A 68,711-nucleotide genomic window follows, 5' to 3' on the forward strand; every position below is an offset into this window, starting at 1 on the left:
AACATGATTCATCGGGTCAAACTGTGCCTGGACCATGGCAGTCATTATTTCCTGTAGAGATGGGAGGAACCATGTAAGTAGGTTTTTGTCTTTCATTTACTTTTATAATATCGCCTTACAGTTCATGTGTTCTTCACTTGCTTTGGGTTCAGTTTACCTTCAGCCACCCCATATTTGAAGATATACATATTTAGAATGAGTAAACTAATTACACATAATTACTTTATATGGAAAATTATTGTAATTTAGATTTTTCTTGTCTTAAAAACATGTGCAAATATGAATTTTTTTAAAAAGTTCTATTATTTCAGCATAATAGTACTGAATGACTTCTTTCTTTTTCTATTTAGCCTCTGGAACCATCAAGATATTACTTCAGAGGATGAATGAGTATGATATGTATGAATGTAAATGAAGTGTAGTCTTGTACAGCCTCAGGTCGTCTGTTCCTGAGATGAGATGTGTGGTAAATTGAAACTTAACCTTTCTTAACAAAGAGCATCGTATCCACAATCTAGTATTCAAATCCATATAAAAACTGCCTTGAACATTAGACTCGACTTTGAAATCAGCTGATTTGCAATGAGTTAACCAGTAGACCAGCCTGGTGGGCTACTGAATTAATGATTGCATGTAAACAAACTTACCACCACCTGCTATAGAGTCACTTGCCATTTTGAAGTTTCAGAGCCAAAAATACACTAAAAGTCTCCTTATTTTAAAAAAGTTGTGAATTTTTTCAACCGCTATTAATGATAAAAGTCTATTAAATATTACTTCTTTTTTAACACAGTTACCAATCATGATTATTAGCTGGCATTCATTGGTGCTAAAAACAATGGTGCACAGTACTTTTGCCAATGATGGAAACAAATTTTGATGATCTGCAACACCATTTAATTGTTCCCTAAAAATTAGTTGTAGTGAATTATATTCTTTCTTATTATCCTAACATTTAATTTTGTTCCACCACTTATATCCAACAAATAAAATATATATTTTTTAATTTAAAATGCAGGGTCATAATGATTTTTAATCAAGTATTGTACAAAAGACAGTAATAGTTAAACACTACTGCATTTATTATTATATTACACAAGTTTAACATTATTTTTTTATGGTACAGATGATAATGTTCTTCAAAAGAAGAACTTATTGAAAAGCATATTAACATATATATGTTTATATAATATAATAAAATATTATTTCAATGTGTAATATTGTTAAATGTTGAATAAGCAGCAAGGTAAAAGGTTTAGACATTTGAAATTTAAATTCTGATATGAGAGAAAAACTAAAGGCAGTTGGAATAACAGATGAAGTAACAGGATTTTCAGATATACTTAGTAAATTTTTAATAAAACAAAGAATTAGGAAGTAATTTAGTATAATGCTATAATGAATGGATTTGATATATAAATCATCTAACCAGATAAAGGTTACTTTTTGTTAGATACATTAATACTCAGCTCATTAATATCTTGAGCAGAAATGGATTAACATTAATACATAAAAACCATATGCTTTATTGGACTTAAACATATATGTAATAAAAAGAACAAAAATAAAACAGATAAATAAAAATGTTACCTGTACATTTCTAGTAGATAGCATTGATAAATATTTATTATTGAATAAATACATTGATGAATATGTCATAAAATAGCTTCTAAATCATCATCTCTTTGTCAATATGCTTCACAAAAGATTATATAAGCTATACAATAAAAACTGCATACTACAGTTTATTATGATGATGTACAATTTGAGCTCTCACAGTATAATAGTTAAAAATTGTAACAACCAAAAAAAAACTTGAAATTATGATGAAAAGAATATTCTGAAAATGTGATTCACACACCACTGTCAGCAAGAAGAATTTTAACATTTTGTAAACTTAATAATATAGAAAAAAAACCTCAAATTGCATTGACAGAATAGTATATACATGAACTACATAACAGTAATTAAAATATGATTTATAAACCTAAAAACCCACAATAAATACCTCAGTATTTAATCTATTAAATAAAGGCACCTAGCTAAATTCAATATTTTAGTACATCATTCCAGCCAATCAGGAGTGTTATCTGACATGAAGCAACGCGGTATAACACTCTCATTTGACAATTTTTTACTTTTTCAAAATGCTCATTTTGTCCTTGCAGCTGCTTCCATATGTGATTATGTAAAGTTTATCTTTGTTGCTTTTATATAAAAACATTAAAATAATATAAAGTATTATTTTAACTACACTGATTAGATGATTGTTTACTATCCAACTGAAAGAAAAACCTTAAAATGGTATACGAAGTTGGGGATCCACATCTTCGCTTTAACATTCACCAAAAACTTCCTATATAAGAAAAAAATTTCCCATCTCCAGTAAGAAGTGTTATGGTGTATGGTGGAAGTGTTTATGGTATTCATGTAAGTCTTTACATGAATACCATAAATATCTGTACAGAATCCCTGGTTCTTCTATCCTACTGACCTTCTATTACTAGAAATTCCTGTTTTTCTACCCAACATCAGACTACCATTCAACAGCAAAATGCACATCATGCACCTGTGTTATATTCATTACATGATACATTTGGAAAACATGTCAATTGTGTGAGGACAAAAAAATAAGAAGACACTACTAATTGCAAAGGGTGTCCAGAGAAACTGCCACATTGTATTACAACATGACTTCCTGGATACCACAGTTAACTCAAACTCAAAATTAGAATTGTATTATTGTTCTGTTCCACGTCAAGCCGTCCGGTGCTGCGATCTAGTGGATCAAGGTGTTGGTGCATAGAGGGTCAGAATCAACAAGTAGCAGGATTCGTAACGTCAGATCAAGCAATATTTATAATTTTATTTATAAGCAGTGTCAAATACCATTACTTAATCTTTCATAGGAACTGTGAATGTTAATCTTTATCGAACAGTGTATATTCAGGAGTACGAGGGGCATTAGTATAAAATGTGTAAAATTCAATACGTTTTGAATAACTTGTAACATTCAGGACACACATAAGATTATAACAATAGTTGTTATATGCAAATTACCAAACTGTGAATCTTCAACAATATTAAGTTATAATAGGTCAGTCTTCAACAATAATAATTTTTTGTGAACTTTAATGTGTTAGAATTATACTGGGTTACATACGCGCATTCACAGTTGCAAGCAAAGTCAGTATCAGCAGATGACATCATATCGAGTACACATTAGAAAAACAACCTTATTAACAACTTCTGATCATCAAAAACTATTTTATAATAATTTAGTAATTATCAATTTATTTAATATTATCTCTATCGATACCGCAGTTTAAGTCAAAATGGAATTTAAAGATTTAATTGAGAAATGAGGTATGAAAAACTACATAGCAAAATTAAAATTATTCATTAATAATTTTAATTCGATTATGATCTGTTCACTATAAAATTCAATAAACTATTAGAATACGAAAAAACATTTTTTGAAGTTCAATCTGAAATAGAATTGCATAAAGATGCAACAGATAAAGATTTAGAGGATAGGGACATATATGATAATATTTTTGATAAACTTAAATTAAAACATAAGAAACCAGAAAATCTTTTCAAAATTTCAAACGCAATTGAGTCAAACAAATAATTGACAAACCCAATCAAATTACATTAAAACCCATTCAAATTGAGCCCTTTCACAGTGACGTGAGAGCATGACATAAACATTTTGATCTTTTTAATAGTTTAGTCCATAACCGCAAAGAATTTTCCCATGTTGAAACATTTTATTACCTTACAAATTTCTTAAGAGGTAATGCTTTGATGTAATAAAATATTTATCAGTAACATCTGAAAATTATGAAACTGCCATAAACTTACTAAAAGCTCGTTATGACAACAAACTACTAATTGCAGCTAAACATGCTATGGAAATTATTAATCTAAAACCATTAAAAAAGGAAATTTTAATACCTTAAGAGACTGGGTAAAAACATTTGAAAATTAATTTCCAAGGTTAGAACAACTCATTTCTTTCTTAGAATGTAAGCATAAACTACTTGAATCCACAGACACGATTCAATGTAATGAAAAGCCACAGCTGCCTAATGTACGTTTTAGCAGCAAAAAATATGATTATTCAAAACCTAGTTCTAGTAAAAATGTATTTTATGTAAATAATTCTGTGTACATTATGTAAAACTAGCAACCATCCATTGTATCGATGTAATAAATCTTTAAGTTATATTGTTGATGAAAGGAAAAATTTTGTATTTCAGAAAAAAATTATGTCTTAATTGTTTAAGTAAACAGCATATTGTAAAAAGTGTCAAAGCAATCGTAAATGTAAAAAATCTCACAGAAGCATCATACACTAATTCATTTAGATAAAACGCTGGCAAGAGCCAGCAATTAAATCTTCTAAGTCGAATCAAGCTCCTTCGGTAATAGTTCATATTGTACTTTAAAATCAGAACCTAAAGTTAATATTAAAGATAAAAAAGGTAATTTCATCCAAGCCAGGGTCTTACTTGATTCTGCTTCGATGATTTCATTTTGTACTGAAAGGTTTGCTGCTAAACTCGGGCTTCAAACCACGCCTCTTTTTATGCTGATCACAGATATTAGTAATGTTGTCACTAAATCTAAGCTAAGTGTTGATTTAAATATTAATTCTAGATATGAAGATTTTAATTTGAAATGTCATATACTGCCATCTGTTACAGCTCTGTTAACTAATGATTTTGTAAACGTAAATGATTGGGAAATTCCTTCTCAACTTTTTCTTGCCGATCCTCATTTTAATATTCCTGGGCAAATCGACATTCTTCTAGGCACTCAATATTATCTTTCATTGCTTAAGCCTGTTCAATTAACTTACAATTTTAATCATACCATACTTCAAGAAACTGTTCTTGGTTTCATAGTCTCTGGTCAAATCCCTACTAAATCTAGTAAACGGAAAATTAATTCAGATTCAATATCACTTTTTGTTAGCAATGAACAGCTTTCCTCTGAATTAGTCATTTTGGAGATCTGAAGAGATCGAAAATCGTTTACCGACCAAGGAGGAATCTTTCTGCGAAAAACATTTCATTGAAAATACCTTTCGTGATGACAAAGGCAGATTTGTTGTATCTCTTCCTTGTAAGGGAAACTGCGCTTTAGGAGATTCTTATAAAAATGAAGCATTGTTTCAATTTGTTACATCATAGAATTCAGAAAAACGCTAAACTTAAGGAAGACTATTTCCATTTCATGAAAGAATATCAAGAATTAGATCGCGTGCAACCTGTAGATTCACCTCAGTGTAAGGCCCCATCTGAAACCTTTTATTTGCCCCACCACGCAGTATTTCATGAATCTTTCACCACTACCAAAAAAAGAGTAGTATTTGACGGTAGTGCAAAAACATCAAAAGGCCGATCACTCAATTCAATTCTTGCTGCAGGTCCAGTAGTACAAGAAGATTTGTTTTAGAACTCACAGCTACGTGCTGTCAGGCAATATTCCAGATGTATTGACAAATTCGCATGAATCCTTGAGATTTTCAGTTGCAAAGAATCCTCTGGTACGATAATAATACATCAGTCATTCCATATAACTTACAAACAGTTACTTATGGTTTAGCCAAGTTTTCTAGCCACAAGATGTTTGATTGAAATTTCCAATTAAAATGAAGCCTCTTTTCCTCAAACTTGCCAAGTAATTAAGCAAAATTTTTATGTCGATGATCTGCTCATTGATTGTGACAACATCGATCAGTTGAAACAATTATACAATGATGTTTCATTATTGCTTAACAAATACAGACTTTCACTACATAAATGCCATTCCAACATTCCAAATATGTGTGACAATTCTGATTCTTTCATCAAATTAGACAAAGATGAAAACATCAAGACACTTGGATTATCTTGGGATCCTCAAGGTGATGATTTCATTTATCAATTCAAACCAAAAGATAATAATACTTCTTACATTAAACGTTCTGTTTTATCAATTATGTCTTTGTTGCTCAATCCTTTGGGTCTACTTGCTCCTACAATCGTTCCATTTCAAGTGTTCATCCAAGAGTTATAGTTCGCTAACCTTCAATGGGATGAAGTTCTTCCCACTACGCTAGCTGAAAAATGGAATTCTCTGTATTCTCAGCTCAAATCGTCAAGTAATTTTAAGATTCCTAGGTTAGTCAAAATCAGCAGTTTCATTAAAAGTTATCAATTGCATGAATTTTGTGATGCAAGTAGCAGCGCATATGGTGCTTGTCTTTTCATCAGATCTGTTGATAGTAATGAACACGTTGAAATCCACTTGCTGTGTTCAAAATCTAGAGTTGTTCCGGTCAAGCAAATCTCTATTCCAAGGCTTGAGCTGAATGCTGCTCTTCTGTTATCTCGTTTATTCAATAACGTTAAGTGTATTTTAGGTATAAGGTTTCATTCAATCCACTTTTGGTTGGATTCTCAAGTGGTACTTTACTGGTTGTCATCGCTTCCTAATCGATGGAAGGTATTTGTCGCAAATAGAATTTGCAAAATTCAAGAGCTAACTAAGGAATGCTTATGGAAGCACGTTCCTTCAAGGGATAACCCTGCAGACATCCTGTCACATGGTTGCATGCCGGATCCATTAACCTCGTCACAACTCTGATGGAATGGTCTGTCTTTTCTGAAGGAAGAGAACGCCTGGCCATCCAATTCGCCTATCATTTCTATGATTCCGCCAGATTCGCTCAAGGAAGAGAAGAAGTCTAGCAAAACTAATGTGTTTTCAGCTGCTCTTCAAACTACAGAACTTTCAGAAACATTTTCTTCGTTGACATGAACATTAACATATTTTCACATTGTCGTCACTTCATTTATAATTTAAAAAATAAAAATAATCATATATTGTCAGATCTTTCTTCGGAAGAAATCAATTCCACGTTACCAATACCTATCCGTCATGGTAGGTCACATATGTCTGATCCTACTTCACTTACTCCTGGACATTTTTTAATTTTCACTCCTTTAACTTCCTTACCTGACCCTGATTTCTCAGGCATTAACATAATTATTTTATGTAATACGTTTTGTTTGTATATTAAGTTCATTTCATGTAATGCATCACAAAATTATAATTAAGGTAATTATAATTGGTGGGCATTGTGTTCCGTTCCACATTGAGCTGTCCGGTGCTGCGATCTAGTGGATGCTAGCGCTAACCGGAAAGTGAAGCTCATATTAGTATTCTACGTAAGAAACCTGCACAGTACAGTCGTGTTTTCATTTCAGTCCCAAGGGGACTCATAGTTTCTTGATAATGTTCAAGTTCAATCATCTTAAGGTTAATGTAACTTAGTTATAATGTAGTTAGTTTTTTTTTATCTTTTTTTATAAAATAAAAATGTTGAATGTTACTTATTGTAACTGTTATTAATTATTCATTAATATACTCCATTTTTTATGTTTTATTTTTGGTTTAATCAGTTTACACCTCAGTTTAGACCAGATCAACAGGCATCATTTATTTTATAAGTTTCAAAAATATGTTGTTTTAAAATGTATTTATTTTTTATTTACCTTGTTTATGTTTTTTTTTTAAATAGGGAAAAAATTACCAAATGAAGTGATCACATTATGTGTGTAATGTATAAGCTTGTATATATATATATATATATATATATATATATATATATATATACATAATATTTAGAGTAATAGATTTAGAAAATGATAACATAAAAAACTGCTACCTAAATTACAATAACACAGTTTATCTGTGAAAAAAGGGTAGTTCAACATAATGGTGATGCATTAAATAATGTGTCTTCATAAGAACAGATGGCACATCAATGAGTCATATGAGTTTTTATGGACATAAAGCAGCTCAGGCTTAGCGAATACACGTATTTTCCTGCACTTTGCTGGTTAAGTAGTGAAATAAAAACAAAACTGACAGCTGATTTGTGCAGAAGACTATTTTGTTCTGTTTTATTTGTATGCCCTTAGTTCACTGATTTAAGATGATGGATGTAAATATAATAATCTCTTGATTATATGAGTTAATAATGGAAATTATATCTATGAATAATCAGTGGCATGAATAAAATTAAACATGCAGAAGATGTGTAAATAATTTTATTCTCACTTAGCATTTATTAGTAAATTCAGATAAAAAAAAAACAAATTGGAATTAAACAATTGATTTCAAATAAAATGGAAACAACTCATTAATGTTAATGAATTCTTTTAAAGAGACTTTTGAAAATTCTACATTTATACTATGCTGGACTGCATTGAAAGAAGCATTTCAACCTTCTTGCTGTTAAATCCTTAAGTCAAATCTTGAACCACAATTTACTTCTTTTATGATAGATTAAATATAAATGAAATAATAGCCAAAAATTAAACTCATTTAAAATAATTGGCAATTGTCTTTGTTTTATTTATTTCAACTACAGGCTAACTGCCCAATTACAGTTATTTATGAAAGATTTATTTTGTAGCACATGAAAAACACTAAGCCTCTCAGGGATTCAAACCGGGAACCTTCTGGAATATTATTTTTATATGACTAAAATGATGCAATCATGAAACAATGTTATATAAACCTTCTTCCTGATCTCCAAGTAGTCTAGAAAAGATTTCACGTTATTCTGTATGAGATACTGGATTGACATTTTGCCAAATCACAATCGCTTCAATTTTTGGTATACTTGTTACTTTGTTAAAAATTTATTTTCCTTTCAGCAAATTAAAATCAGAATCACCTACTCATCATTATTTTTTACATTAATGTTCATTTTTCTAAAAACTACATTTGCAATCCCCATAAAATTAGATGTGATATGTAAGATAAGATATCTTTAATAAAACATGATAAAATATACATAATACTAAAACATTCATGTCTACTTATTAAAAGATAAGAGAGAGAGAAACAATTATTTGATGCAATCTATTTCACTGTCTTAAAGAATATAATAATCATCCTTTGTTGTTAAGTAAAAAAAAAAACTGATGTGATAATAATTCAGTGGAACCTCAATAGGTAAACAGAACAGTCTTGAGAACAAAGTATCAATAAGTTTAAAAATTAATTTTGCTTATTTACCGATCCCATAATTCCATTTGACTACAGTAGTTTATAAATGAAAAACATTTTAACTGTTTAATAATACTTTTATTTTTTTAATTACATATTTCTTATATTACATCTCTAAAAATTGTTTCACTATATCTGTTTATAACACTTTTTTAGAATTGTATACTTAAAGATACATTACATTTTTGTAGTTGGATAATATCAGTGCAATATTTGAAATATATTAAAACCCTGTTTATCCAGATCCGGACAATTTTAAATACAAAATACTTTTTATACAACTTCAGAAACTACTTTTTTATGACAAATCTTTTTTTTAAGTTTAAATTGTTACAATATTATAAAATACACACAGTATAATGAATTTTTCAATTGGGAAATTTAGAATTTTTTATAATTACCACTACTATTGAAGACTACAGATTACAGACACGTCAGCTAAATGAATAAGTTTATAAACCAGTACAACCTGATGTATCCACAATAGCATACTTATCTCATCTACCCCTTATTTAGAGAAATGAGAGTGACATAGTGACTGAATTATATACCAATTTACTCTTTTGCAGGCTTATTTTCTTCAACACTGACCTTGCAGTAGGTAACTTTTGAATTTATTAAAAGTGATATCAAGAAGTTTCTGTATTATACAGTTTACACTTATGACACACTCATACAATATTTCATATTATTTTTATAATGATGGGTATATTTTTTATATGTGTTACACACTTGAAGCATATATATCATTTACTTTTAGTTAACTTCATGATTATTATACGCATTATGAAATGCTACATAGTCATCTCTAAATTTTTCTTTTTTTAGAAAATACAACCTTAGCCAATCTACACTAATAACATTAGCAAATAGTAATTACTTTCCCTTTTTATCAGTAATAAAAAAATATAACACTAATAAAATATACAATTTTTATTTCAGAAACAAGATAACTGAAAAGGTATTATACATTTAATAAAATAAGTGATTAAGCGAATAAGTACAATGCAAAAAAAATTCTGAGTAATGGCACTTAATAAAAGAGATGGCCATGAATCAATGTACATTAAAATTAATTTATTGATCTAATCTGTTAGCGCAGAGAACCTATTACTTTTACTAGTACTGACTTCACCATCTACATCTTCATCAATGTCATCATCATCATCATCATCATCATCATCAATACTATTACCATCGTCTTCAGCATTCTTATCATTCTTATCATTCTTATCTTCATCACTAACACCATTTTTATCACCAGATGGTCCTGAAGTACCTTTCGCTTCATCTTCTGATGTCTCAAAATGCTCCTCAACATAATTTCCACCGCATTCAATATTATGCAACCGTGCTTGAATCCACCGAACCATCGGCACATCTTTATGGTCTGCCCAGTATTCTACAAACAAATATTACAAAAATAAAAAGAATGCATTAAACTCTTTAACTGAATTTTATTTATTAAAAATTACTTAAATAATCTATTAAAAAAAAAAGAATAAATCACTCAATCTATAAAAAAATTCTAAAAAAGAAATAAATTCATTCTACTAGGTTAACCACAAACATATAAAACTATATTTAGAAAAATTAAGAATATTTTATAAAGGATGAAATATTTAAAAAAAAAAATTCATATGAAACAGACTGACTTCAGCTCAGACAGTTCACAAGATGACTCCAAATGGATACCGTAATGTATAATAGGATGCTTTCTTTTTGCCATGTAATTCTGGTAGATGGTTCATACCATGCAAATGAATAATTGAATCTTACTTTACAGATCTTTTTCCTCTGCTATGAATAATAACTCATAAATCTATTATCAACAAGCATAGAATGATTTTCCTCTTTGTGCTATGAAACACAGATCTTCCTCTTTTTTCTTATATAAGTTATATCAAAATTTACAAGATCTTTAAGAATACTAGTTCTAAATTTAAATAATTCTAGTTTATTTTTCTTTTATGTATTTTTTTTTTATTTACTTCCACTGATGCAACAGAAATCACAAGTCTAAATGTGATAAATAACTTTAAAAAATTCTGAAATTACTACAAATGCGTATTAATTATTTTCATCAAAAAATATATATATATTCATACTTAACTATTGTGCTTTTAATACATAACTGTTGTGCTTTTAAAATAATAAAAGAAGCAGCAGTTTGGTATATGCGAACACCCTTCCACTGCTGAAAAAAAATACGTGTATTTTATATTGACCTAATCAAGATACTTTTTAAATTAGAAAAATTCTTCAGTGAATCACTGATTTTACAACTTTGTTACTTTTTATAAAAATTAATTATCATCTACTTACTGCTTTATTTATTTATTTTTACTCTGTTAACAAATTTTGCAGAGATCTCTGTTTGGTCAGAACATATTAAAATTATATATATATTATCTCACACAGTTTTAAATGGTAATTGTAATAAGGAAATTTTTTATGCTGGCAGTACTCATGTGACTATATACCAGTATCAGAGATGCTTCAAAAAGATTGGTACCAAAGTTATTTCTTTCATATTGTGAAGACTGCAGTGAAAAATTCAACTTAACAGTATACAAATACCAAATCTTGTATTTTGTTTAAAAAATTTGCTATCACGGACACTGACATTAATGCTGCTTAACATGCATATGGAAAATTGGCAAGAATAAAAGTAATGGTTTACAATTGATGAGTTTTAGTGATGGTTATGATACTGTTTAAATTTGTTCATAGTGAGCACCAACTTATCTATTTTGATAAATGAAAAAAGTATCGAGCATGTTGAAAATGTTATTTGAAGAAACAGAAGAAAAAGTGAAAAAGCATCAATGTTTGGGGTATCAATCTGTTACCACAGTATTTTCCGTAATAATCTAAATATGCATCAAATTTTTCAAAACATTTTTTGCAGATTACAATGTAACTCGCAAGTCAATAGCAGGAGACCTCATCACTGTGGCTAATCTAAATCTTAAGAGGTGATGAGACATGTTGTTTTTTTTGTACAATCCACAAACAAAATGCCAGTTGTCAGAGTGGAAATCAATATTATTTCTACGACCAAAGAAATTTTGTTCAGGAGCAAAGGAAAAGTTATGCCACAAGCATTTTTTTTATTTACTAATTACTGTTTACTATGAATTCATTTCTGATGGGTAGATGGTGATCAAGGGATGTACATCAATAATATCGTTCATTGTTTGCAAGCTGCCGTAAGAAGGAAGTGTTCTGAAAAATGGGAAATAAAGAAAAGGATTTTTTTGCATGCTAATGTGCCGGCATGTAGATTCACGATTGCGAAAGTATACCTGGCACAACACAATGTAACAACTCTAGATCATCTACCATACTCTCCTGACTCAGCATCAGCTGATTTTTAATTGTTTCCTCATTTCAAAAATACAGGAAAAAATATGCAAGAGCACCAATGATGTAATGGCTGAGTACAAAGCAGTTGAGAGCAATATCTCAAAATGGGTTTCAGGAATGTTTCCAACTTTATAGACATTGGCAAGTGTGTAGTTTCAGAAGGAAACTATTTTAAAGAAAATAAACTCAAAAATCTTTTCATATAAGCAATTTTTGAAAAACCTAATTCTGGGAACTTTTTGAACCTACTTTTTTGTATGTGAGTAAAAATATATTCCATGAAGTATGGATCTCTGAGAAAGTGTTAACTAAAAAGAAAAAAAAAATTATAATATTAAGCAGCAATTAATGATAATTAATTTTTATAAATAATCATATTCTGCTGTTAGTTGAGATTCAATTTGCGAAATTAATTATAAACACTGATGTTGCTTGTTGGGAATCTAAGGTTTCTTGTTATCAGCTTAGTTAAATCCACAATTAATTTGTAGGATCTTTAGATTCTTTATAAATATATCTAATGATTGATTATATGAATAACTGATGTTACTTATTCAACTTGCAGAGACTCAATCAGATTTTCTACATTTATTAGAATGCTATAATTTTAGTCAAATTTTATCTTGAAGATTGTTACTTGTTTTTGCAACTGTATTAAAAATCGTTTTTTCTGAATTATTTTTTCCACCATTTTTTTTACATTGAATTCTTTGGAAAAAAATGCATTGTGAGTGTGAGTTTTCTTGGTTAAGTTTATTGTTTTACAGGATTCAGAAAAACATTTTTACTGTTTAAATTTATTATTGCACAAGATGTTAGACTGACAATATGGTAATTCTCGTACTTGTCTTTCTTTGGTATGGTATCAATTCCACTTTCTTTTTTAATATCTCTGAGTACTCCAGTCTCATAAAGTCTCCATGCCAACCAATGTAGTTCACTCAGTCATGCTTCTCCTAAATAAGATTTAATAATTATAATGGTAAAATATTATTATTATATTATTCTTTGTGAATCTTCAAGATTTCTATTATTGAAACCTCATTTGATAATTTCTTCTCCTCCCTGAAAGTACCTTTATTTATTCCTGTCACCAATTAGCTCTTTCTTGTCTCTAAAATTGGTTTTCTGCTAAAAAATGGTATTACTTCAGAGTATGTTTCAACTATTTTCTTAAATATGTATTTCTGCGTTTGTAATTCCTATTTTACAAAATTTATATGTGGATTATAAATAAAACTTTTCCATATAGTAAAAAAATGTAATTAAGTCAAAAAAGTTTTAAAATTATTTTACAAAACTTACTTTTCTGCTTTGAATAACCAGGAGGCCTAAGACATAATGTGATTTTTCCATCAACTATCATACGAAGCAGACTATTAGCTGCTCGATATGAATCTAACCATCCAGTACGAGCTGTTTTAAATCCTCGTTTCACTGCCCAGCCTAAAAACAATGTATTGGTAAATAGTAATATATAGAATCATTATTTAAAGATTTATTTATAAACAAATATCTTTTTATTTACAAATCTATCTAATAAGTAAAGTTTACAAATGGATATGCAAATTTAAATGAATACGTGGATGTATCTAGATTTTTGTAAAAACAACTCAATACATTAATAACTGAAAAAAAAAAATTATATCATCCAAGAACCTTAAATTGCTTGATCCTTACATCATCCCTGAATAACCAGAGCAAAATAGTCAATTCTATCTAACTACAATTTGTTTAAGACAATTAATCAATATTTAATTCAAGGCAATTAAATCATATTTAAAATACATCATTACACAAATTTAATGAAGTAATTAAACATTTAATGAGTAACAAATTAATTCATAAATAATTTTAAACAAATTTTATAAATGACCATTTATTATGATGGATGATAACAATGAACTGTTAAATTAAAAAAAACTATCTTATCAATCTTAAAGTACATGGTTCATTCGTTAAAAAAAGTTGCTGTTACAGAATGAACTGAAATTATAAAAAATATTATATTCCATAATTCTATTTTACAGCATGTAACATTCAGATAAGACCAAGATAAACTTAAAGTAAATAAAAATGTTATCTGCAACTTTAATAAAACTAACTATTCATTTTGACTTTGATTACTTAAGTTAAATATCATGGCTAAACAATTATTGAAAAATTGAGGTAAGTTTTAAGCTATTCTTGAAAATGATAGCAGTGCTTAAGAACAAGTTATTCATGAAAATTTACTAAGAAATGAGTAATTAAGAAGTTCTCAATTGCTTTCTTCAGTGCTGAATCCAGATGATATTAAGCTCTACAAGGAGACAACTTCATTCGCTCACCATTGTATTGGTAGATCAATGACCATAATTCCTCTCTAGTCGCAAAGAACAAGGAAAATCCACATAACCTAGACTGCTTACATATTAATAATACTATCAATGATAAACACAACCAAGGAGCATGAATATAATCAAACAGATGAAAAAGATTGTTAAACATTTAAGACTGATATTATATTTTTATGTTAATTAATGATTTATTAATATTTTTTAATACAAGTACATTTAGATGTGTTTTTTATGCTGATTGAAAATGTCTTTAGTGTTGCTTCCAATATGGTAGAAATTACAGTTTTAATTGTTATTTAAAATTTTTTTTCAATATATCAAAAGTAAACCAGTTATTAGAATATTTCTTTTTAAAATCCTCACTTAATAAGCAAGCAAGACCTAAAAACAAAAGGGCCACAAACTGCAAGAAGTTAGTCTGCTTCAAAAAAAAATTGTTCAATGCTTGTTTGTTGATGTGGTATTTGTTCCATCTTATACATCAGACTGTACTGTTCATCAAGCTGTAGTAGTGCCATTATAAAGTTCATGGAGATTTTATACTAACACTCTGGATCTAAGAAAAATAGGACCAATTCTCTCACAAGATGTGGATCACCAAACCCTGACTTTCATAGAATGAAGACATGTGGACTTAACTGAATTGAAAACATGGTTCATAAGTAAAATAAACTTTATTTAAAATAATTATATAATTTTACAATGAAATGTAAACTACTGTAATTCAGATTCTTTATGAAAAAAGATTTTAAAAAATGATCATAAAAACCAAAACTTTTGTTATATATAAATACTGTAATATACTAGTTTCTCTTCGAATTAATAGTGACTGAAAATAACTTAACAAAAGTAAAAAGAATTTGTGCATTATGCAGTTATTAAAATTTATTACGTAATGTAATTGTTATCATTATTTAAATACAAGGTTAAACACAATTCAAGTTATCAGATTAGATTATCTAAAAAAATCTTTTTATGAATTTTATTGTGTAATACTATGTAGTCTTTTATTGTTATCTTTTATTATGTAATATTCCCAAATATTAATTTCATTTACTTTTTTCCCAACACCTGTCACTGTAGGACCACATAGAATAGTTAACTTCTGGCTAGTTTCTTAGCACTCCAATACTCCTTCATACTTTCACTGTGCCACTCCCTTGTCCATTTTATTTAGCTGGATAACTTCACCCATGTACCTAAAGTTGCTCATCTTCTTAATTCTTCCCCGATCTGTCTGCAACAATTTTGGTGCTTTCTCAATATTTGTCATACACTATATTTGTTCTATGGAAATTTGTAAGCCTGCATTTTTGGCCATTCTGTGTAGAACATTTATTTGTTGTTCTGCTGTTGATGATACAGATCATCTGCAAAGACCAGACAATCAATCTTCAGAATCTTCCTCACATATCCCAATTTGACTTGCTTCAGGTCTTTATCTTGGCAACCATTCTCTTATAACCTTTTCCAAGACTACACTAAAGAGAAGAGGAAACAGTCTGCCCCACTGCCTGATACTGTCTTGATTCCAAAAGGATGAGATATTTCCCCTTTAAATTTAATCTTGGACTTTGTCTGTGAGAATCTGCTTGATGAGGTTTACTGGTACTGGGTCTCTCCCAAATTCTTTAAAAACATTAAACAATGTTTTCCGGTCAACTGAATCATAAGCCTTTTTAAAATTTACACAGGTGATTACTATTATCTTATTCACAAAGTTGTATTTTATGATGACTGTTTTCAGAGATCTTCCTTTAATTGTTGATCTTCATTTTGTCCCCTTTTTTGTAAAGTGGATGATGAGATTTTTCTCCACTCCTACGTGAGGTATTCGTTTTCCCAAATTTCTGTAAGCACTCTATGCAGGAAGCAGATTTTATTCACAATGACATATTTTCACATTTCTGCTATGATGAAGTCTTTACTGCACATTTTGTTATTTTTGGGGTTTACACTGTTTTTAATTTCTTCCAGAATTGGTGGTACTGACTTGGAACTGTTGTTCTGGTTCTACTTCCAGGAATCTTTTCTCTGGTTCTTCACAACTGTGTAGTTTCCCAAAATACTCCACCAGGATTTTACAGTTCTTGTCATTATTTGCCATCTCTCCATTCTTCCTTTTAAAACAGAGACTTGGAGGGGGATGTATTTGGTTAAATTCTGCTTAAAGATGCTATTGTTGTTTTTACTGTCACTTGTTTGGAAGACTTGGTTAATTTGGTCAAAGATCCTTTTTCATAGTTTTCCCTCACATTTGTTTTTAGGATTTTTGCTGTTTGTTTCCTTTGTAGTCTAAATTCAGCAAGGTTTTCCTAGCATACCAGTTTTATTAGCATACTAATTTTTCCTGTATCTCAGTTGGTTTTCTAATGCATCATTACACTCCTGATTCCACCATCTGTGCCTCCTTTTCCTTTGTTGTGTATACTATCTCTTGTGCAATCTCTACTACATCTTTTATCATGTCCTGCCAATTTTGGAGGCTGAGGTTTCCCTTATTTTCTAGCAATTTTTGGGTATAAATTTTATATTGGCTTTGGCCTTCTTATTCTGAGGGATCAATTTCACTTTGATTGTGGTAAAGTAATATTTTAGCGACATTAAGATTCTTCTTCACTTGAATATTTATGATTTCCAAGTGTTCCTTTTGGAAATGGCCACACGATCAATTTAAAATTCATCAATTTCGTCATGTGGGGTCCCTCCATGTTTTCATCTTCTGGAGTTCCTTTTAAAGTGTGTCATCATAATTTTTAGGTTTTCTAATTTACACAGAGATTAATCTTATATATCTACAATTTAATTGTTCTTCTATGTGCAAGAACAAAAATGGTTTAACAACATTAATAAAACACTTTAAAAGGAACCCCTGAAGTCCCCATGCGAGAGAATTGGTCAATTTCAAACTGATCGTGTGGCCATTTCCAAAAGGAACATTCAAAAAATCATAAATATTAAAATGAAGAAGAGATTTAATGTCAACTCAGATACCCACTTCTCTTTCATCTATTTGTACTTTCCTACTTGTGTGTTGAAATCGCCTAAAAGGATCTTAACGTTATTTTGGGGATTCTATCCATTTCTGCCTCAAGTCTCAGAAGTCCTCAACTTTCTGTGGATTTCTCCTGTAGTCTCGTTAATGGGGGCATGTGCAATTATTATTGTGTACATTTTGTTGGTGCATTTTAGAGTTAAAAGGGAAAGTCTTTCGGATAGTGGTTTAAAGTCTGTGATCGAGTTGATTATACTTTTATTTACAAGAAAGGTGTTTATTTACACCCAAATGAGGTGTGTCAGGTTTACCTTTGTAAATTCTAAAATTCTCAGATTCAAAGTGGTTGTTGTCTAGATACCTAGTTTCTTGTATGGCAGCAATCAGTACCTGTGGCCACTACGTAAACTAGATTTTTAAGTTTACCATTCTTGAGCAGAGTTGATGTTTATCGTTGCTAGAAAACATTAACATTTAGGGCAAAGTTTAAGTGCAGAGATTCCAGAAGGCTCCAATTCCTTCATGCATGGGTGATTGGGGCTCTCCAGAACCTTGCCCCATACTGCTCTTTTCAGCAATAGTGGCTTTCCAAAATTTCTGGTTACCACTAGAGTAGTTATCCTTTCAGGTTTTTTTCTGACATCGTGCTTAATTATTGAAAGTTTAGTTTTGGGGATCCAAATTATCAGATCTGTAAACTGAAGTTGTTAGCCTCAGAAGAGAATGTTGTAACCACTCCTAACATGGGAGTACAGATGCTGTTGGATCACTGCCACTAACATGGAGAGCAGATGTGTCCTTGCCATTTTAGGTCTGCCCTGAGAATTTTATTTCCTTGATAACCGCCATATCTGGGGAGCGTTCCCCTATCAGCCACCTGATGAGGCACCTGAAATGGGAATAGCAATACCCATGCGGTTTTCTTCTCCTTTATTTATAAATTTTAATACACTCAGTGTCTTTAATCTCATTCATTATCTTTACTGAGTTAACCCCCTGAGTTGGGGTAGGTGTAGCAAAGAGAGGGTGGGTTCCACCCCTTTGAAAATAATTTTAAAAAGGTTCCCGCTTGAGAATAGTGTACATGCCTGCAAACAAAAATATGATAGGACTAATAGCTGTTGAATAATAAAATGTGGTAACCTTTCAAATAATCACTCAGTATTCATTTTTATATATTAAAGTAATACAATTAATTTTGTCTCCTTTTTTTTACAAATTGCATTATTTTCTGTTCATTTCTTAAAATTATCATCTTTTTTAATAATATCTCTTATTTCTACTGAAAAGAGTTTAGTTTTTTATTTCTTTTATTATTTCCAAAATGTGAGAGCAGTTTGGAAAGTAATCTCCATTTGACTATAAATAATAAAACCCTAAATAGATAAAAATATATTATTTAAAATTTAAAACTACATCTTCTAATTATTTTTCAACACATTTGCCATTTAAATTCAAGCATTTGTCATAACGTTTCACAAATTTACAAATACCTTCTTCATAAAATTCAGCCAATTGGATACCTAGCCAGCCTTTCACAACATTTTGAAGTTCATTGTTGTTATCAAAGTGCTGTAATGCAAATCATTTCTTCATGAGAGTGAAGCAGAAACAAAAATTACTCGGCACCAATTCTGAACTGTATGGGAATGATAGAAAATATCCCATTGAAATTGATTCAGAAGTTCTTGAGTTCTTTGAGCACTGTGAGGACAAGCATAGTCATGAAAAAAAACAAAACCAGATGACAGCATACCCATTTGTTCTGAATGGCTCACCTGTTTCTTCAAAGTTTCACAGTAGACTGCTCAAGTACTTATTGTATGTTCCATAAAATTTATTAGAAGAACTTCATTGGCATGCCAAAAAACCATAACCATAACCTTCCTCGCAGACAACGTTTAGTGGGCTTTCTTTGGCTTGCATAGCTGGTATGGCCCACAGGCCATTGACTGTTGTTTTGTTTCAGCGTTCACATAGGCCATCAAAGTTTCATCTCCAGTAACAATTCTCTTCAAAAAACTTTCTCCTTCTGCATTGTAGTGTGAAAGGAAGTATAAGGCAGAGCCCATACATTTGGTTCGATGGATTTCTGTGGGCATTTTTGGAACCTACCGAGCACAGAATTTCTGTTAGCTTAATTTATCGGTGACAATCTCATACAAAACTGTATACAAAAAATTTGTAAAAATTGTTCAGAGATGGTAAATCTTTGATTTTCATGCACTTTTTCGTCCATTTCACTGACAAGATCATCATTCACAACAGAAGGCCTACCATTCTTCTCTTCTTCATGGATGTTTGTCCTTCCATTTTTAAAAATATCGGACCCATTGCTGCAATGTATCATCACTCATAACGTTTACACCATACACAGTATACAACTGATGATGGATGTCTGCTGCCTAAACATTTTGTGCTCAAAGAAATCTTATGACAGCATGCAACTCGCATTTCACGGACTTTTCTATTGTAGAGCTCATATTTTTAGGTTATAACAAGCTAACAGACTATAGCACGCAGCTTACACTGAAACAGCTGGAAGCACACTGACGTGTCAATGATAACACCACTAGCCTCCAAGTCTCTTTGAAAAAGTGTTTAGGCCTTGCAGTCCTTCCAGCACTTTTCATATACTCCAATCTACGTGCCCTTTCTGATGTTGAAAATGGTCATTTTATGAGTTTCTTTCTTATGATGTGAAGCGAGTGTTTTTATCTTTGTTTTTTTTTTTGTTTAATTTACCTTTTCTGTGGTGTTTTCTGGTATAAGGTCAATTTCCTTCACATCCTCTCTTATTTATCATATCCATTTGCACCCTGTCTTGGTGTTTTTCAAGTTGATACTATACTGTACCAGCTTTTTCAGAAGTCTCAAATCTTGCATCCTCAAGATATGTCTAAAGAATCCTAATATCCTCTTACGCATGGTATCAGTGATGGCTTTTAACTCTTTATACACTATTCTGTTGGGCACAATCTACCACTGCTCGTCTTTCTGGCACTTTTCGTTGATGCAGGTTCTTCCAATTCTTCTTTCAATTTTCTGGAGTCTGTCTATCTTTGATTGTTCATTCAGGAAGAAGAGTGTTTCTGCTACATATGTGGTTTCAGTTTTATAACTGTATTGAAGTGTCATATTTGCATTTATGAATAAACATTTTTTACTGCAGGTGTACCAGGTTTATTTTTATGCTTTAGCTAGTTTCTTTTAAAAATAAAATGTTTATATATATATATTTTTTTTTTAACTGAAATAACTGAAAACTTTCCTAGACATCAAAAAATAAAATTAATGCAGGTATACCTACACATTTTTTTTTTCAAGCAATTACTGATTTTAACAGCAGAGCCATTCTTCTGTAAATCTTACCATCACAGACATCCATAGCAGACCAAGTATCATCGCCATCAGGATGTTGTACTCTGAGTAATGAGACAAGATCCATTCTTTCAACAACATACATCACTACTGAAAAAGGTTCTCGTACTTGAGCTACTGGATAACTACCCATGATAACCTGTTAAAAGACAACATACACAAATCAGGTTGAATTTCACAACTGTCACATAACTATGATAATCAATCTAAAAATTATTCTAAAAAAAAAAAGTTTTTTTTTGTATCTCTGAATATGCTCTAAAAGGTACAATCATTTTTCAAAAAGAGGGCAGCATGTAATGAACCACTTACTGTCATATTCTGCTAAGCAACATCATGTTGGAAAAGTTCCACGCTAGAATATAACAGAAAAATAAGTTTGTCAAAGTTATCCTGACACACAAGCAGAAGAAGGCTAATAAGTAATTATTTAACTTAGTAGTGAAATAATTTTGTCTAGAAAATAATTAAATAATACCAATAATAATTAAGAATGATAGGTTTTATTATTATAAGATCCTATTGGTAATTTCTATTTTTCTATCTAGATCCAAAAGAAAATTACAAATTTTCTGTAAATATGAGTAAATTTGAAAACTTCTTATTATAAAATAAACTCTAAAAATATTTTAAATATATATATTCAATCTTACAAACATCACATGACTTGTATTTACCTGCTGCAACTAATGTTTATTACACAAATACACTTAAACAAGCATGCAACTTTTATCATTCACATTTCAAGTACATTCTATAAATTAATATTCGTTTTTTCTTACTTACTATTATTACACACTTATGATTCAATCTTTATAATAAATAAAAAATCTAGAAACTGTATTACCTGAAGCGCCCTTGGTACTTTGGATGGAAAAACCAGACCAGGACAGTCACATAATCGAACATTTGGTGTCAAGAAAATGGTCTGGAAATGTTTAGTATGTCCCGGTGTATGTGAAACACTAACAACCTAGAAAAATAAAAATAAAATTGAAGTCACAATTAAAGATTATAAACAGCGTTTTATTTCACCAAATTATTATTAAACAGATTTTATTCACTGTGTGGTGAATTAATATTTATAAAGAAAAATCTATCTATCTAACTTCTAAGTTCTATCTATCTGGAAAGCTAAAATATTCTAAGGCTAAGCTGGAACAGTTATATTTTAATGTCATCAGTTGTGATTAATAACAAATCTTGATCAGAGAATCAGGAAATATAATTGGATTAGATTTTATGAAGAATATGAGACCAATGGACATCCCAGTGACTACTCTGGCTTTGCACAATTCCACATAAGAAACAAGAGTTCTTGATCAATTTTGTTAGCATCGAAGAGATTCACCACTCTTCTGATCACTATTGAAGATTTGGCTGCTCTAACAGCTAGAATTTAGGCTGTTAGCAGCCACATCATGGTACCAAAGATCAACCCAAGATGGAGGATGATCCAATTCTTATGACACTAATCTAAGAAAAGATATAATAAAGGATAAAGAGAAAAGGAAGTAGATGATCAACAGTGTTATATCTCTAATCAGAATAAATTGGAGAAATTAAATGTTAACTAGAGTCACACGCTACACATATAGGTTTCTAAATGAAAAAAAAAACCATAAGAATCTTCTCCTTCTTCACATATTGGGTATTAATCCTGTTACGACAATCACAAATCAATCAATATCCCGAAGGTGACATTTCGAAGTGAGGGTCAACATTTCCTAGGTTGACCCACACTTCTTCCGTGGGTATAGAATTGTAGAATAGTTTAGGTAACCTTTCAGTCCGCATTCTACTGACAAGTGTCTTCCAATTCTCTCTTAGTGCTTTAATCCTTCCATTTAATTCAAATATATTCAACTCACTTCTTATTTTACTATTTCCTTTCCTGTCGTTTAAACAAAATCCAGCAATACTCCTTAAAAACCGCATTTCTGCCACCTGTATATGTTTATCCATCTGTTTGGTAATGCACCATGTCCCTGATCCATATGTAAATACTAGAATAGAAGCTGTTTTATAAAATTTTACAACTGTATCTTTATTTTTTTTAATTCTTTTTATGACTCCATTATATTATGGTAATTAAATTTTTCTATTTTGCTACCCACATCAGACTATCCAGACACAGAAATTATGCATCCCAAACTTGGTTTATTACTTCCATAATAGACAATTTTTGATCGTAAGCTAACTGTGCCTGGTTAGCTTACGTGAGGGTTCAGCTCTGAATTGAGTAGGGGCTGGGTATAATCTTGCATTAGACACTAGGATGGGGGGGCCTTAACCCCAACACGGCGTGTCAATGGCTGATAGGGAATGATCCTGTAGATATGCAGGAGATGTTCGAATAAGATGAAAACCAAATAAGCACCCACGGATCAACTGAGACAAAGAGAAAGAAATGGTTAACAAGCCCAAAGGTGGAAGAGGAGTCAAACAACAGGAGGGGAGGAGGGAAGAGCCTAGGAGGTGGGTCTCCAAAGAAAACCCAGAGCACGTCCAAATTCTCTTAATATGGCACCCTCATCACTGGTCTTACTTTGTGCAGCGTTTGTACCGCTACTGAATAAAATCTATTTACTGGCAAACAATCACAAGTCTCAGATGGACCGGATTTAATGATAAATAACAGGACACGTCAACAAATAAAAGATTAAAAGAAAAAATAATATTTGAAATTTTGGTTTAACTGTGTTCTTACATGGAATGTAAGATGGAAAAACAATACAGTGCATCTGTTAGAGAAGGTTTTACAGGTAAGAAATATTGACATGCCCTTACAATAGAAATAAAGAAAATGAAGGGAAGCTATGATTATGAGAAGTACACATTCATATATAGTAGTGTACCACAGAATGTAAAATGAAAAAGCAGGAGTGGCTATTATGGTGAATAGGAAATGGAAAACCAAATACATTCATACCAATGGATAAATAAAAGGATCATGACACTGCAATATAAAATAAAAAGACGGTACGTGTGTCTCATTTGTGTATATGCACCAGAAAAAGAAAAGCAAGAAGAAATTATAGAATTCTATGAGAAGGTACAAGAGATTATTGATAGATGTAATACGAATGATTATATAATTATGGGAGCTGATCTGAATGTACATGTTGGGAAGGTGCCCCTAGAGGGAATTACTGGATGTAATGGGAAAGGTGATGTGAATTATAATGGAAGACTCCTAAGGGATTTTTCAAGTTTTAACAACATGAGAGTAATGAATACATATTTTACACATAAGAGGATTCACAAATACATCTGGTCTGCTGCAGGACAAATCTCAGTAATTGATTACTTCGTTGTGAACCACAAGAATCAATCAGTCAAATTTATATTGCAGATAATTGTATCGCAACAGAATACTTCAGTAAGATTATGAAGGTTAATTTCCTCGTCTACAGAAGTAAATATATTACATGAAATCTGTTGAGAATAAACTACAAGGATACAAAGAAAAACATTCACTATGTAGAGGGTACAAGCATTTCATGAAAACATTCATACAGCATTAGACATATTACTTATATCTGTATCTGAATCACATTATACGACAACAAAATATAACAAGAAATATAATGAACAAATACCTTTTTACCCATGACAGCATTCATTAGAGATGATTTGCCAACATTAGGTTGTCCAACACACCCAATAGTTAACATTCCACCTTTGTATTTTTCATGAACTTCATAACCTGTATCTACATGTTTATTCTAGAAAAAAAAAAAAAAAAAAAACAATAATATCGGTGAATAAAATAACACTAAAGTATTATGCACTTACTAAGTAACTTAATAATGTTAAAAAAAATTTATATATATAAATATTTTTTTTTTAAAGTCAATTCTTTTAAGAATTATATTCCTCTGTACTAGTATAATAATTTAAAGAACTTGATCAACCTAAGTACAGAACAATAAATAAGTAGGATTACACTCAATCAGAAACCAGAATATCCTTCAGATGGTTGATTACATCTTTTTTTAATGTTTTCTATTATTCCAAAATGGTGTCCTTTGAGGTGTTTTTTTAAAGTTGGGAACAGGAAAAAGTCACAGGGCCTCAAGCCAGGTGAATAAGGTGGTTGAGGAACTACAGAAATGGTTTTCTTTGTTAAAAACTCATTAAATGAGAGTGCACTGTGACAAGATGCACTGTCATGATGCAGCATCCAATTGTCTTTGATGGCTGGTCTCACCTGGGCAACTCTTTTCTGCAATCTTTCAAGAATTTCTCAGTAAACATATTGATTTACAGTCTGTCTTGTAGGCAATGAACATACTATAGACAATGCCATTACTATCGAAGAAACAAATTGGCATGGTTTTAATTTTTGATTTGCTATTTTTGCTTTTTTGGGATGTGGTGAGTTTGAAGTGTGCCACTCTCAAGAGTTTGAAGTTGCTCTGGCATACTCAAATATCCAAGATTCATAGCCAGTAATAACATTTTTTAGAAAATTAGGATCAGTTTCTATTTGCCCTAGATCATAAACAACACTTCCACTCTGTTGTTTTTCTGTACAACAGTGAGCTTTTCGGAACAATTTTGCACAAACTTTTTTCATGTCCAATTCGTTTGTCAAAATTCAATGGACTGTGTATGGTTCAAATTCAATTGTTCTGCAATCACTTTAATCACTGGTCGCACCATATCAAGTCTCTGATTCGCTCAACATTGTCGTCACGTTTTGATGTTAACAGTCTTCCAGAGCATGGATCATTGGCAACTGATTCCCGGCCATCTGAAAATGCTTTCAACCACATAAAAACTTGGACTCATGAAAGAGCATCATCTCCATATGCCCTTTTCAATTTTAAATTGTTTACATCTCACGTGGCAATAACAGATTAAAAATATTAATACCTAATATAAATCAGCTGTTCATTTAACAACCATATGTTTACGAGTAACTTTACAGTGTTGCCACTTTGGCTGCCAATAAACCCTAGTCTCATTACTTTATACTTTATTTACATACCTTGTATACACACTCAAGCACGCGAGTGCCCACACGCACACCAGGATTCTAATAAGTTCTAACAGTAATAAGTGAAAGAAAATAATAAATTATTTTCAAAAAATCTATTTCTTTATAAATTATGATTAGCAATGTTTGTCTGAGAAGCACAATGCAATGGTTTGTCCATATTACACGTTATTAAAAAAATTAAACCTTAATGTATAATTACTGGAAATATCTCATTTTAATAAGACCGAGAAACAGTAAAATCAAATTATACTCATAAAACTGGACAATGGGTTTAATAAATACAAACTGAAAAAAGTACCTCAATTCTTACGGTTTTCAAAATCAGACGTGCATACTTTTTTCATCTTTGGTTTTATATATATATATATAAAACACATTTATATTTCACCTATTATAACATATATTCTTCCAGTAGAAGCCTGTTTAATAAACTTTGATAATAATCATATTTAGCCACAGTAACCAGAGGTAAATATTAATTTGATCAAGGGGTAAAATGAAACATAAATTTTTTACTAAACATTTTTGATCCTTTTCACAACTTTAATCTAAATACTCCTTAATTAAGTAATTAATATTTAAAAACCATATTAAAGTAAAAATTGAGTCAAGGACAAAGCTAGGAAATTCAAGTAACACTTTGCCAGCTTTTTCCTATGGGATGGTCAGTAAAACACTTTCAAGATATAAGATGACATTTCTGAGGAGGAGGTACCTGCTTTAATTTTTTTTTAGTTTTTCAAACAGACTACAATTCCTAGTTGGATGTTTTCTTTTCAGTAGAAAATACAGGTACTAGTTTATGGTTAAATATGTCACCAGATTCTCTATCAACACTGTCTATTTTTAGAAGATGATTTTATGCTGATGGGTGGTTCACACCAGCCTTCGTGTTAATGAGTAATATTCAGTTGAACTATTAATAGTAGTGGTCTTGCAATATTCATCAAATATTCTCTAATTTTTTTTTGGAATGATTGTATCTCTACATATTAAACAACTTTTAAGAAGATCCATCAACATTAAATGTAAAATTATTTTTTTAGCCATTTGTATTCTTTGACTAAACAGGTAACAATCTGCATTTCATTATTAAGGATAATATTTATCATACAAAACTACTACATCATACCATTTTACATTTTTGGGTGATTTTGAATTTATTGTTTCAAAAATTTGTTCCATCTACCAAATATTTAAACTATAGCAAGAAAATTTAGCAGTCTCTATAACCTCCAAAGGTTTTAAAATATAAATTTTTATACCACTGTCAATAAATTAATAATATACTAAGATAGTTAACACCAAATATATGTATATACATAAAAAGCAGCCACCATTTACAAATTGTTTATGCAAATGTATCTATATTTCAGAACAAAATAACAATCAATGTCTATATCAAATATAGATATATAACAAAGATGGTAAAGGTTAATTTCCTCCTCTATAGATAGAAATATATTAACAAAATCTGTTAAAAATAAACTACAAGGATATAAAGAAAAACATTTACTATATAGATGCTCTTGATAGCAGAACTGATTGTGTTAAAAAATATTAAGTATTTTACTTTATTGATTTAAGCAATATGTTATATGAGACTTTTAGTTTTTATTTTCTTTGATCGTACTGGTATTATACTTTGTACTTCATTCAAATACTTCTCCTTGTTTTTACAAGCTTTTCGAAGAAAAGTAAGGTATTACTTTTGGTTGCATGGTGAGAGTACAAGTGTGAGGTGAAAATGAATTTTCTTTCTGTTTTTGGGTATGAGAAGTACTAAACTATTATTGTCTTAAATTGTGGTTTCCTTAAAAAAAACTTTTGTGGCTCAAAAATTTACAAAACTACTACATCAATTTTAATGAAATTTAGATATTCTCTAGTAGTGCACCTGTAGCTATGCATATGAAAATTTGATGAAGATTGGTTAAGTCATTCTTGAGTTATGATCAATTTGAGGTTGAAAATATTTGAGCAGGGCAAGTTAAAAACCTGGTTCATTTTTGGAACGGTAACATTTCTTTATCTGCAGTAACTAATATTAGCAATATTTTTTTTGGCATACCAGGTAGCATTACCTACTTTAAAGATCATAATGACTGGATACATGTATTTTATCTAAGAATTATGCTGACCTGTAGTGTGTATTTTTCATAAATGCTTATGCCATGAGCCACAGTGGTGAGCGAATTAAAACTTTTCAAAAGGAAAAAAAAATAAAATAATGATAATTTGGTCTTCTTGCACAGAACTGAGCAAGAATTTGTTGTATTTGTTACAACTGAACGATTATTTTAATTACAATCTTATAATTTTGTGGCTACTTCATTTACTTTCATACCAAATTCTCTAAGAATTCAAAGTTGGAAGTAAAGCAGTGAGTATAGAAAGCAGTATGTAAAAAGTTAAACACAGTATGAGCAAATGCAGTAACAATATTGGTTTCTCATATGTACAATGTTGGAGCACTTATTTTTATTATTTATAACAGGTTGATTCAAATTATCCGAACTGGCTTATGAAACAACTGTTCTAATAAGTATAGAAAATATTTAACGTGAATTGTCTGACAATAAGACAATAACATATAAGCTTTGATATCTTGTAATACTATATAATCCCAGTCAACTAGGCTTCAGCAAATAATAATTTCCCAACTTAATACCAATAAATTTACACCTTTATAAATTAATTGAACAAACCTATATACTCAAGGAAATTATATGAGTACTATACGATTAAATAAGTAATATACACATATGTATTTATTCATATTACTTTAAAACATAATTTTTTAAGGAAAATCAGAATTACCAGAATTTTATCTCCAATAATCACATCATCATCTTCAGGATCTAGTTCCATTTCTTCTTTTATTTTTGTTTGCCATGATGTTAAATCAACTGAAAAAAAGACAAACATCTTAATGTTCAAAATAATAAAGATAAGTTTATAATAGTAAAAAACTGACTGTTCGTGGAGTGTGGTGTATACATATATATATATATATATATGTATATATATATATATATATATATATATATATGTGTATGTAGTAAAAAAATAAAAGGTTCAAACATATTAAGAAAACACATGGATTTACTATAGGGCAAACTAAAAAGAAGGCCTTTTGCAAAACATTAAGAAAATTGCTACAACTTTTCATCAGAGCTAATTTTATTATTTTCTCAATTTTCTTCGAACAACAATGTTCTGAAATTTCTAATAAATTTTTACTGATCACCCTTTTAAAGGATACAAATAACCATTTTCTTGTTGTATGTTTAATTAATAAATAATACTACTGCAATCTGACAAATGTGATCTAAAAAGCTATAATCTGCAAAAAAAGATAAAAAAATTATCTTTGGGTAAATTTATAAATATATTGTCTTAACAGGTGGCTGAAGTCCTTGTAATTCTAGTTAGCTGCGAAACTGAAATATTTGGACCTGCTAACACAAAGTTCATTCATTCATAACAAAACTAAAATTGTCTAGAAAATTAACAATAAAACTGCTACACACTATGACATATTTATTATGAATTTAAAAAAAAACATTTCCAATATTTTACACAAAAAGGTTTCAGAAGAACCAAAATTTTATCTACAAATTACAATCAATACAAATTTTGGACTAGGGCATTGAATTGCACAGAATTCAAAATTAATTTCTTCAGCAGATGTACAGTAAATTTCAACTTTATTAAAGGTAATCTTTAACAAAAGTTGATATTTCCCTCATTTTTACATGTAGTTCTATATAAACATTCTATAAACATGTACCTAACTCAGAAATGACTTTCTGTTGATCAATCATTATTCTGAAAACATAGAAAATCTAGTGACTATCGAGTAACCACCAAAAATATAACAAATAAATAAAATCACCATATATTCGAAAACAAAGAACAATCATTAAAAGTGTTGTTTAGAGTAGAATAATATTTAAAAATTTAAAGTTAAAGAAAAATTATATGTATAGGAATGAAAAAAATATTATAAAAAAACAATATTAACCTACCTTCATCTCTAACAATATCTCATCAAGCATTAAATTAACTACAGGATGTTGTTGTCCAGATTACCACACTGTTTTTACCGGAGGAATGATGGCACAGGAAACGCCGATGTTAAATGCAAGCGCAATAGTGGGGGGCGGCATGCCTTCCTAGCTGGGGTGGCCTAGGTCATGCTGTCGGTGGGCGCTGGCAAAAATATCAGGGGTCTGGCGCACCATCGTGGCACAGAATGGGTGATCAGAGCTCAGAAATGGCTTCGTGTTGATCAACATATGTAATGACAATCTTGCAAAATCTAATGATTATCTGACTATCTAAAAGCCAAGAATAATTTAAATAATCCACTAATTGTTTAAATAAAGAGTAATGTTTGAAATTCAAGATTTAAAGAAAAAATAGATGCATGGAATAGAAAAACAAATGTTATAAAAATGCAATATTCTACCTTCATCTTTCACAATGTCTCTGCATGCTTCTAACAATTTTTGTGCTCCTTCAGCTGCCATTCTCAGTCTACCCTTTCTCTTTCGATGTTGCAACCCTAAAAAAAAAAAGGTTTATACGTTTTTTTTTTAATTTAACAAATTTTTTTAATGCAGGGTAAGAATTTTAGAAAGATGTGATAAAAAATTTGATATTTTATTAAAGACGAATAGTTTTTAAATTTTTTTCAATTGTTTGAAGTAAACAATATAAGTGAATTTATTCCGCTCTGATGAATTTTTCCAATTTCTTTTGGGCAGCAAAGTTGAAGTTATTCACTTTCATTAAACAAGCACAACACAAATAAAACTTTACAGCTGAATTATGTACACAATAAGAAATAATTTTCTTGATCCCACCATCATAAAAAGCAACCAACAAATGCACTTTTTATATATGCAGAAAACCACTTGTAAGCGACACAACATTTCAAATCATTCAAACTAATTTTATATACATGATGTCAGATGTAGGGTCAAAATACCCACATCACCTAACCATCACACAGTACTCAATACTAAAACATATCTAGCACATTCATTCACTCACTCCTACACAAGACAAATAAAAATAAAAATAAAAATTGCATCATACTAATATATATAAACACAAGACTTAAGAAAATAGCACACAAATTAAAAAAAGTTAACTAAATAATGCAGTCTTCAGAACAAAAAAATAAATCAATACATACAAAAACCAAATAACCACAATGTCCATGTAGTATATAAACTGAAGTGCTCCTACAGCACAATGACCTACATGAACAAACCTGTATTATCATCTCATTTTAATGTTTACACATTCTTTCACAGTTTTGCATTAATACTAAGCATATAGTTACACATCATAAAGAATTTAAAGAATAATTTAAAACACATCGTTATAAATGTTAATTTTCTCTCTAAAGAAGGAATTAATGTTAACTGACATGTGTTGAAAACTAAGAAAACTACCAGCATATTAAAAAAACGTATATGCTACACAGAGAACTCTTGCTGGATGCCCGTCGACATGGTTGTCACATCAAGTTATCACAATAGCTAGGCTCAATTTGTTAAGAAACAATGCAGAATACTATTGCTTCTATTGAATAGGAGAATTTAATACTTCATAAAAATTAGCACAACATTTTTTTCTAATTTTTCATTAATCACCCAAAAACAAACTTCAAGATTACTATCAAAGAAAGAAAAGAAACTATAATGCAACTAGAGGTATTAATTTATATAATAGTTTCTACTTACCAACAATCTTTAATAGTTTGTTCGAGCACTTTCAGATTAGTAATCCATTCTCAGGAACACTGAAGTGTTATAATTACAATAATTTACTTCACATATCATTAATTATACTAAGTTGAATTTTAAAAACAAAAATTATAAATATAAAATTGACATGAAGGATAACATTTTCATTATTTTACCTTTTGACAATCAATTGTTATATTTATAATTTTTGTTTTTAAAATTCAAGTTAGTATAATTAATAACATGTGAAGTAAATAATTATAATTATCACATCAATATTCCTGAGGAAGGATTTTTAATCCAAAAGTACTCAAACATACTACTAAAGATTGTTTGTAAGTGGAAACTATTATATAAATAAATTATACATCAATACCAACGGGCCATGATTAATAAAATTAACTACAGGTATTTTTGTCTAAAATAAGATCTTTGGAATATCTATTTACACATATACAACATGATAAAATACACATTTATATATCTATTTAATATTTAAGTTAACTAAATTAAATAATTAAGTTTAAATAAAGGTTCTAAGAAAATAAATGGAAAACCAACCAGATTTATCTTGCATTTTTCCAACAACATTATAACCAGGAAAAGAGGTAAACATAACAATATGAAGAGATGGAAAATGTTTTGTGAAATAATCATGCCAAGCAACAACTAAAGGTGCAGGGGCTAAATCGATTTTATTTAATACCAATATCATGTCTTTCTTCAGCTCACCAACCACATATCTGTATAATGAAGGTGGAAACATTAATACCTGCAATATAAATGACACAAGGTGAAGTTAATTTTAAAAAATTAATTATAAAAAAATATATACAAATCGATTTAAAAAAAAAAGAGTTAACATATTTTCAACAGCATGATTTTAATTTTCTCAATATTTAACAGAATACATTAATATTCACTATTAACTCATTAATCATTAACAGTAATTCCTCAGTGTGAACAGCAAATCCTTAAATTTCTAATGTGTTCATTAAGGACGTCAAGAAAGCTATTATGCAAGATAGCTTCTCACTTTAAAACCCAGCTGGGCTTGACATTTTTCATATCTTACAAAAATCATATAATATCAATAAACTGTATCGCCAGCATATTGTTTCTGGAGTAAATAAATAATTATAATTTAAATATACACTATATAGGAACATTAAATACATTATGAATCTGACCTTCCTATGTATATAAATTCACACTGAAGGGGATCTTTAGTCCAGAAATATTTTTTGAACAAAAACTGTTTCTAGTTTGCTGTAAACTTTTATCCCACAAAATATATTGCTGAACTAAATTCTTGGTAAATTAATTACAAAAAAGCTTTTCACACGAAGGAGGAAAAAATAAACATTTGAAATTAAAAAAAAAAGTTCTGATGAAATTCTATTTACTTTAATATTCATTGCTTAAAATATTTTAATGGAAGGAATCCTCAGTAATTAATAAAAAAATTGCTTTACCAAAAGTAGAGAAGAACCCTGTATATATGCTTCATAATGAGAATGATAATTTCAGATGACTGATGTTTCAGATATTACCTGTCTAATAAAAGTTTTATTAAAACCTAAGAAAAAATTCACTAAAAAGGGAGGTTTAATTTTTTTTGTTAAGTGAACCCTGAACAAGAAAATGAAGTATTTTTCCAGATAGGGCAATTTGCTGGTACACATTTCAATTGAATAACAGGCTTATGAGTCTTCAATTATGTAAAAATACATATCTGAGTAATCCTGCATTATACAGACACTAATCAAAATAATGAGCTAATATTGTAAAATGAAGAAATTGAAATAATGGTCTTTGGTTAGTTTTGTATAAAACGTAAAGATAGGAAGACTATAATATGAAATGTGTGGGAAAGTTGGCAAATATATAAAAATAAAAAATCGGTTGGTTCAAAACAAATTAATGAACAAATAAACTTTGAATTTGATGACATGTTTTCTATATTAGCAATAAAAGATAAGATTAATAGAATATATTAATATACATTCCTCCAACCTCCATGGAGGAATTTGAATGATTCTGAATTCAAACCATAGAGTCTGGGTTGAAAAATTTCACTTGCTACAAAATTATTTCATTCTCATAAAAAAATAACTGGCTATGATTAAGTATGAATCTGTAACTACTGAAATTATCAATAAGTTCACATGGAAATAAATATGTTTGTGAAACAACAGTAAAGCCAAAGAAAATGTTAAAATTAAGAACAAAAAAAAATAAATTAGTAAACAATTTATTAACACAGTGTCATAATGGGATAACAGAAAATGAGTAAAAACAAAATTAGATAAAAGCGATGACAAAGATTACAATATTTATTAATAAGATAACTTAAGATATGGGATGTAGCAAATATGTTACGGTTAAAGAACCACTACAGAATAAAACAAAATTGAGAAGTGCTTGGTTTAAGTTAATAACAAAGCAAAAATTATCTATAATTAAATAAATAAAGTAAAATAATAAATACTTACTGGAAAACGTATGTCGACAATAATCAATACAATATCAGACATTTCCAAAACCCTCCATAACTGTCTCCAAGTCTCCAAATTTAACTCAAATAAACTTAAATCTTTTCTGTCAAAAGTAGTTTTGAGGTTGTTTACATATTCCTGTAATTAAAAAAAAAGATTTTTTTTCTTATTTTATATTTAAAAACTCAAAGCCTGTTATAAATAACAGAGTTCTAAAATTAAGAAACAGTTGTAATAAATTTCAAAAATAAGCTCCTTATAAAAAAAACTCAAGTCTGATAATTCCTTAGTCTGATAAAAATATTTTTTTATAATTTCAATTAATTTAATAATGTTATTTTAAGATAATATAATGAATACTGTTTACTTTTTTATCTTCATTCTTTTATTACATGTTGACGCATTTCGGAATAACTCTATTGTGAAAACGTATCAGACTCCAGTACAATAAGTTTTGACAATGGAGTTATTCTGAAACGCACCAACATATAATCAAAGAATGAAGCTAAGAAAGGAAAACAGTACTCATCATAGAAATTTAATAATGCATCATCCACATGCTACACTGAAATCAAATTACCCATTTAAAAACTACGCAATTACTACATCATGAAATTAAATGCATAAATAAATACATACTCTAAAATATTTTTGTTCTTTAGTGATCAGTTTATCTCTACCGATGTTGAAATCCCATGGCGGTCGTTTAGGAAAATCCAGTTCTGGAGGGAAATAGTCTTCAATAGTTATTTCAAGAGCCTCCTCTGGCATTTTTTTAATTTCCTGGCGAGCCAATGCTTTCTTAGCTTCAATTTCTTCTTTTGTTTCCTGGAAAAACTGGAGTGCATACCTAATAAACATAGTAAATATTTTTTTAAGATGCAAAACCAGAATTATACATATATAAAGTTGGATACTTATAGAAAAAAATAGTATGGGCCAGGAACTATAAACTGGAATTTTAGATAGAATTAGGATTGCCTATTCAATACCATAATAAAAGCAGCATGTACGTAAACAATTCAGATCATCTAACTTCAATAGCTTTCCACCGTATTCTATAGGCGGAAATAAAAAACAAGGCAACATACAGTTAAATATAGCTGATGAAAATTTACACAATAGATAATAAATACAAGAAATTTAATATGGTGTCTAAACAGGATTTTTTTTTTGACAGATTTTTTTCATTTTATAATCCTACCCATCAATATTTTCAGAAATTTTGAATGATAAATAGTACCCGTTATGATACATTTATGATAAATTATATGAAAGACATCATGATCATTATGATCATGATGATGATAGATATCATGAGTAAAAGACCTAAAATAAGGAAATATCTGAACTCAATTTTGATTCCATATTTCTATGCTCTAGCTTGAAACTTTTGTAATAAATTAATCATAAAAATGTTTATAACAAGAACATTAAAAATTACACAAAATAAAGAAACGAAGAATCTCCATCAATTTATTATGATTTTTATACAAATTTAATTTAGCTGAAGCTAATTTATTTTTTAAAATGAAATTTTGTATTTTTAAAAAATACTTTTCAAAATGATTAAACTCTTAAAAATAATTGCTCTTTTATCTGAAATGAATGTAATAACCATTTTAATTCTATAAAATCAATGCAATTCATAATTATCGGGCAGAATATAAAGGGAATTTAAAAAACATAGTAAGAAGTCAGTTGAAATTTAGCTTTGAATTCATGGAACAAGCTGATCTAGCAGATTAATCTTAACAGACTGATCATCTATAGATGATCTAACTAGCTATAAATACATCTATATTTCATCAGCCTAACTGACTGAGATCTTTAATTTATTTTTCATTCCGACATACATTAAAGGCTTGTCCTCTGTAGATGTTAAAAATATATATAAGTGAGCATAGAGCATAGGTTTTATATTTGTAATTTTTCATTTTTTTGCTACTTTTAACAACTATTTAAAAAATTAACATCAGACCAAAGGTACAATATTTATTAAAATCTTTATATTAAATTTAAGGTATCATTTTACTGTATTTAATTTTCAAATTCAAATAGGGTTAACTGTTGATTTTATGGACTAATTGGAGGAAGACTGCCCATAAAATGAGAACGTCTGTAAAATCACAGTGAAATTAAACTGGGGTGAGTTAAATTCATTTCATATAATTATAAAACACAGCATTTGTTCTTAAGTTTAGCATAGGAAGTAGGTCATCCTCAATATCCATTAACTCAAAGATGGTTTTGATTTTCCAAATAAAGTGCAGAAAACCTTTTTTCACTTAACTTTCTTCCTGGTAATGTATTCTTATGTCTATCAACCTATCAGTTTAGTGTACTAGTAAAAACTGTAAAAAAAGAGCAGCTTCATCTGCATTATCACTACAATCTTCTCTGTTTTCAAAACAAAGAACAAATAGAAAAATAAATCATTTTTTCAACAAAAAAAAACTCACAATGATACAAATACAAACATAAATCAAGTATAATTTACTATACTGAATGCGGAAAAGTAAGTCATGACCAGTATTGATGTAGTGGAGGGGAAGCAGACTATAACTAAACAATGAAAATTTGAGATTATAAACGCTGTGTTATTACACACTCCTTGGATACTCTCTACAAAATAAAAAATACTGAAAAGCTGCCATTAAATGTCTATAAGATTACAGTCAGTAAAATCTAAAACAAATAAAAAATGTCCAGCATCAGTAAAGTGTTTAAGAACTGTAAATACTGAACATTTTTTCTTCCAATCAAATAAAAGCAAGAACACCATAATAAGCACATGATACATTTAATTCCTTTTAAATACACGCTAACAACATTCATATTGAATAACATTTTTTGATATAGTGTTAACCTATTATCAAGCAATTTCATTTGATAATAACAGATATTAAATTTTTCTTTCCTGTTTAAAATTATTCCACCTTAAAAATCTCTAACCTCAATCAATATTGTTTGGCTTTGGCCAGTTTCTGACTAGTGTCAGGTTGATTAGTCTTGCAGCATATAATTAAAAAATATAAAAAATCAAATAAATTTCATTTTTATCTTTTTTTTATTATTTGACAACAGAAAGTTATGTAACAAGTAAAAAGATTTGCAAACAACACTTACTTGGTAGAATCAGCTTGTTTCCCTTTATTTTGCGGCTGAGCATGAATTTTTTGAACCACATCCTCATCATAATCATCATCTGAATCTCCTCTGATTAATACACTACCTCCTTTCTTCTCTAAAGTAGCAAAACAAAAATTTCAAATATATGTAGGTATGGAAATAAGGAATTATAGAAACAATAATACTCTAATATTACTGGCAGTTTAATATTTATATATATATATATATATACACATACAAATATTAATATTTATTTACAAATAAATATTTAAATCCACCAGATACAGTTCAATAAAAGATAAGAACATTCACCTACCTGTCCATAGGGCTTTCAGAGCTTTAACTCCATCATCAACAGACCAATTTTTATAAAATACACATAATTATAAATAAAATAAATACTTGAATAAAAATACAGTTAAAAAAACAACATATAATTAAAATGTTTAAATTGTTAGTGTTACTATATATATACACACACACTAACAATACATACAACAATTTTGTATATATATATATATAGAATTGTTAAGACAAGAATAAGAATTCTTGTCAAGTATACAAGTATACTTGTCTTGTTAAGACAAGTATAAGAATTGTTAAGACAAAGATTTTTTATCTTACCATGGTAGATCAAGAGTCTCTACATACTAAAAAACATACAGAATGTTCTTGCCTTTTATTGAACTGTATCTGGTGAATTTAAATATTTATTTGTAAATAGTTATTTAATACAGTGGTATATAATGTTTGAAAAAAATATATACAAGGTGTGATCAAAAAATACGGTGAATGAATTTTTATAGCGGCAACTGCCGATGCTACATCCATATGCTGTAATTTATCCAATAGCGTGATCAACTGAGACAGGCAGGGACAAGTTGTAACACGTTCGAGCTTGCCAGTCAGCTGTCAGAGCCGCTAGAGTGAGGTTGTGTTTATTGTGTCTGTTGCGCAACATGGATTTTGAACAACGCATTAACATTAAGTTTTGTTTTAAGTTGCAAAAGAGTGCCAAAGAAGCTCACGAAATGTTAGAATCGGTGTACGGCGATAATGTGGTAACTTTGAAGACTGTGTACAAGTGGTATGACTGATTTAAAAACAGAAATGAGTCTGTTGAAGACGAACAGCGGGCGGGACGTCCAGTAACCTCAAAAACAGTTGAAAATGTGCAAAAAGTGGAAACAATGGATCGTTCAAACAGGCGAATGACTATTCGAGAGCTATCAGAAGACCTTAACATCTCGTACGGATCCGTTCAAAGCATTTTAACTAATGAATTGCAAATGAGATGATTGAGTGCAAAATTTGTTCCCAGACTTTTGAGTGATGAACAGAAGGAAAATCGTGTGTCAAATTGCACAGAGTCGTCTTCATGCAGATCCGGACTTCATGGCCAAAATTGTAATTGGAGATTAAATTTGGGTCTATGGCTATGACCCTGAGACCAAAATGCAGAGTTCCCAATGGAAAACCAGTTCATCTCCTTGCCCTAAAAAGGCATGTCAGTCAAAATCCAACATCAAGGTCATGCTCGTTGTTTTTTTTGATAGTGAGGGCATAGTGCGATCAGAGTTCGTTCCAAGGGGAAGAACTGTAAACTCTGGATTTTATAAGGGTGTACTGCAACGTTTGCGAAACAACGTATGAAGAAAGCGACCAGAAAAATGGACCAATGGCTTCCTTCTTCACCACGACAATGCGCCGTGTCACACCTCGCTTCTCATTCGTGAGTTTTTGGCCGACAAAAGTGTTCCTGTCTGTCCACATCCGCCATACTCACCGGATTTAGCACCATGAGACTTTTGGCTCTTCCCAAAAATTAAAACTGTGCTTAAAGGAAAACGTTTTGACACCACTGCTGACATTGAGAGGGCCACAACCGAGCAGCTGAAAGCTCTTCCAAAAGACACCTTCCAGAAATACCTCCAGTCATGGAGTCAACGTTGGGATAAGTGCATTGCTAGCCAAGGACAGTACTTTGAAGGAGATTAAATCGAATTCTATGTAACCTTATTACTTTTTTTAATAAAAAATTATTCACTGTATTTTTTGATCACACCTCGTATATATCTTTTTTATTCTAAATTTTTAGCATAATTCCTTAGTTTTTTTAATAAGAGTATAATTTTTAGGGTTTGTTTTTTATAATTATAATCACATATTTAGGTGTTAATTTGTATTCCAAACATGTTTTATTAAATTTAATTTTGTGTATTAGGTAAGTTTATTAGTTTTACTAATTTTGCATATACATTCATAAAAATTTCAAAATGTTTAAAAAGGTAACAATTTCAATAAACTGACAAATTATAAAATGAATATGTTTTAGTATAATTATAAAATTAAATACCAACTGAAGATGCGGGATCGTGTGAAAAACGATTATTGGAATTAATGTAGTAAGTTTAACTTATGTATTATTGTGTTTTGGTGGTCTACATTTCAATATAATATTAAATTTTATTGAAGCAGTGTCAATATGTTAATAAATTATTTTAATTTTTTCATAAATGCTAACCAAACAAAAACTATATTCAAATTCTATAAATTACATTTAAAACTATTAAACTTAATACATAAAATTACATTGAATAAAACATCACACTATTACAATAAAACCAATAAGAAAAGAAATCACTTAAATCAAAAATGCTGAATATTGACCACACCAACACATAATATATCCACCCATCCTGTACAATAACATACCTTTATTTTAACACCAAAAGACCATTTAGTATACAAAGATGAACTCAAAGTATTAAGTACAATGTAAAAATCAAAATTATGACAGATTTTACATGCCCACATCACTACAACTGTATACAGCCAATAACAACAGATGATTGTTTAATCTAAACAAATCCCCTAGCTTCCTCAACACATACATAAACAAAATTATAGTTCCCTTGTCCACAAAACAACGCCAGAAACAGGTAAAAATTGATTTTAATCACTGCACCTAAGTATTACAAGCGCACCTTAGATCCAAGAGATAAAAATAAATAGTACATAAAGAAGAAAATATGATCCTTAATAATTTCAAAACCTGTTCTGTAGTGGCTATCTTTGAACAACATAATTGGATATGATTGTATGGTTAAACACCTACATGTATTAAATTCTTGGATTCCAAGCCAATATTCTGTATACTCTGCCGCAGTGGCAATATTGTAAATTCAAATCGTATGCCTCATTAAGTATAATATAATCTAAAACAGGAAACAGAATAAATTACTGTAAGCCTAGACAATTGTGCTAATAGCTTCACTACCAAATACACCACAAAAAGCATACAACCTTTAAGTAAAACACGAAATACAGAAAATGATTGTTTCAACAAAAATTAAATAGATACAAGTATAGCTACAAATATAACATTTTCTGGAAGGACTGTTTTTCAAAGCATTTTTCTTTTAAAGAAATATCTGAAAGGAGTGAACCAATGTAACACACAAATATACTTGTTAAATGACTTGTAACTAATCACACATGCACAAAAGGAATTCATTGGAATTACAAAATTAATATATTATGTGAATGCAACAAAATAAAATCACTGAAAATAATATCAAATAAACACACTTAACAAAAGAAAACTTGCACAACCTTAATAAACAGTGTAATACAATCATACCCAATATCTGATAAATTACTGTAAAACAAATAACTCAAAATTTCATCTACACTATCTAACATTTAACCTACTTCCATAACTAAAAATCTAACACAAATTAAATTGAATGCTAGAATAACAGTAAAGGTAGACAAATGTTGGCTTTTCCCTTTAAGTAGGATATTTGTAAAAAAAAAAAAAATTAATAAAAACACAAAAGAAAATAACTGGATTTTAAAATATTCTGTATATAAGTTAAAAATGACATAACCTAATCTTATTATTTACAAATCAACTATAAAATGTTACAAAAAGCATATCACATTATTTTCTACACCACTTGCACTTATTTTAACCCTTTAAACATGGAGAATCTAAAAGTGCCTTTGCAAGTGACTGCTTCTTTAAGCTTGTTCCTTACTTGTAGTCATTATCTTTCCATTGCCCATGTTCACTTGTCATGATTGAAAATTATTTAGAAAATAAATGTACGTGAGGTGACATATGTAGTGCATAATCATTCATAACTTATAAATGAAATAAATATTTTGTAGCACATAAAAACATAATAGTACATTTTATTTGCTACAAAAACCTACACTTATTTTTCCATGTAGCCATCAATTATAGCAAACATATCTTTCAATGATGAATCAGTTTTTCTCATTCCATCAAAGAAGATGATCTTTCTTTGAACCACGATCTCACTTTATCCTTTTCAGCTCAACATCCTTGTAAAATGATTATTCTTAATATGTTTAATTGTGGAAAGAAATGAAAATCACAGGATCCAACAACTGATAAGTAAGGTATAGAATAGGTATCTTTAAATTTCAACTTGCTGAGGCTAAGAGCAATTGCATGGCATGTTTGGTGGCTAAATATTATCATGTTTCAGAATTATTGGCTCTGTGGATTGTTGAATACAACTACACTCATCCCTTATGATGTTTTAATGTCTCTCTCTTTCATATAGAATTTACAGTTGAACCACCTTCCAGTAGTCAATCATATACACATGTTTGGAATCCCAAAACATTGTCCAGAGAATTCTTTTTGAAGAGTTGTTTTGAATTTTTTTGACTGTGGCAAGCCATAGTGTGCTAGTACTCCACGCTCTACTACATATCTTCTGAGTCATAATAATGCATCTGAGTTTTGTATCCAGTCACATTGACACAGCAAGCAAACCTTTCATAACAATAGTGATCAACAGAAAATGAGAGGGCACAGATCAATGAGTTTCGGAATGTTAGTAGAAGGGAATGAAACTATATGAACAACATTTGTCACCGAGTGATTTTTTGCTCTGTTTTTAAATTCCAGTGTGAATTACATTTCAGCCACTCCTTGTATCTATAATCTTTAGTGAAACTGACGATAAAATTTTGAAGCTACATTTTAACTTTTGCACTTGCCAATAGGATTCAAAAGTGTAAGTGGAGAAAATGTTGATAAACACATATTCAACAATAACTTAATATATCAGACATAACTTTTGTACCATTTCAAACTACAAAAATGTGCTAAAAAATCATATTTGAAAATGTTAACTGTTTTTAAAATTTATAAGTATTTCTATTTTTCCTAAATAGTGTTTATTTTCATATAAATTTAGACATTTGGTAGTGTATTTGAGTCTTCATCATTAATACACCACGTATCCAAAAATTGAGAAAAAGGATTGTTTTCATAAACCTTTTTGAAAGATATCTCCAAACTTTCAAAGGTAAATTCTAATGTAATAAACAAGTAATAAAAACAAGTTGGAATGTTAGAAATGTAAAAATGACTACGGTCACAAACATTTTCACAAAATGAGTGATAAAAAATAAATTATTAAATAAGATAATAGATAATTTTATAGTCGATATTATAATCAGCGCTTGTTTGTTTGTTTCCATCACCAATGTCACTGATATGTATTGATAAATTAGCAGCAAATGTGTCAGTATTGTAGTAAAATTTATGAAGTATTTCATTCAAACTGTTTTGAATGAATAATTTGTAAAAATTAATAAAAATAAATTGTAAGTAAAAGAAATCTAATTGTAAAGAGAAAAACGTAAGTGATACACATAAAACACAGCGTGAGAATGAAAGGCTGTAGTGTTCAGAATGAATCTAAAACAACAAATGCATTTGAATGGTGACCTGTACTTTATAGAGTATCAATTTATTGCTTCATAAAAAATAAAAATTCTTATTATCACTATTATGAAAAAAAAATGACTATTTTACCCAGCTATCTTGTAAATAAATAATTTTCTTTTTTTCCTTATAAATATTTGAAGAGAACATGCATTTAATGATCTTTTTTCTTCTTAACTGTTCAATTGCGTACAGCTCTCAGTAATTTGATGGTTCATGCTCCTCCATTTCCTCCAGCCTTTGGCACCTTTCAGTTCTGTCACACTCCTGCTGGTTGCTTCTTTGATGGTATCCTGCCAACGGGTTCTTGGTTGGCCCAGTCATCTTCTTCCATCTGTCATGCCTAATAAAATATCCTTTTCCAATGGGTTATTTTTCCTCAAGATATGACCAAAGTATGATAGCTGCAGCTTCAGCATCTAGCTTTCTAAGAAAAGATTAGGCTTGATTTTATCCAAAATTTCTTTGTTAGTTATTTTGTCCGTCCAAGAGATTTTCTTTCTCAGATAATACATATCTCTTTAAATATTTCTTCTTTTTATAGATAACTGAAAATACATTATAAAAAGTACAGGAGATAATGAATGGAATGCAAGTCTTGTCATGCAACCATTAATGCAGATTTTTTTTTTTTATTGGTTCATCTGTTTTACCTTAATTCAATTGATTAATTTTTTGCAGCACCACCTCCCAAAGATGCACACAAAACTTGTTTTATGCAAATGTTATTTGCATGTTGAAAACCCTCAGCAATGAGGTAAAATTAAACTTAGTTCTACATATAATTACATGCAAATCTTTTTGTGAATACAAAGCTTAAGATGTGAGACTTTCTCAGTGAACAATATTGTTTATACTAAATATTATTTTTTATTTATTTTTTTTTAATTAAACTTATGCACATTAGAAATGAGATATTTGGCTACAAAAGATTACAAACACTCATATTTTTGCTATTAAACTGGTTCAAAATATGGAAATTATCATAAATAATTTATAAACAGAAAATTGGTTAATATTTTTTAAAGAAATTTCATAATAGTAAATTTTGTTTTGGTCAAAAGTTAATAGGCAAAACTTATTTTTGACAATTAAAAACCCTAAAAAAAAGAAATACGAATATAACAAATAAATAATAGAAGGCTTATGAAAATCTGATAATGAATTATAGTACATCAGTTATAAACAAAATTCAGGATCTATTCATATATTTAAATATTAAAAGTACTTTTTTGTCCTTTGATATAATGTTAAATCTTATCTTATTCTCTTTTACAAATGATTTCATTTAAATATTTATAAGTGCACTGAATGATTTCAAAAATACAAACTATATTAATTTTTAAATAACAAAAATTCTTAATAAGTGCTTCATAACAAAAATTTCTTCATAACAAAAGAGCCGAGTGATACCTTCACAATTTCTAAACCAATCAACATATTTTAGTTTCTCTATTATGCAAAAGGAAATACAGCTATTTCATATAATGGCTAAAAAAATATGTATCTACACCTACTTTTCAATAAATGGGTGCTGCATTTTTTAAGTTTAGTGATAAAAATATTTTTCAGTTAATACCTAGTTATACTAGATTTACTCCTTTCTAGGAATTTTATAAATAACTTTCTTTATCTGTTGCAGAACAATGATGGATCAACAGTACAGTACATTTGCTTCATCGAAGCCACAAATCTTTGCTTGATCAGATAGTGTAATAAGCCAAGAGATTATGCGTAATCAATTTATATATACTGTAATTTTCATTAATTAACTCTTGGAATTTTGTAACCTAACCAACATTCTCACAAGCAGTTCGTGGCTAAAAATACTGGGGTTTTTTATTATCCCCCCACTTTTTTTTTATCCAATTCAATCATATTTGCATGAAATTATAATATCAATTTCGGTGGAGAAATGCATTTTTTATTGCAGAAATCAACTTTCAATCAGAAAAACAGGTTTTTTTTGGTTTCTCCCTCCCACAAGTTTGCAAGTTTTTCACCTGAAAATAACTCAAAGGTAGCAGGAAATATTGATAACAATAATTACCAGGTTGGAGAAATAACCCAATAATCTGATATAACCATTTATATTACCATTTTTATAACCGTTTATTTATTTTATAAATATAATCTCTTCTTTCTTTTCTCTGTTTAGCCTCTAGTAATTACCTTTCAGATAATACTTCAGAGGATGAATGAGGATGATATGTATGAGTGTAGTCTTGTACAGTCTCAGTTTGACCATTCCTGAGATGTATGGTTAATTGAAACCCAACCATCAAAGAACACCTGTATCCACGATCTAGTGTTCAAATCCATGTAAAAATAACTGACTTTACTAGGACTTGGAACTTGAACGCTGGAATTATTGACTTCCAAATCAGCTGATTTGGGAAGACACATTATTCACCACTAGACCAAGCCGGTGGGCATGATAAATATAATCTAACCAAACTTAATCTACACTAGCTTCACTCACTAACCCTGACTAATTAACATTATTGTTTCGATTATTTGAATAATACCCTTGACTAACTTAACCCATTTTTTCTTTCACCACCTATTTTGCGAGGATTTTTCAATAAGGAATTGATACAAACTTCACGCAGATAATCCTTCCAGTCTCAAATGGCATCACAACTCATTTAACGTTTATAATAAGATTATTTAGAGGTATTAGTGTTTAACCAGTAGCAAACGTTTTGCTACTGGTCAACTGTAAAGTCCAAAAATCACTTGAAAAGTCACTCCATAGCATCAAAATGAGAGTCTAGTGTATCACTTCATCATTTAGAAATATAGGGCTATATTTATTTGAGGGTAATGTATTATCTGCAAATAGGCTAAATACACAATGCTATGTTCATATATTAAAGAACTTCCTTCAGCCTAAATTAATTTGTCATCCTTTAAATGAATGAAATCACATTATTTTAACAAAATAGAACCAACGTCAAGGAATTCCATGACAGTTGTAAGGAAACTGTTTCCTAATCTTGTCATCTCGAAGACTGGCTACATACTATGACCCACAAGATTACCAGATCTATCTGTATATGACTTTTTTCCTTTGGGAGTACATTCTCCAAATACCACCACTACACCATCTCCAGGATTTTATAAAATGTGATTCTAATTCAAGTGGCCACACTGTAAAATGTGACGGGTAACCTAAGTACAATGATGTTGAAATGTGTGAAACAAAATTACGACTATCTTCATGTGTTATATTAAATAATGTATAGTGTATTTTAGGTTCATAATGTATTTCTAATTGCCCGATTAACTATGTAGTGACCAGTGATCAATATGTTTAAAAAATGGTTCTCTGCAAAAATCCTGATAAGTTTACAATATATATGTATTTTTTAATTTGGCCTAATTTAATTCATATTTTTATTCATTAAAGTAGTTTTTCGGGAATAAACAGTGTGCTACTTAAAGAAAATATATTTTGATTTAAAAAATTTAACATATGACTAATAAAATTTCTTTCTCTCCGTTCCAGTCTCTTTCTCTCCGTTCCAGTCTCTTTCTCTCTATTCCAGTCTCATAAAATTCATTAGAGACAATTTACTGTATTTCTATTTCATTCTTATAACCATTGAAAACTTGTGCAACTGAATGCATAACTACGCATTCTAATTTATCTTTACAACCACTGCAAAATTGTGCAACTGACTGCATGAATAAATACATACTCTTAATATTTATAATGTAAATAAGCAGACAAAGGTTACAACTTAATATAGAAAACTTAGTTAATAAAAGAAAGAATAACTGATAACAAATTAGATACAACACAAACAAATCAAAACTAATTTCAAGTATAGTTCATTGTTAACATAATACCTATATTTTAGATATACCTTATCTTTGAAAATAAAAAAATACAATAGTGAACTATGAGATAAATTTTATGAAATAAAATAAAATTAGAACTATGAGATAAAATTATTAGTTAGAACTAAATTATATTTTATTAATACTGAAATATAACAAGAACTGTGTCACTTCATCATTTGGAAATAAAGGGCTCTATTTACGAGAGGTTATTTCTAAAGTAAAGATCATTTCATTGTAAAAAAATTTATTCTGAAAACTTTATAATATATTTTATTTCTCTTAAACTACATACCGTATACTACTTCTCTATATAATCGCCACATGAATTAAGATATTTATCATAACGATACACTAGCTTCAATATACCTTCGTCGTATTCTTCTGTCGCCAGTCCATTTAGCCACTGATTAACAACATTTTTAAGTTCATCATCACCCACAAATTGTTTACCACTCAAAAATTCTTTCAATTTTCCAAACAAATGGTAATCAGAAGGAGCTATGTCCAGACTATACGGTGGGTGATTGCAGATTTCCTATCCAAACGTTCTCAGTAAATCACATGTCGAACCTGCATTACCATGCAGCAGGACAATGCCATTGGTCAGCCGCCCACATCGCCAATTTTGAATGGTGCACTGTAACTTACATAGTTTTGCAGTAGGCTACTATATTTGTAGTTGTTCCACATGGCATGAAATCAATCAGCAGTATGCCAAAACCAATCCCAAAAGACTGTGGACATCAGTTTGCGTCCAAATGATGGCTGTGGCTTGACCTTTGGTTGGTGATTGAGGATGACGCCATCCACTTTGCTGCCATTTTCTCTCTGGCATGTAATATGAAGTCCATGTTTCATCACCAGTAACAATTGAATTAAGGAACTCATCACCTTTTTCTGTGTAGCACATAAAAAATTCCAAAGCAGATCCCATTCAGATTTTTTCATGTTCTGTTAAGACGTGCAGCACCCAACGTGCACAAACTTTTTTGAAGCCTAAACAGTTATAAAAAATGCGACCAATAACAGCTCTTGAAACATCAAATAAAAGAAGGGCCAGGTCAGAAATCATTGGGCAACAAATCTTTTCTGATTTCATCATGGATGCATTTCAACACGTTCTCAGTGATCATCGAGGGCCTCCCCTCGTCATCGTGCACATTAATTCTGTTATTTCTAAACCTCACACCAATTTTGGACGTTTCTTTCAATCATTACATTATCACTGTACACAGCAACCAACAGCCTATGAATTTAAGCTGCCCTGACATTTTGATGGTTTAAAAAAGTATGAAATCTATGAAATTAGAATCATAGTCTTAAATTTTTTTCTAATTACATCTGAGCAACAGACCAAAGTTTTTCCAAAGTGATAAGACAGGATTACTGAATAAATCAGTCTATTAATATGTTAGATATCTTAATTCTGAGTCTTGTTCTTTATATCGTGTTTATAAATTACTTTTTCGTTTGCTGCAGAGAAACTACAGGTTTTTTAATTCCTTAGAATACATGAATCCTTGAGTGATTTCTCTTGAGACAGTATAAAATCAACAGCATCTTACATAGTATTCAGACATTTATTTCAGAGTAATGGTTTAATATGTGTCATCTAACAATCAACTTTGTTAAGAAATCTGTAGAGATACTCATAAATATTATGTTGATTAAAATTTAAACTGGATAAGTCCATTTGATAATTTAACAAGTTTATCGATATCTACAAATTTTTCACGTTTTACATAGGTCCCGTTTGTCCTATATACACATCACATTGCAATCACATTTTATTTGGTATACTCCACTTGTGTTCTAATTGTCTTTTTCTTCTATATTATATCTAAATTTACTTATGATTGTATTATTTATGGTAAATGCTGCTATATCTATATTATATTCTTAAAAAAGTCAAATGAGATGATTTCCGAAAGCCAAACAGATGGTTCTATTTCTTAGAACAAATGGGATGAAAATTTAAAACAAGATTTAATGAACATATAAGGTCATATAAATACAATAAAAAAGATTCAAATTATGCAACACATTAGAGAGGAAAAGGACATATCCCCACTGAAATGATAACATCTATGAAAATATTACATTATGCAGAGAAAGGAAAACGTTTAAATATTCTAGAAAACATGGAAATATTCAAGCTAAAATTAAAAGGATGGTGCATAGTTAATGAACAAATAAATAATCAATCCAATGTAATGTTTAAAAATCTAAATCTGTTAAAATAAAAAACCACAAAGATTAGTTTCAAGGAATGGAGGGAGGGGTAAAGCATTCAAATCCTAGTAAAGGCAGTTACTTTTATACGGATTTGAATACCAGACTGTGGATACAAGTGTTCTTTGGTGGTTGTGTTTCAATTAACCACACATCTCAGGAATGGTCAAACTGAGACTGAACAAGACTACACTTTATTTGCACTTAAACATATCATTCTCATTCATCCTCTTAAGTAATACCTGAACGGTAATTCCCGGAGGCTAAACAGAAAGAAAAGAAAAAAGGGGGGGGGGGCAAGCAGGATAGCCATGACAGTAGAGACTAGGGGTGGGGAGCTTAACTTCACTATTTATTTTATGTTCCCAACTCAGGAAGACTTCGTGCTAAAGTAGTTTTAAGAATGAAGGTACTCCGAAAGGTGTCAACTACAAAATGTTAATGACAATACTAGAAAGAACGGAAAATAATATTCACGATATTTGTGACAGAAATATAAAATGTAGTGGAAATTCTTCAAGCAATTATTACTTGTCAAAGTTTAGAAGGCATAAACACATTCTATCTTATATATAATACTTACATATCATACTTCTATCTAAATTGCCTGAAATAATGTTCGACATTGTTAATAATGCAATAGAGGAGATAGTATACAGCCACACAACATTGTATGTAGCAAGAAAGCAGTCATCAGTCCAGTAATCCATCCCCAACCTAAGTGTTAAGTGAGTTTTCTAAACTTTGATAAATAATACTCTCAATTCTATATACAACTGTTTCTACAGGTTTAAAAAATTGCATAATGGTTAATACTGCTTTAGCCGAGTTAATTAAGATATTAATTATCATAATATCATTATGATTTTATATATCTGATATTGTATACAAGATTCCAGGAATCTACTGATATCTTGGGTTAACAGCTATTTAATATACAATTTTTAATGCTAGGCAAATTCAAAATAAGTATAATAAATCAATTACTTAAATAAATATGACGAATAGATCAGCTTATGGTAAATTTTTAAAACTACAAACTTACTATTTAATATATTTCAAGATTTTTTATTTAATACATTTTTTTTTTATTAAATTGTTTTCCAATGAAATGAATAAATCATAAAACAACTTATTCCTCAAAATATAAGTATATTTATATTGGTAAATATATGCTGAATATTATTACTCTGGTGTATTTGGCCAATCCTTATATAAAATTCTTCCTACACTTTGTTTCATTAATACGTATAAAAAGGAATTTCTACTCAAAACTAAATATTAAGAAAATACCATAAAACATCTATTAAACTTACGATGACATCGGTGTGATTGTGTGTAAATTTAAAATTACAGAAAAAATTTCCTTAATTTATTTGTTTATGTCAAGGATGACCAAAACATTGCGCAATGTCGATAACCTACACAATGTTACTCTAAAAAAATGATTAATCATAACATATCAACAAAAGTTTACACATTTTTTCTTTACAACTTAATATTAAGCCAACTGATGAAGTCTCCTGAAACATAATTTCATATAAGTTAATCTGTGTTTACAATATACTTGCCTTTCACAAGCTCCACATAAGATGTTCCCTGTTTCTTTGCTTTTAATTGTTCTCTCTTAGCTTTGCCACTGAAAGCAACTTTCCTACGGGCCTTAATCATGATGTAGATTTATCAATATAACAATTTTAAAATATTTCTCAAAAATAATTAAACTAAACTTTTCCGTAAGAACGAACTGAAACTATCGAAACCGCAGCCAGATTAAGTTTCCTGCAAAGCAGCTGAGCAAGGAACATGTCGATAGGCGGTTTCGATTTGCGATGTTAGGTTATTTTAACAATATTAGCGTTTCATAAATTCTATTAAAATTATTTCAGTTTCTTTCATTAATAAAAAAATTATAAATTTTTGTTGTTTATTATAAAAATTATAATATAAGATTTTATTTAAATTTTTACTCGCTATCATAACGCAAACTACCTTGACAGTTAGAAAAAGCGTGAAAGAAGCGTTATTTGATTTAACTTAAAATTCACAATTTTCAGTTTAATAGGTTTTTAAATAATGACTTTCAAAATATCTTCGCAATTACCAAGATTTTGAATTAACACCACTACCAAAAGCATTCTTTGTTTCTGACATATTGATAAAGTAATTATGTTTTTTTTATTATTCTGCGTGTAATCCGCATCTGTTTCAGTATTTTTTACTGTAAATAATTAAAATATTTTCTCACAATATGAGTAAACGAACTTACTGAAGAAAGACTCATTAATGAACGATTAACTAATGAAGGTTTTAACTTTCACCACATTGTACACAAAGTTGGTCTGATTTTTAGGTTAAATGAGGTGAAAAACTGAATATTGATATCTGTTCGACGAATATAATTGATTATGAACAGTGATAACCTTAATTTAACTACAGAATTTCGGTAAATTTTGAAATTTTTTTGGTGTTATTCTTATAAACTAAAAGAGGAATGTTTCCATTTTTTGTGCATCAAATAATTGCTGTAATATATATTTCATCAAAACACAGTTACATTTTGTAGTTGACTAATTTGTTTTTTGTAGTTATCTGGAGAAAAAATTACTTTATTAGCTAATTTAATTTTGTTACTAGTAGCCATCCAGTTAAAGACCTGGTAGTTACTCCTTAAAAATAATTCTACTGAATATTCTAGTTAGATGTTTTTTATCCCACTAATACATTAATAAGTAATGCCGCCACCCTTTAATAATTTAAGTAATGGCTTTTTTTAGTTCATTCTCCTCCCATTATTATTTACACCTGTTCACCAACATTAACACACCTAGACACAAGCAAAATGAACTACTTTGCGTCAACCAATTACATTTACAAAACTTATTGCATTTAGAATTACTAGACATTATTTCAATTAACTTCTCAACACTGCCTTTTATTCACTTATTTATAACATTTATTTAATAATATAGCAAATCTTTTTTAACTTTTTATTTTAATCGCTTCAAAAGTTATACTTTAAAAATTTGCTGAATAATATTTTAAAATTATACCCAAATGTAATATTTAATTTCAATGTCAAAACATAGTTTACAATAAATTTGCAAAGGATATTTTGTAAGCAGTAAAAGGATGCTTTAAATTAATCCTTATATATAAAACTAAGGATGTCGATGTTTGTAAAATGTTTGTTTAAAATTCCAAAATTGCTTGGTCAACCTGAACCAAACATTACCTTGCTATTCTATTAATTAAACCCTGAAGAATAGAGTAGCCATAAAAGTTTTCAACAAACTGCATTGCTGGGGTGAAGTAAGATCTAAACTGGACACACAGACTGACTATTCTTTACAGATTCATTTATTTGTACTAGTAGTAGTAATTTGAAAAGTGCACAAATCTACATTTTAAATTGTAAATTCAATATGGTTCCTGCAAATGAAATTTAAAAATTAAACTGATTTTTTTTATTTGGTGTTCCATTATCAAAATCAATTAACTGTTCTTGAAGTGTGAGTAATTTTATAAAAAATCTTATTGTTTTATAAATTTTTTAGGTAGCTGAATATATAATTTTTCAACATGAAATCAGGATAATAAATAATCAATCTGTTTATACTCTATTAGTATTGTTTAATAAAAAAAATTCAAGTATTATGTTAAATGAATTTTTTTATTCAATTCTGAAAAAGCAGCACTTGTAATTTATTTTTAATTAAACAATATTAGATTTCATAATTTTTGTGGGTAGATAAGTGAAATAATTTTTCATAATAAGCGCTACTTATATACTGTATATTTAAAATAATTTTTTTTTTTTAAATTGTGTTCTATTTATTTCGTAAAAAAACTGAAGCTAAAGCCCATTACATTATATTAATTTGTCCTCATCGTGTTAGATTATCTCAGTTTCATTGTACAAGGTAATGTACAGTGGAATTAAGTATGCTATAATTGAATTTACTGAATGGAAATTCTGACAACTGTAATCGTGCCTCTGCTATGTCTGCATTTATAGAACAGGCCATTCCCCCTCTGGATGAAAAATAGATTTTTGTATTTATTCACGCAGATTGGACTTAGAAATGTAAAGGAAAGATAGAACAAAAAATTAAACTCAGTACTTTTTTGATGAAACTTTTTTTTATCTTATTAAACTTTATTTATCCACAGTTTGTATTTAAACAAAAACCAAGAGTTTCTTTCCCTTTTTTCTTACAGAAACAGTGTTTTGTAATTTGTTTATGGGGGGGGGGATGATTTCATATAAGTTTCATGTAAGATTTCATGAAGCAGCAGGAATAAAAATATGGATTTGAAACAGTTTTTGTATGGATATCTTTTTTTAAATTTTGGCCGAGAGCTCTCTTCTGAGTAGATAATGTTTAGATAAGATCTAATGTCTAAAGTAAAACTAAATAACTACTTTTAGTATTTAATAATAGATATCTGTTCACAGAGGTGGTGCTGAACTCTTATTTGACAAAATTAAAAAATATGAAATTTCTTTACCATTACTGAAAGACAATGGAAATAGATGTAAGTGAATTGTTTATTATAAAAGTAGTAAATAAGAAAAAATATAGGAATAACTTTTACAGAAACTGTTTGTTCTATAGCAACTGTGTGATATGTTTCATTTAATCATTTCAAAAACATTATATTTGTTTAGGTTAATTAATAAAATTACATGGTTTAATAAAGGCTGATTTATATTTTGTAATGATTGACTAAGTTAAAGCTAAGTATGAACTATATTTTAGTGATATTAAAGCAAGATCATTATGACCTAATAATTTTAAGTTTTGTGTTCTTAGATGTACTTACGATTTATTATTACATTTGTTTGTATTTGTAACAATGATTACAATAGAAAATCAAAGCAAATATTTAAATTTCTCTGACTTTTTGACACAAACTATAAGAAATATTTAATGTGATTATAGAATGTACGCTGTTATTTATTTTATTAAGACTGAAGTCTCTTTTTTGTTTATATATTTATAATCTTAACCTTATATATAATAAAATTAATATTATACAATTAAGATTTATAATCCTAATTTTATATGTTATCACAATGATCACTTAAGTATCATTGACAAGGTCCACCTATTGGTATTATCAATAACTTTTTCCATCAGTCAGTTGACTGAATTGATGTCATCCTCCATTCCTTTTGTTCTGTGCTAATTTTTTAACCAAAATATATTTACTATAGTATACATCCTCAATTTCTGTTCAATCAACATTATTTTTACATCTGCTAACCTCATGGTAGAGTAAAAGCATCTTTTTTTATTGAAAATGTTGAATCTCAGTGTAGGGAAATAAGGATAATTTTCAGTAACTGTAATTTTTATATCTAAAAATTTTACATGTATTTACACAAACCTTGGACATACTTGGGAATAGCAAAAAATATAAAAATACAATTCTGTATTTAGATTGTAAAAATAAGTGTTTTTATTTTAGTATGTATAAGTATTTTATAAGTATTTAAAATAATTTATGAACAGAAAAATTTATTTAAGTTTGAATAATTCCAAGAAAAATTTTAATCTGGCAAACTATTTATTTCACATTTTCAAGTCTAAAAACAAATTTTATTATATTCAGTTTATGATCAGAACAATTTTTTGCAGTAGATATTATTATGAAAGTAACAATAATTAAAAGTCATCACTTGTATTATATACTTAATGAAAAATTATGACTAGAAATAGTCTAAGGACCAAAACTTCCCTCAAATGGCAAGTCCAATTTTATTACTCAGGTCGTTTGTTTATTTAATGTTGAAAATAATCAATAAAATACAGTGAATACTATTTTTGAACTTTTTGAAGTAAAAATGCATATTTATATCTGGTAATAAGGATTAATTCATTTTTTACATTTTTTTATTTTTTTTATTTCATTGTCCTATAAGCCATGTGTGAATTTCATATAATTCAAGTTTTGTTGATTAGTAGACATATTTACTAAAAATCATATTCACAACACTCTTGAACAATCTGAAATTTAAAAATAATCTGAAGCTGACAAAATAAAAAAATAAATGAATTAACATAACAGAAGTGCAATATTATATTTCTCCACCTTACAAATTAGTTTTCTTACCTCTTAAAGATAAGCATTTCAACCATTTGCAACTTTTCTGATAAAGTAACATAATATTTGTGAGCAGATCTTCAGGAAGAGCATTTCCAAATCTTTAGAAAATTTTGTATTTTAGGTTAGTTTCTATACAAATTCTAAATCACATTTTGTCATGAATTCATTATTTAGTAGTTAAGAATGATTCACTACATGTTAATTAGAAGAATCTACTTCATCTGGACAATTATTTTGATTAATTATAGTATGATATGTTTTTTTTAATTGTATACTTTTTCATTTTGTTTATTAATGATTTTTTAAAGGGACAATTAAAAAACTTCTGGTTTGGTTGAAAAATAATCTTCTTACAGAGAGGCCTGAATTATTCATGCAAGGTGATACTGTGTAAGTTATAAATTAATATAATTATCTGTTACATAAGTATTCTAAATTGTCCATAAAAGTCAGATATTGTTGTATTATGTAAGTTTCATTTCTTTAGAAAGATTATCAAGAATTATAGATTTACTTTTATACTTGCATTATTAATTTACAATACTAAAGCAGTAATAAAAGGATTTCAATTGTCCATCAGTAATGCTAGGGCTGTTTTAACATTCTGCAGCTCCAGCCTAAGTTATTGGTGTTGATTGTTTTTAAGTATTCATTGTTATAATGGCCTTCATAAAAGTACTCCTCATTCATTTAATATCTACATTTATCAACCACCACAAATATACCCATAAGTAGATTTTTTAAACATTAAAGGAACATCTTAATACACTTTAATGATGAAACATACAAGCAAAAAACACAATACTAATATTCAAAGTAATCAGAAACAGTTCTAAATACTTTTCATAAATTAATATTTTCCAATTTGGAGTATTGTATTTAAATTTATACAATTTTATTCCAGTAATACCTTACGTTGAGACTAGTGTAACAACAGGAGAAATATCTCTGATGTTGACTTAAAAGGAGCTGAAAAAAAATGTTTTGACGAAAAACAAATGGTTTTTTTTTAAAACAACAAATATTATATATAGTATCATATAGCAAACCTAGCAAAATGCAAATCAATAAACAAATAATCCAGAAGAACAAAAATTGAACTCAGTTCATTACACTATATGCAAGAGAGGACTGGCTGGATGCAAATTCTTCTACACAGGGAAAGAACACATTTAAATATTGTACACTGTAGCAAAATCAAATTTATAAGTCACCTTTTACAAGATATATGTACAACATTAACTGCAACACACAAATAACACAAAACCATCACAATTGAAAAAATATAAAATTTAAGAACTAAATCTGACATTAAAATTACATATTAGATAAGTACAATGTAGACTGAATTTATTATTCAACTACTTACTGAGTTCTTTTATAATCTTTTTAAAATAAGACATTGATAACAAAAATACTATTGAAAATTCTACTGGAGAGAGTGTTGATAATTAACTGTGAAAGACGTTTAGAACAAGTTTCAATATTTTGAAAATAAGACGTTATAATTATTAAAGTTTTATTTAAAATTCTTTGCAATTCTATTGAATTCATTATGAACTAGATTTTTAGTGTCTGGTAAGGATTTAATAACCTAAGTAGGTTTAAATAACCATTATTGGTAGAATGTCTGCACATGTTTATGCTAAATAAATTTTTTTTATTCAATATAGGAAAATATGATATTTCAATGCTACTATCAACTGCTATACAAAATTTAGCTGGCACTAGTGGAATTCACATTATTACTACTAATTTATGACTTTTTTTTTTAGTGACTCTTGGGTAGTTCTAACCATACAATCTTATAATTAATTTCATCTCGTAATATTTTTAAACAAGGAATCCCAAATTAGGTCCTCAAACAAAATACTGATTATTAGTCATTAGCAAATAAAAATAATATCTAATATTTAGTTAATTAAGACCACGGAGGAAATGAATTAGCAACTGGTGTTATAGAGGAAGCAGAGGAAGTCAAAGAGGATGAAAATGGAGATCCAATACTGAGATCTAAATTTAATAGAGCGTTAAAAGATTTGAATGGCAGAAAGGTTCCTGGGATAGAGAGAATACCTGGAGAATTACTGCACAGTGCAGGTGAGAAAGCAATACATAGATTATACAAACTGGTGTGTAATATTTATGAAAAAGGGGTCAGACTTCAAAAAGAGTGTTATTATCATGATACCAAAGAAAGCAGGAGAAGATAAATGTGAAGAATACAGAACAATTAGCTTAACTAACCGTGCATCAAAAATCTTAACTAGAATTCTGTACAGAAAAATTGTGAGGAGAGTGGAAGAAGTGTTAGGAGAAGACCAATTTGGTTTCAGGAAAAGTATCGGGACAAGATAAGCAATTTTAGGGCTCAGATTAATAGTAGAAGAAAGATTAAAGAAAAACAAACCAACATACTTGGCATTTATAGATCTAGAAAAGGCATTCAGTAACGTAGACTGGAATAAAATGTTCAGCATTTTTAAAAAATTAGGGTACAAATACAAAGATAGAAGAATGATTGCTAACATTTACAGGAACCATACATACACTAACAGTAATAATTGAACATAAGAAAGAAGCCGTAATAAGAAAGGGAGTCTGACAAGGATGTTTCCTAATCCCGTTACTTTTTAATCTTTACATAGAACTAGCAGTTAATGATGTTAAAGAACAATTTCAATCTGGAGTAATAGTGCAAGATGAAAAGATAAAGATGCTACGATTTGCTGATGATATAGTAATTCTAGCTGAGTAAAAAAGATTTAGAAGAAACAATGAACGGCATGGATGAAGTCCTAAGCAAGAACTACTGCATGAAAATAACAAGAACAAAACAAAATTAATGAAATGTAGTAGAAATAATGTAGTTAGACCACTGAATTTGAAAATAGGATGAGAAAAGATTATGGAGGTAGTAGAATTTTGTTATTTGGGAAGTAGAATTACTAAAGTGGAAAAAGCAGGAGTGATATAAAATGTCAGATGGCACCGGCAAAACAAGCTTTCAGTCAGAAATATAATTTGCTTTCATCAAAAATTAATTTAAACATCAGGAAACATTTTTGAAAGTATATATTTGGAGCATAGCTTTATATGGAAGTGAAACTTGAAGAAGAAAAGATTAGAAGCTTTTGAAATGTGATGCTATAGGAGAATGTTAAAAATCAGATGTGTAGATAAAGTGACAAATAAAGAGATGTTGCAGCAAATTGATGAAGAAAGAAGCATTTAGAAAAGTATAGTTAAACAAAGAGACAGACTTATAGGCCACATACTTAATATATGGCCAATACCAAAGCAGGATGCCTAAGGCATCCTGCTTTGATATTGGAGGAATAGGTGGATGGGAAAAATTGTGCAGGCAGGCAGCATTTGGAATATGTAAAACAATTGTTAAGGGATGTGGGATGTAGGGGTATACCGAAATGAAATGACTGGCTCTAGGTAGGGAATCTTGGAGAGCTACGTCAAACCAGTCATATAACTGAAGACAAAAAGAAAAAATTGTCTCCTAGCCTCTATTTTCTGATTTTAGGTTCATATTAAGAACACATCCTAAACTGGTAATGAGAACATAACTAGCTACATTAATTCTAATTATACAAAACAAGGAAGTTTGCAACTACTCGTAATTACATAAGGTTATACAAGATAATTGGAAAGATTTTAAATGTGACAATATCATAATAATGTGATTAAATTTTTTTTATACAGGAGACCCGGGATCTTGGTTTTAGTTAATGATCAAGATTGGGAACTTTTAGTAAGTAATTATGTCATTTTTATATTTAGAGCATTTATATAGGATTTAAAATAGACATCAGCTTTAATTTAAATTTCAGTAGTATCTACCAGTAGTAAATAATAAAGCATTTGTAATTGACAATGTTTCTGGCTGATCAAAACTTTATTGCACATTCCATATCAATTTCACCACATTAATTTCTTTTGGTAAACAAATTAAATAAAATTGTTTTTTAAACTAAGCAAAGATAAGCTTATGGAAAATCTTTTTAGAAATTTTTATCCATTAGGTCTTTCATTGGTGGGATTCACCTTTAGAAATGAAAAAATGGGGATTAATCATCCTTATATTTTATTCAGTATATTTCTTTCAATTATATTTTTCAATCATCAATTCCTGCTTTTTTTTAATATCATAATATTAAATGTTACAGATTTTTTTAGTAATTTTACGGTATAAGTTAATTTCAAATTTTCATAATCGTAAAAAGAACAAGATTTTGAGCTGTATAAAATAACCAGTTAAGTTAATTTACTTGGTGGCCAAGTAAATTGTAAAAGCACTTGAAAGAAGGAAGTTGTCTAATTAAACACCAATATTAAACCAAAAAAATTCTTCTACTTCAATATCAATCTTATTTTATTTATTTTTAGTGTAGTTTAAAATTTCAGTTTTTATCAAATATTTTACTATTAATTTGTGTAACAGAGCTGCTAAACTTTAAAGTAAACGCTTTCAAGAAAATTAAAAAATGATATGGGCTTATACTACTTATACTATTACAAAAATATATTATGTTCAATTAATTTCAAAGTATTTTTTAACTTAATCTTACATTTTTAAATTCATTTTCATGTAATAGTCATTTTTCAAGATAAAGGTTCTGTTCTAGAGGTTATATCCTTGATGACTGAAGTTCAGCTATCTTTTATCCTGTACTGTGTTAAACAGAGTGAAGAAAAATCTTTATAAAAATTAGTTAAGTGTGTTTTAAACTTAATATGATTTAGCTGGATGAAGTTTTTGATGATACTATATTAGTTTAGTACCATTAAATATAAGATAGAAAGTGTTATCAGTCATGACAACCTTGATACATTCAAACATGTTAATTGAATGTAATCAAAGTAATGTTATCTTCGTGCTTTAAATAATTCATCTTTACAATGGAAATAATGATTATTTAGTAATTATTTAGTAATTTAATACATTTTAGGGTAAATAGGATAACTCCTATTTACCCTAAAATGAATTTTTTTTATCACCAGTGTTATTTAATAAAAATTATTTTCTGTTACAGGATGAACTAAATTATGAATTAAAAGAAAATGATAATATTACATTCATTTCTACGTTACATGGAGGATGATCCCTTTTTTGAGATTCATTTTCTAGTATTCAACTAATATTTTATTTTTAAAGAATAAAAAGTTAATTTGCACATTTGATTAATGAAACTGCACTAATTTTTTTTATTACCTTTTCTCTGCTAAACTTTGCAAAAATTGCTAAATGTGTTATCTGCTATAACGACCTGATGTTAAGATACCAAAAATGACACAGCCATACTCAGCAATAGATAACATTGTATGCCAGGCTTACTGTGGGAAGTAAGGGATGAAGTCACTTCCTGTTGCTTTCTTCAGTATTATAAAGTGTTTTTCTCCACACAAGTCTTCCCAACCATCTGGTTGGAAAGACCAGTACCAAAGTTGGTTGTCTCTATCGGTACTTAAAACCTGGTAGAAACAAAACATGCTCTTCAGACTACCGCTCTATCTCCTTGACAAGCATTTTGTGCAAAATGATGGACAGAATGGTGAACCACAAACTTACGTGATATTTAGATAAATATGCCCATATAAATCCAGAACAATGTGGTTTCTGCCAAGGATGATCTTCCATTGGCCATCTGATATTCCTGGAAACAGCTGCCCAAAATGCTTTTCTACTCCAACAGCAACCTGTCACTATTTTTTTTTTTGTTGACATCAGTAGGGCATTCAACATGGCCTGGCAATGTGCCATTCTAAGAATGGGAAATTGTGGGCAACATGTCTTTAGTGGTTTCTTAAGTGATCAAACTTTCCATTTTCGTGTTGGGCATTCTGTGTCAAGTAGTGTCACCTTGTAGAACGGATTGCCTCAGGGAAGTGTATTGTGCCTCCTTGTTTACTATAGCCATCAACAGTATTACTAAATGTGTGCAGCCACCTATTTCATGTTCTTTATTTGTTGATGGCTTAGCTATATATATTACAAACTATTCAACAGCCACAGCTGAGAGACTACTACTGAATAATATATCTTGCCTTGAAGCTTAATCCAAGGTCATCAGCTTCACATTTTCACCTGAGAAAACAAAATGAGTAATCTTTTCTTCCCTACAAGACCCTTTTATTTCATAAGTCCTTCTCAATGGAGAGCCAATTGCTATCTCTCCTGACGTTAAATTTTTAGGTTTGCTTTTTGATAATCATCTTACATGAGTCAAACATATAAAATATTTAAAAACAAGATGTTTAAAAATTCTAGATATGCTATGAGTCCTTAGCAGCATCAAGTGTGGAGCTGAACAATCATGTATGTTTTTACTTTTCTTTAATTCAGTCCTAATTGGATTATCTTTGCATCACATACTCTTCAGCACCTCATACCACGCTTAAGATGCTGGATGCTGTACATCATGCTTTTCTTTATATTACTACAAGTGCTTTTAGATCAAGCCCTGTCGCAAACATACATGTTGATTGTGGTGAGCCATCACTTTGGGATGGACAGGACCAGCTTCTAGCATCTTATTCTGCATCTTATTCCTTTACCCATCTAAAGGACAACCAAATCACCCAGTTTTTTAAAGCAGTCCTTGCAAACCTTAATTTCAATGGTATGAAGACCTTCCACAATATACAGCACCAATGGATGTTTGTACCTGGTGTTTACTGTACCTTATAAATTTTTGACACAACTATTTTCCCAACCTATCCCTGATCATATCCTTCATGGATTCGACCCCATAAATTTTAATTTTGACCTCAGCTTATATAATTAAAAATCATCAACTCCTATCATATGTCAGCAAATATTTTGCGAATTTCTATCTAAGACAAACCCAGATGCAATAGTATGGGTCGAAACAGAATGATACTGTTTGATGAACTTTTGTTGTAAATGAAAGAACCTATATATCTTGTACTTGGTTTACAAGTGTCTACAATACTGAATTGTATGACATCAATAAGGCTTTGAATATCATTAACTCAAGATACCAATTTGTAGCGATTCATTTAGTGCACTCCAAGTTTTTGAAGATTTATATTCTTGACATCCTGTCGTCACCAAAATTCATAATGCAATCACTGAGTTGAACCATCACAACACACAGTTTCTGCTGGATCCCTAGCCAAGTGGAAATCCCAGGTAATGAACATGCAGATTCCCCTGATAAAGACACATGTAGCCAACCATCTTTTACCACTCATGTTAGTACTATAGATTTTATTAATTCTGTTAAACACACCCTTCAAGGCAGACGGGTAAGGTGACAGGACTGCTCCAGTAGATAATAAACTCCGATACATTAAGGATACTATGCTGCCATGGAGCTCTTAAATCCGGAATAACCACCAAGAGGAGGTTATTATTTGCCGTTTAAAAATAGGGTATGCTAATCTTATGCAAGGACACCTAATGAATCAGACCAATGGAATCAGGATGTTTCTCAGCCTACAAGTGGCACTCACTCTGTTTACAACAGAGACTATATAATGAAAATAATTCATTATTCTCAAAGCAGTTTCAGAAAAATTACTTCCTGTATGTTGGATAGTTTACATGCATCACAGCCACGAGAAAAACTGGAACAGGTGGACTGCATGCAATGTCGCCATTTAGTTTGGAGAAAACTTATAGACATACCAAATTAATGTGCTACTATTGTCATCAACCTCACCAGGTTGGTCTATAGGTGATCTCATCATCGCAAACCAGCTCATTTTGAAGTCAAGGTCTAAGATTCAAATCCTATTAAAGGCAGTTGCTTTTATACAGATTTGAATACTAATGTGGATACCAGTTTCTTTGGTGGTTGTTTTTTTTTTTTTTTTAACTTCCGGAACCACTGTTAGGTATTGCTTCAGAAGATGAGATGGATGATTTGTAATGTGTAAAATGCCATGCCTGACTGGGATTCGAACCCAGGATCTCTGGATGAAAGGCCAAGATGCTATCACTCGTGCCATGGAGTCCGGCTTCTTTGGTGGTTGGGTTTCAATTAACTATACATCTCAGGAATGGTCGACCTGAGACTACACTTCATTTACATTCATATATATAATATCTTATGATAGTTCCAGTGGCTAAACAGAAAAAGAGAGAATACTGTCATGATGTGAAGAATATGAGTGAAATAAATGTACATTTACAAATAATAAATAGGTTCATAAAAAAAAAGACAACTAATAATAGTTGGTAGTAAATTTGTTTACAAGGTTTGCTGCAGAAATATTTTTATTTAAACCAATCTTGCACCTAAATTTCAAGTTATGCTCTTCAAAGAATGGCTTCTTTAGGAATGTATTCATTCTGTGGTTTGATTGAAGTGATACTGGAAGTTGGTGCTCTAATGGAGGCTATTCGGCAAGTAACTTCAAATTCATTATTAAAAAAGTAATTAATTATATACATCTTATAGCTACTCTTCTACATAATTGCCATAAAATTAAGGCATTTGTCATATTTATAAATAAGTTATTTGAATATCCTCATCATAAAACTCTGCCTTCTATAAATTAAGCAAGGTGGCTTTTAAACTCTGTCTTTTTCAAAACGCTGCTTCACTAATCATATCTTCATCTTCGGGAAGAGGTAATAATCATTGGGAGCCAAATCGGGGCTGTGTGGATAATGGTTAAACAACTACCATTTGAAACTGTTGATTTGGCATTGAGTGCGCACTGCAGTATGCAAATGAGCGTTGTCTTGAAGAAAAACACTGCCTAAAATCAAATGCTATGTTGTTTTGTATGACCATTCTCAACTTCTTCAATGTCTTGCACCAAGTTTCAGCATCTGTCGTATCTCTCCATAAAATCAACCAAGATCGCATCTTTATGGTCCCAAAAAACTGATGCTATCATCTTTTTTGAAGAAAGTGATTTATGGGTTTTCACAAAAAACTGTTGTGCCCCCACTAGATTGATTGAGCCTTTGTTTCCATGTTAACAAATTTAACCCATGTCTCACCACCTCAAGTAATTTATTCTTCTTGTTACGGAACTGAAGGAAGGTTAGTGCCGACCCCATCCACTTCTTTGTGAATTCATCAGAAAGAAGCTTTTTTCTTTTTTTTCCTACTCCCCTGGGTCGGACATACAATTAAGTAAAGCTCAGCCCAGTGCAACCTTCTTTAACTCTAAGGGGGCCTCCCCACCTACCAGCAATAAGTCTAGGGAGGGGCTGCTTTGCCAGCCCCCCTCCCCACCAGTTGGATCATCTGTTTTTTATTTTTATTTATGCTTTTTGCCTCTAACCACAGGAGATAGGAGAGCTGGGCTTGACTATGTTGCCCCCAGATCCCCACCCTGTGGCCGGGACTCAGTCTTTTGTTTTATTTTATTTTTTAATTCCCCAACCTACGGCTCAGGAGTCTCCAGCCGTTCATTGGAACTGGCACACCTCGCAACTAGGGCTGTCCGCCCTTCCCTAATCTAACACTAAAAACCACGTCTGCAAGCCTATTTGTCTTATGTGCACAGAACTAACATTGCAAATTCATCAAATGCCCTCCAATTATTTACAGATAATAAGATATGTAGCACCCATTCAGGTGGTCTTAGGCCCTCTTTACCTGCCTGTATTCACAACTCTTACCACTTGTTAATTCAAAGATGGTATGTTCTGCCATATCATCCCTGCTACAATACATACAGCAGGGAGAATCATGCCTGCCCACTCTGTGCAAATAATATTCAAAAGCACCATTGCCTGGAAACATCTGGGATAGTTGATAATTCACCTCATCATGGCCACGTTTGATCCATGCCTCTAGATCTGACATGAGGCATTTATTCCACAACGATCTGTCACCTGTTGCCCATCTTTCACTCCAAATATTGAGCATTCTATGTTCCGCATCTGATCTATCCATGCCTCCGTATCTATTACTCCTTTGCTCAATCTGTAAATCTATCGAAGGAACTGCAGCCAGCACGCAAGATGACTCATAAGAGACAGTCCTGTAACCTGCAATTATGCTCAACAGCGTGTGTCTGTGGACATTCTGTATTTTATTTAGATTGCGTTTCACTCTCATGGCAGAGCCTCAAACTGGAGAGGCATACAGCATCGGAGACGTTACCCATGACATTATCAGTCTTTGTTTAAAAGCGCAAGTAGCTATATGCGACGTCATCAGTATTTTAAGGACTTAGTGGACCTCTCTGCTTTGTCACAGCATTCAACCACGTGTTGACTAAATCTGCATGCTCTATCAATCTTTATCTCTAAGTATTTTACATTTGCTTTGTTCTGAAGTGGCTGTTCTCCCACTCTTAGATCAATGCGACCTGTTTTTCTTCTGCCGGTTAACGTTGTGAATTCGCATTTATTCGGTGACAGTTCTAGTCCTTGTTCGTTCAGCCTCATACTTATATTAATTAAAGCGTTGCCACTCATCTTTAAATAGCCAAAGAAGCGGGCCCAAAACTCATCCATGCGGTACTCTGCCAAACATCTATAATTGCAGTCTCTCGTTCTGTACATCTGCGGTTATCCAACGATTCTTCAAGTATTCCCCAATCTACCTATGTAGGTAGTCGTATATATGCGGGGATACCATCTGATCCTGGACTCTTTTGAGCCTTTAGATTAAGAATCGGCGTGACAACCTCTTATGTAGAGAAATGTTCCCTCTCACATTTAACTACTAAATCATCTCCCACATCTTCTCTTGGGAAGAGCCTGGCAATCTGCTCCCTTGCCTGTTCACCCGTGATGACAGGTAAACGTCTCCAAAACCGTCTTGTCGCAATCTGATAGGCCCGTCCCCACGGGTCCTCATACTACTCTCCACACAAATCTCGCCACCTATTTTATCAAAGGTTGGCGTTGAGTTGTTCAAGTAGTACAGCCCAGCTAAGCGTCCTATGTAACATACAAATCACAGTTTGGGCTAATATACACCCCTATTACGACGGCTTCCGCCAACTCCACAGCTATTATCCCTTGCCTCGGTGGAGCAGTTGCCATCCCAACCTGCCGCTGACATTGTGTTTGGCGACTTCCCCCGATTCGTCCGCACACCAGTCATTTTTTGCCGCGACATATATATTCGGTTCAGTTTTTACTAATATATTCGCCCCGGATATATTAGTATTATAGAGGAGTTTGTTCGCACAACGTCAGAAAATCGTGTGCCAGTAAAGCAAGTTCCTTATCCAGGAGTTTTATTTCACGCTTAGTACTACTTTCTATGTAGCTACTTAAATCACTGGAAAGCATCTCTAGTTTAACAACAAGCGTGAGCAAGTCGATAGCTCCTTTTTCTTCGTCTGACGATGCAACTCGGGCACGTTTAGCCACTTGCGTGGTACTTCCTGAGGTCGACGGTGCAGCTGTCGCACCTGGGTCTTGGCTTCCATCCGCAACAATAATGTTGAGCCATGAACTGATGGACTACCTCTAACTGGTGACCTCTCTAGTCTACTGGTCGTCTTAAAAGGGTTTTCGTCCATCCCTGGCCGTCAGGTGTATTTTATCCCAAAGAGGGTCTTGAATTTGAAGTCTGGGCTCAATTTCGCACTATTTGAGTACCCACTCGGCTTTTTCCTGGGGTACATTTTTGGGGCAGGTAAACTGTATTACTCCAAATCTGAGGTCGAATTTTGGAAGGTGAAGGGGGGTCAGAAGAGTTTAACGTGAAGAAAAGTGGTTTTTGGAATTTTTTTCCGGGGGGGGGGGTACTTTTGGAGTTGGGGGTTTTTGGGATCCGGGGATGTGATCGATGAAGATCCGAAAGGGTTCGGGTGGATTAGGTATGGTTCAGGAGTTATTTAAGGATAAAAGATTCCCCCTTATAATGAGCCTCAGGAAGTAGAAAAAATTATCTCTGGTATAGAAAGTATTACAAGTCCTTGTTTATTTACAGTATCACTAACGTCACAGTCTTGCTGAGTCGCGTTTCTTTAAAGACGACGATTTTCTAAGTCTTTACTTAGAAAATATTCACTCAACTAGTCTATAGGTTAAGCCATTGTCTTATATGGAGAATTGACACTACATGGAGATATGACGCTATTTTTAAAAAATTCTAAAAACACTACAGGCCGTCAACCAAAACCAACAATTCCTCACTATGTATCCGTTAAAATTCACCAAAACCAATCCAAAAAGCTATTAAATTCAGAGCTAGAAACAAAATAACCTCTCAGTATGAGGTGCTACCTAATTTTCAGGACTATCCAGGTCAGCCTTTTTGGCCCTGAGAATGTTGCCGACGAATCGGGCTACACTTTCCCAGCTGCTCAGGTCACGGAGCATCATCGCAACCACGTTGTGAGGGCTCAGTGCTCCGACATCCGCCTCTAGTGTCCCTCGATCTGCCGCCCACCGAGCAAGTTTGAAAAAAGTGTGCTCAGCGTTGTCCCGTACACCGAGGAAATAGAGGCAGTCGGGGGACGGCGCTTTCCCTATGACATGGAGGTAAGCGCGGAAGTACCCGTGACCCGTTAAAAAATGGGTCATGTAGTACTCCACCTCTCCATGTCGTCGCTCCGTCCACGGTCTGACCAGAAGGATAAGCCTTGCGGTCCATCGTCCTTTGGTCTTGTGGTCCCAGGTCTTTTGCCATGCGAGTGCGTTCCTCATTGGAAATGGTCACCCGCTCTTCACTTGCCCGTCGCCTCCTGTAGATCACCTGGCGCATAGCAATGTGTATGACGCCGGCGACCACAAGTACTGCAGGCTCGGAGACCGTCCGATACGATAATTTGCGAAGGTATTTAATTACTGATTCTTTTTTCTAATTTTAAAATTTTATTACAAAGACGCTTACAAAGTATTAATGTGATTCCTCTACTCGAACTTGAGATATAAATTTTTATATAAAAATAACAAAATGGCGGACAATGGGAGAACGAAGGAGAAATTCCATTTTTCCTAAGGATATTTTTTATTTAGTTTTACAAGTAGAATCTGAAAAAGTATAGCCGGCCCACAATTTTTTAAACACTCTGAATAAAATAATAATGATTTAATGAAATAATAAACATAAATAGGTATGTAAATAATCTGGTAAGTGTTTTACACAAACGCTGAAATATTATTTACACGCATAAAATAAATAAAAAAATATTTTATGATTTATTACCATTTTCTTTTGTTTTTTTAAACAATTTCTTACGGTGAATCACACTCAATTAACACCTCATCTTCACTA

At 30.4% G+C, this 68,711-nt stretch overlaps 2 protein-coding genes across 2 annotated transcripts; one reads left to right on the top strand and one right to left on the bottom strand.

Annotated features, from left to right (window-relative positions):
• Nucleotides 1–9,888: 9,888 nt before the first annotated feature.
• Nucleotides 9,889–51,215, bottom strand: Ns4 (Nucleostemin 4). The gene is made up of 12 exons (XM_075372554.1): nt 50,985–51,215; nt 37,557–37,674; nt 35,067–35,277; nt 34,425–34,565; nt 32,491–32,701; nt 30,642–30,737; nt 28,988–29,076; nt 24,762–24,887; nt 22,007–22,132; nt 21,151–21,298; nt 13,750–13,890; nt 9,889–10,477 (listed from the first exon to the last, which is right to left on the bottom strand). The coding sequence occupies exons 1-12, from the start codon at nt 51,082–51,084 to the stop codon at nt 10,161–10,163; spliced, it is 1,824 nt and encodes a 607-aa protein (XP_075228669.1). The 5' UTR covers nt 51,085–51,215; the 3' UTR covers nt 9,889–10,160.
• Nucleotides 51,216–51,600: 385 nt separating this feature from the next.
• Nucleotides 51,601–60,732, top strand: Urm1 (Ubiquitin-related modifier 1). The gene is made up of 5 exons (XM_075373031.1): nt 51,601–51,859; nt 53,873–53,952; nt 55,836–55,917; nt 59,245–59,293; nt 60,576–60,732. The coding sequence occupies exons 1-5, from the start codon at nt 51,822–51,824 to the stop codon at nt 60,642–60,644; spliced, it is 318 nt and encodes a 105-aa protein (XP_075229146.1). The 5' UTR covers nt 51,601–51,821; the 3' UTR covers nt 60,645–60,732.
• Nucleotides 60,733–68,711: the final 7,979 nt, after the last annotated feature.

This window comes from Lycorma delicatula, chromosome 8 (genome assembly GCF_047948215.1).
Source record: "Lycorma delicatula isolate Av1 chromosome 8, ASM4794821v1, whole genome shotgun sequence".
Classification (NCBI taxonomy): Eukaryota; Metazoa; Arthropoda; class Insecta; order Hemiptera; family Fulgoridae; genus Lycorma; species Lycorma delicatula.

Bases quoted from the DNA above. Each gene is read 5' to 3' on its own strand.
- Ns4 (XM_075372554.1), bottom strand. From the start codon at position 51,084: ATGATTAAGGCCCGTAGGAAAGTTGCTTTCAGTGGCAAAGCTAAGAGA. The intron at 22,133-24,761 runs GTATTTGTTCAT...TTATTTTTCTAG, and splicing joins ATGCTGTCATGGGTAAAAAG to GTTGTTAGTGTTTCACATAC. The intron at 13,891-21,150 runs GTAAGATTTACA...CATTGTTTTTAG, and splicing joins TGCTATGGATGTCTGTGATG to GCTGGGCAGTGAAACGAGGA.
- Urm1 (XM_075373031.1), top strand. From the start codon at position 51,822: ATGAACAGTGATAACCTTAATTTAACTACAGAATTTCG. The intron at 53,953-55,835 runs GTAAGTGAATTG...GATTTTTTAAAG, and splicing joins GAAAGACAATGGAAATAGAT to GGACAATTAAAAAACTTCTG. The intron at 55,918-59,244 runs GTAAGTTATAAA...TTTTTTATACAG, and splicing joins TTCATGCAAGGTGATACTGT to GAGACCCGGGATCTTGGTTT.